At 41.8% G+C, this 66,060-nt stretch overlaps 1 protein-coding gene across 3 annotated transcripts; it reads left to right on the forward strand.

The window, feature by feature from the left end:
• Nucleotides 1-18,565: 18,565 nt before the first annotated feature.
• SLC20A2 (solute carrier family 20 member 2) lies at nt 18,566-57,803 on the forward strand. 3 transcript variants are annotated; one of them, XM_026847600.1, is made up of 11 exons: nt 18,566-18,754; nt 24,581-25,129; nt 29,840-29,980; nt 31,190-31,275; nt 33,340-33,436; nt 35,434-35,550; nt 36,252-36,455; nt 37,889-38,477; nt 49,409-49,594; nt 50,896-50,980; nt 56,109-57,803. In XM_026847600.1, exons 2-11 carry the CDS (start codon nt 24,841-24,843, stop codon nt 56,271-56,273), a joined length of 1,959 nt encoding a protein of 652 aa, XP_026703401.1. In that variant the 5' UTR covers nt 18,566-18,754; nt 24,581-24,840; the 3' UTR covers nt 56,274-57,803. The 3 variants fall into 3 exon arrangements, with proteins under 3 accessions (XP_026703401.1, XP_026703399.1, XP_026703400.1); XM_026847598.1 differs by lacking the exon at nt 50,896-50,980 and adding an exon at nt 50,319-50,403 and having other exon boundaries at nt 18,571-18,754; XM_026847599.1 differs by lacking the exons at nt 18,566-18,754; nt 50,896-50,980 and adding exons at nt 18,806-18,922; nt 50,319-50,403 and having other exon boundaries at nt 56,109-56,555.
• Nucleotides 57,804-66,060: the final 8,257 nt, after the last annotated feature.

Here is a 66,060-nt window from a genome sequence, read left to right on the forward strand (position 1 = left end):
AGGGCCGGGCGGGCTTCTACCTCCACACACCCCCCCTCCTCGGGAGGGCTCTCCGCCTCCTGTGCCCGGCGTCGCCCTGAGCCGGGGCGGCGGGCTCATGGCTGCACCGAATGCTCAGCCCCGTTCCCCGGCAGCGCTGCCCTCCCGAGCCGTCAGCCAGGGAACGGGCAGCGCGGGGACGAGTCCTGGCTGATGGCGCATCTTCTGTAACGCCGGCCGGGGCTGCTGCCCTCCGCAGCCGCCCGGTGCGGCTCCATGCCTTCAGTAAAGCAGCGTGTCAGAACGAACCCCTTCTTTCCCGTGCACTAAACCCAGCCGTCTCGCTGTCTGTAGTTTTACAATTTTCCTCTCAGCTGAGGTGGGAGCTCAGCGAAGCACTTGGAAATCTCGAGCGGCTTGCCGCTCCGCTTGTGTCCGTGGACCTGAGGTAGTGGCACGAGTGTCTAGCAGACTTGCTTGTTGAGACAAAACATTTTTAAGGAGAAGCAACAAAAGCAAAAGCTTTTCCAAGGTGCGTACCTTTTGCATTTGCTAGGGCGTTAGAAGAATGCTCGAGCCGTGAACAAAGTAGTGGTAGTTTTGGAACACAGTAGTGGTAGTGGTTGTTTTCCTGATTTCAGTGCAGTTATTGCAGTTCTGTCCCCGCAAAACTATATCCTGTTTTGTTGGGGGTTTTATATGTCTTTTTTACAGTTCAAGTATGCTTTGGGATGGAAGGTGCAGTCAGCTTTTGAAATTCTATCTCACATTTCTGCCGTGATTTTTACTCGTTAATTCACAATATTGCATGTAGGGAAACAGTGCTTTCTTTAACTCGTAGTAAAAAATCGGTGCCTAAAAGCAAAGGCAGATAGGGCAGAGACAACATCTATTTTTTCTGCCTCCATTCGTAGTAGTCGGGCTTGTAGGCACACAGAGGAGCAGATTCTCAAACTCTCATGGAACTTTGTTCATGCTGAACTATTAGATGTCTTGAATGGGGAAAGCTTGTGACCTTCAAAAAAATTGTGCCAAAGTTATCTTTAGTTGCGTTTATTTTTGAGAATGCTGTACAGAGGCAAGACTTTCTAGCTTACCCAATACTGTTTAGAAAGCTATTATGATATACAGATTCAGTGGTGTCTTGATCACATGAAGCATTCAGGAGAAGGCTTTCAAAGCAGTTAAAACTTTGCATCCATAAGGTATCACAAAAAAGTGTTAACAAGTTGCTCTCAATTACAACTTGGATGTTTTTGAGAATGTGACTGCTCCGTTGTGTCCATGGGAGCTGCTAAACAGTCAGATCTTTGTAAATGCAGTCTTCAGATGGAGTTACAACCATAAGTCTATAATCTTGCATGGAAACTATAATCTGTTAAGTGGTGGAAAAGTCATCTCCTCCTAACTGAAATGTGGCTGGCTACGTTTTATACTCAGTGCTGTACAGAAGATCAAAGCTTTTCAGATAGAGCTTTATAAAGTCTGTGAAAAGGCTCAAAAAGGCCTTAAATATTTCTAATCTATGAGTGTGGCTGTGTTTGAAGCTGAAGAGATTGTAAACTCTGTGAGCCTTGTAGTGAAAATATCTTCCCCCCTGTGTGAGCATTTTGAGTGTCCGTCCAATGTTACACGCCCAGAGAGTATTAATTGGCATGTGCTAGCCGAGCCTAGATGAGAACGTAGCCTGTAGGAGCTGCAGTGGTGCCTTATAGCCATAAGAGTTACGAATTTTAGCAGCGTGACACTTGGGTGGTGCTAAACTTCCTCTCAGACTTCCCTTCCAAAACTGCCTGATCCATTGAGAAGACCTGCAAAGGAAGCCTTTGTTGATGCCAGTAGAAGCTCTGAAAATGGGGAGAAGATCCCAGTGCCTTCATCTGAGGACGGTTTGTGGGGAAGCTTCTTCAATGCAGTGCAAAATTATTCATTGAGAATATTCTAACCTGTGATGAATCTTTCTGTAATTTACATTTTGCATATATGATTAAGCAGCATTGGCCAAAAGCCTGGTGATGGCACACAGCTCTGGAATGTCTCCCTGTTGCCTGAGCAGTTTATTCATGTTAGCTTACTTCCGTGAGCATAATCACTCCTTTTAAAGTCCTCCTGAACTCAGGAGTGCCACTACTATTGAGCAAGCCAAAATTATACACGCTGAAGAGAGAAAGGTGGGTATGTTGCAACGTAACCTCCCTTTCAGAGGAATTGAAAAGATTTTGCCCTGGCCCTAATTTCTACATTAAAGAGATTGAAAATTGTCACTACGTGCCTTCTTCAATGGGGAAGAAGCACCTTGTTGGAAAACCTGTTATTAACTCTGTGATGTCTTTGGCCTGTTATGCGTAAAGAGCAATAGTGTTTGGAGGAGGCCTGCTGACAAAGTGCAGTTTTCAGTCACAGCTGCCTACACTCCGAATCAGAAGTAGCGATCAAAAGGCGTTCCCTTTCCCCTCCAAACACTTAAACTGTGTTTTAGTCATGGTAGGGAACCTGGGTGATGTCACCTACTTTATTAATGTAGTCACTCAAACAAAAAGGCAGCACTTGATCTTCTTGAGACAAGGCTGCCACTGAGGAGCAGAAGGTTTCAGTGCCTCAGGCCCCTGAGAATGGAGGTAAGATCCTTTACTTTGCAGCCCTGTTTCTGATGTGGCATAAGAGTTTAAGAACAATTTTACTGTAAACTAACGAGCTCCATCAGAAATTGTTGTTGCCTCGGTCGGCAGGACTCCCTGCTGGCTAAGGGACAGATACCGAGTATGGCCAGAGATATTGACTGCTGGCAGAACACCCCAAATTCAGCACAAACATCTCATGAGAAATCTATTGTCAGGGAGTGGAAATCAGTGCTACTTCTTCCATAACAGAAGACAAGAGGGAGAGGAAAAAAAAAAAAAGCAAACCCCATGTTGTGTTAAGAACAAAAGGCTCAGGATTTTTTTAGGCAGGAAAAATCCTGCCTTAATAACTTCTTTTCCAACTCTCGGATAAAAAAGGGCCGATAAAACTTCTCAGTGCTCAGTTGTCTCTGAAATCTGTGTTTACAAGGAAAAGGCTAAGAACCTTTTTAAGAATGAAGGTGTGTTGCCCGATTTTTGCAAGGAATGTCTAAGATTTGGGTGTTACTTTAATAAAAATAATTCCTGATCTTTTTATGGAATGTCTAAACCCTGGGCGTTACTTTAATAAAAATAACTTCAAACTCCAAGATTAACAGAATTGCTAAAAGGAGTTAGTTCTCAATGAGAAAAACAATAAACTGAATTTGGAATTTCTGAACCAAGCCCTCGAAGGCAATTTGTGACAAAACTCCAGAAAAATAAAATCTCATTTTAACTTCCTTCTCATTTATAACTAGGCACTGCTTTGAAAAGTGTTTCTCCCCTTGAAGAGGCCTAGGAATGAGATGTTTTAGGAGAACGGGGTTTAATTTTCATCTAGCAGTAAAATGAATTAAGAATCTTGAGAAGGGGCTGCTCAAATTAGCGATTTGCTGAAATTGGAGTCTGACAAAACACCTTGCACTTGCGCGTCTGAAGAAGAACTTAGATCCTGAGTCTGCAAAGGAGTAGTCCCCTTCAGTTTCTGTCAGCACAGCTATCCGACTTTAAGGAAATGGTTTTAGACATCCATGATGTACAGAAGGCATGCATGGATCTATAGCTTGCCCCTGAGAAAGACCATGGTTTGGACAAGATTATAGAAACATTTGTCTTTTTTGTAATGGAATAGAATGAGTATTTTGAAAAGACTCGTCCGGCAGGAGGGCTGTATTGCTTTCCAAAATATCCTCTGGAACATCCTGAAAACATAGTTTGTAATATGCTCTTGAGTGACAGTGTAGGGTGTGAAGCATAAATTCCTGAGCAGGAAAGATGTATGTGGTTGTGCAATGGGAGACTCCATGTGATCTCGTTATTTATGGTGCTTCTCTCAGATGTCTTTCTGGGACTGGAACAGCTGCTGTGAACTTTACCCAGCACAGAGTACTCGGTATGTTTGAAGGACTGTGTTTTGCCGTTGCTCAGATCGTGGTGTGTGCTCTGATGAGCAATATTAGAACCAACTTCTGTGACACTGGTTGTAAAAACAGAACAGAACTTAGGGAACCCTTTTACTGGTTGATGAAAAGTGTAAAGTGGGGGAAAAAAAAGTAATATCATCTTCCATAGCTTTGGTGATGGGCATCAAGGAGTAATAGTTGAAGGCATCCAATCTCCTTATAGTGCAATATGGAAGGAGGTGTGGACTGACAGAAGAGGAAGACTTGCTTTTTCTTTTCAGAGGGAAGGTCAAAAGGGTAGAGGCAGAGGTGCAGGCTTTTTCAATCTTATCTCTTTTCTTCATGGCCATCTTGTTAAATGGCAGCAACCGTTGTTTGCAGGAACTTTCCTTCTCTTTACTAAAGAGCTGTGGCTCGTCGTGCATTTTGATGTGTGTTAGTGCTGTTGCTAAATAGATCCAAATCTACAGTCAGATAAAGCTTGGAATAATTGATGCTCTTAGCTCAAATAACCGAGTTCACATGATCTGTAAGTGGCCAGCAGATTTTTTTCTTAGGCAAAGTATGTACTGCTTGTATTGCACATTTATTTAAAGCTAATTTTAGCACAACGGATTGAGAATTCTAGCAGCCAAAAATACTGTTGTTGAGTCCGTTAAAAGATTTCCTTACCCAGACTCTATTTTTGTGACAAACAGAAAATATCACATCTTTTTGACTTCATATTCAGTAATGACCCAAAAACAATGAAAGCATTGCACTTGAGGCCTCCAAGATTACTTTTGCCACTGCTGATGGGAGAATTGTTCTGTATCATTACTGTCTTCTCTTTCAACCTCAGCAAATCCTGAAATGCCAAAGGCAAACCACTCGATGGCTGATCAGAGGTCCTGGAGATGCTGGTATGGCAGTGCTCTGAAACTTGTGGCTTGGACCACTGTATGAGCATTGCTTAAGAGCATTGTAAAAGTACTCTTGTTCAGTGTGTCGTCTTTACACATGTGAGACAGAAGAACAGGAAAGCGTTTATGGCCTCTTAGAAAGTGTTAAGATCATTACTCCGGAACAGAGTTTCTAAGAACTGCGATGTAACTGTTAAACAGCATGGGGAGGTCATTGAGAAGTATGCAGTGGGTCAATTTAGCTGTCATTGAGACCTGTGGTTTTATTGACTAATCGGTATGCGATACTCAGAGAAAAAAGTTGCATGTGGTTGTATTACTTAATGAGATAATTGTTAGCAAAGTGGTTCCTCTTCTCAGTTCTGTTAGTGTTATTTTGATCATTAAAGCTCCATTTGTTTATGAACCATAGGCTGGGGCAGGAGTTTTCTCTTGGCCAGATGGTTGCCTGGAGATCCTTCTAAAGAGGGATGAAATAGTGTAATTTTCTTTTCAGTTGAGGCAAAGAAGTATCCTCTTGCCATAATTCACAACCTCCAAGCCCGTAATCAAAACACTTGGGGTAAAACAGTGACGGCTATGTGGTGTTTCTCACAGATGCCGTAAAAACTCTGTCATCCCCTTGGGGGGCTATCTTCCTATGAGATATCAGCCAGACCTACTCTTTCTCTCCTAAAGACTTTGGGATTAAGAACCTGTGGTTTGGGGTCCAAAGATTTAGCTCCAGAGACTGGAAGAAGAAACTGCAGCCCAAACAATTACTGAAAGCAGGACTGTTTTGGGGAGACGGGAAGATGTAGAACTCCAGTTCTAAAGAGTCTCCCTTCCTTGTCTGCTGCTTGCATACATCATTATATTATCTTTTCCCTAAACTTTTGTTGAGTGTAGATGTGGCTTTATACCTTGATGCCTCTTGCAAGTGTTGTGTGAGCAGAAATGGCAGTGACTAATTGCACAGCTTTAGTAAGTACTTGCCATAATAAGTCATGATACTCATGAGCTCATCCATAAGTAACAACATAGGCTAAAGTTACTGCACAGAGGAACTGCAGGCCACAGGAACATCAGCCGAGAAAAAAATTGGATTGGTTTTGCTTGGTTGGACACTGTTGTTCTTTATACAGGCATGGAGATGGCAGGGGAATTCTTTGCTCAAAGGGAGAGGTTCCTGTATAACCTTGCAAAGCCCAGCATGGTATGCTTCTTGTCTGTTCTTTTATAACTAAATTTAACAGAATCTCGGAAGGAATGGGTTCAGAGAGTGCATCACAGGGCAAAACAGTTTGCTTATAAGGGTGGCAAGTCTGGAGTAGAAAGCATCAGAGAAGTGAGCTTGCAAGATCTGGAAGAGGAGAGGGCCTGGTGTAATTCTGGTGGAGCTGCCAGCTTCCAGCAGATCCCAGAAATTTAGCGTTTCAGAAGTGTTGCTGGATGACTGATGGAAGCTGCTAAATTGTTGCCTTAACTGCCCTCAGATTAGGTTCCTGGTCTGTAACAGAGCACAGTATGGCATGGGAGTTTATGGTGCAAGCCGGACTGGAGCCCTGGGAAGGGTAAGAAAGGTTAATAGCTGTGCTAGTTCCCATAGTGCAAGGACAAAGGGATGTTTAAATGAAATTGAAAATCATTACATTTGAAACCTGGCATAATTGTATGACATGATATTACCAAGGCCAAAAGTTTAGTCGGATTCCAAGCAGACCTGGACATTTATATATATAATGACAATGTCCAGAGTTGCAGTAAATAGGATTAAAAATAAATTAAACATATAAACCTTCATGCTAATTGATGAGGTCAGGAAGGAATTTCCCCTTTGGGTGAATTACATCATTGTTCACTACCCGAGCTGTTCCACCTTCTGAAGCATCTGGTCCCGATCACAGGAGGCAGGATTCTCAAACAGATGGACCAGCAATCTGACCTGTTGTGGCAGTGCTTAGCTTACCCTGCCTGGGTAGGATCTTGTTGAAACGGTTTGAGAAGAATTATTTTTTTTTTTTTAGGGTTTTCTGAGGCCACCTGTACTGGAATGTACATCTGCTTTTCAGTTTCTCATTGGTGAAAGAGGACAACTGTTGACCAAGTGCCTTTAACGAATCCTGACAAGTGCCTGCTTAAAGATGAAGGCTGTGGTAGACACATAGACACATTGCTATATTTCTTCGTACTTAAAAAGTAGCTCTGTGAGCAGCTGAACTAGTGAAGATGAGAGTTTTCTGCAGCTTTCTTAGTTTTGGTGGCACTGTGGTACGTTAAACATCATCCCTTCTTTCTTTACATTACGCAGCAGTACCATGAGCATCCCTGATATTCCCAACAACAGTGTCTGATCAGCCTCTCACTGCCTTGTAGTTCTTGGATATATTTAATCAAAATGTGATGCGTCTCCGTGAGCCAGGCACGTTGCTCAGGGGGCTGCCTCAGTTACTTATTCTGCAAACCTGTTGTAGGATTGAGCACCTATGAAATCTCCATCCTTTGCCATCAGATTAGGTTGAAATTTGCCTTATAATTTATGCTTATTTGCATGGGATAGTAGGTGTGGTTATCTGTTGTTTCCTAGGGAAACAAGGAAAAATAGCAGTCTTCTAAGCAAGTTGGCATGAAATATTTTTTCTCTCAAAGCAATTACTTGCATGAACAGTTACACCAAATAATTGAGGCATGTGTGCCTTTAAAACATGCACTGTTTAATTTTAAGACTTTCTCCAAGGTATAAGGGGAAGACTTCCTTGCCAAAATACTGTAATTGAGTTAACAATCCAGGAGGTTTCTGTGTTTTGTTACTGAGCTACAAAATTCTTCTGCTGGTGTTGGCTGCTATGAAGATCAAAGTTAGAAGTACCAGCCTGCCAGTAAATTGTGTCTTCAAAAGAAAACTGAAAACTCCTCGGTTGTTCCAGGTGACATGCAGTGTCAGATCTTTTTTGATAATTATTAATCTTTTTCTGCAGTTCTCTTTCTGCATGCAACAGTGAGCAGCCTGGATGTGTTGTAATCTGTATGGTGCATATGTTGAGTGTAGACATCTGATTAATGAGTGAGGATGTCAACAATAAATTGAATTACTTGTCCGCAGTTAATTTCTGGTGCTTGGAGAGAATATGGAGTTACGATGATTATGGAACAGTGAAATTGTGGTTTCTGTTTCTTTTATACAGCGATCATCATGATAAAAGATTAAGGATCACTGTGATATAAAATAATTGGATGGTATCTGGATGTGTTCTGGATGTCCTGCTGACAGGACATTGTGTGGCTGCCTCAGCTTTTGTGCTCTCTAAGCTCTTGAAATCTGTGATAGTTGCTTTTCCTGATAGGCGACAGGGTGTTTCTCAATAGCAGGCATGATCACTGAGGCACAGGCTTTCAGGATTGTTTGCCTCCTAAGCATTTCTGAGGGTAAGGACTTCTTCAAGAGTTCAGAATTGAGGGAATATGTGTTTTTCTTTGACATATAATCCCTTCATAGCAAATACATTTCTGTTGTGTTACTTAACAGCTATTGTTTCTGCAATAACCAGAGCGTTGTCAGAAGGTTTCTTTGACTGCCCAAGGCTTAGTTATCTCCTCTACTGCAATGTGCAGGAACCAAAGCCAAGACTTTTTGTGCTCGGATGGGACTCTGTTCCTATAGCTGTAATTGAGTTAACAGCGTAAGAGAGCTGAAATGACCCATCGTTTCTCTGGGAGGAGTTGGCGAAGAGCTATGCTGTCTTTCTGAGTGAAGTGTGCCCCATGTATGGAGTATGCTGCTGTCAAATGCTTTTGCAGAAGAAAGGAGGATTTCAGATGGGAGGTGGAATTCTGAGAATTTGAGATGGTAGCTGATAAGAGGTAGGATCTGCTCTGCCTCTGCTAGGAAGAGATTTTGGTGCTAATGTTTATTTAAAGATGTCCTTAACCCTAAAAGGGAGATAAAATTGCTTTTGTGCTGTCTCACTGAGAGCTGGCTGGCAGAATGGTTTTGGTGCCTGCTTATCTGCCCTGAAGGCTTCATGGCGGGGGATGCTTGCAGAAATCATTTCCCCTGCACCCCTTCATTCATCAGCACTCAGGCAAAATTGTGAGCCAGCAAATGGTTTGGGCTGCTTGTTTGGACACAAGATGGCTGTGTCTCCATTTCGTGTATGAGTCATCCCTCTGCCTTTTTATTGTTAAGCTCTGAACAGTGCTGCTCTTGGCTTTGGGCCCACTCGATCCCAAGTTGTGGATGGCAGAAACAAGTCCCTTCCACCCGAACCTCAAACTTTATGACATGATTTTGGGAACAAAGACATGCTGAAAATACCTTAGGCCTTTGTCACCTTGTAGTTACACTGCTGTAATGCAGAGGAAGTGTCTCTGGTAAAAATGCAAACAGTGGAAGTTGTGTAGATTAAGGAGCAGGGGGGAAAATAGAGGAGAGGCTCACATCTTTATTTTTCATCTCGGTTGTGGGCTAGAGCTTTACTTACTTGGACAAAGGGGTCCTGCGTAAAGATAACTTGCATTGTTTTCAGTAGTGGATAAGTTAGTAGATGGGTCAGTGGTTTCTTTTAGTTGAGCTGACTGCCTCAGACTAGTTCGGCAAGCTTGGCAACTGATGATGTTTTCCAGAGTATGTAAGGCTAGCCGGTACAGGATTTCTCCTGCTCGTCATATGAGGAACAGAGGTGCAGATTGGGAGAGTTCATTGGTTACCCCAATTTTGGCACGTGATGTTTACATACGTAGTTTGGCAAAACTTTGCTTTTGTGAAAGGAACTCTTTATTTCCTAAAAGGAACTTGAATGAAAGTTGGGATTTTATTAAAGACACAGAGGCATATTATTATTCATCTTTCCTTGCTTCATCCCTGTGATGTTTCCTGTTTTGCTTCTTGAGATACAGGTGTCATGATGAGGAGCTTCTCAGAAACAGAAGTGGATGATGAGTGGAGATGAAGAAATCATACATTTAAGAAGTTGGCTCAAGTTTCCGTTACAGGCATGGAAAGTTTCTGAGACCAAGCCATGCGAGAAGAACATGAGTAAAGAAGAGGGAGATGTAGACCCAGACTTTCTAGAAGGGATTGCAGGATTTGAGAGGACGCTGCACAAACGTCACGTAGTTTTCTTGCTTATTCATTTACCTGCGCCCCTGGATTGTAATACTGTTTGCATATCTGTTTGGAAATTGAAAAATCCCCTCACTTCTGTGTCTTTAATATAATCATGGCTTCAAGCTTGTTTTAGGAAGAGCAGAACATCACTGTAGTTCTTATTTGTGGATTAGATAGCTGCTGCTTTGTACTTAAAATCAATTTTGGTTTTTTTGTAGAAACGTACATTGAATATGGAGAGGATCAGACCATGACCATTATGAAATAGGAAATCAGGGTTTGCTTGCATTTAATAAACACCCTTTGCATAGAAAGTGTGACAGGTGCATAGGGAAAAGAAAAAAAAAAAAAGTGCTAGCCCTCTAATTTGAGTAACCTTATAATGTATTGTTCTTATGCTGTCCTTAGACAGATGTCAGAATCAAATATTAATCAGTTCAGTATTTTTATTTAACTGTTGACCAAAAAAATATTCCAGATAGGTAAGATTTCTTGGCAGGGCTGTGGGGTTTTAAGAGCTATTTAGAAAGGTAGTTTTTTTAATATCTTGGCTGTTATGTGAAGTATCTCCAAGGAAATACTAGCTATGCAGTCCAGCAAGTTACAATGCTGTGAACAGACTTAATTGTAGTAAGTCTCTGATATGGAATTACTAAGATTTCAACACACAAGTATTTAAAATTTTAAAATTAAATGTAATTTCCTATTTTAGACAGTGTTGTTGGTAGAGGCAAAGAGCATCTTATCTGGTGTTTTATCCTTAATAAAAGGCTATGGCTATTTTTGCATCCTGACTGAATATTTGGCCTTTAAGAGTATATAATTAGATGGAAGAGTAAAAGCAGTTGTTAAAGGACTGTTTTTCTAATAAAAATAGTTTGAAATCATATAATTTTAGTTTCTTCCGAATAGATATGATTACTGTGTTGGAAATTGGTTTACAGTGGATATAAAGGGAACAGTTGAGAGACAGTGGCTGAGAATGTGTCCAGCTATTTTTGTAGCTGTGTTAAATTTTTTCAGTCTCTTTAGTTAGATATTTCCATACAATTGAACAGCTAAATTACAATTGGATACAAAATCTATTTGCACTTAGTACTGTTTATATTTTAAAATAGATTTTATTGTACTATTTGATAAGTAAATCTCCATGACTGTGAGAAAACCATAGCCTATATTATTACTTTGACAGAAATTTGAATATGGGATAGTATTGTCTGTATCATATAAAAATGTTTTCATGGATTTTCAGCTGCTGAAACTGAAATCAATAAACTTCAGTTACTGTTGTTGACTGGAACAAGTAAATCTGCACATTTCTGTTTTCTTCGTACTACCTCTGCCTCTACATTCACCTAGTGTTTCTTCCAGCATTACTCCTTTCATGGTATTTGCCTTCTTTAGGTCGACCTGTGAGGCACTCTTGTTGTGGGTTTTTGCATGTTCTTGTAGAAGACTTTCTTAATGGAGAACTGTGCATCTGAGTTTGTGCAATTACTTTGTTCTCTGAATAAACCCTAGAGAATTCCAGACAAAATAAAATCCCAAGATAAGTAGAGTAGCCAGTAGGCCAGTTTGTAAATTTTTTTTCATATTTTCAATATATTTGTCAGCAACTGATGATTTTTTAAAAGTAGATACAGAATGGTCTTCTGCACACATGATTTTCACATTAGATTAGTGACATCAGTGTATCCCAGATTGAATGAATATACATAGTGAACAATATATGGTCTGTGTTCTAGAGAATGGAAAACGCTTTTTGCTTGGTTGAGAAATTTTTAAAACTAGAAAGGATTATGTTTATTTTACACCCCTGGTACTTTGGATTTGAAAGAGACAAACTTGTAATATAGCCCAAATTAACTGTAATCTGTTTAGTTATTTGGATTAAATGAAGTGATTCGAAGGTGTTTATGTCTGCTGAAGTTTTAAAGAAAACAAAATCAAATTGTGGGAGATAATTGGTTAAATGTTTGGAGACAGTGTTGATTGAAATATTAAGCCCATTTTGGGAGTAAAGTATTCTACCATTTCAGAACAACTGTTTTCACATAATTTTATTAATTTGATTTAATTCAATATCTGGTTAATTCAAGGCTGAGGAACTGATTGACAGTTGAAAAAATGACACAGTTTTCCCTTTTAAATTTATGTGTGGAAGAGCTGGAAGAGGAAATTATTTCTGTGACTTTGGAAGGTCTCAGTGACCAGAAACAACCAGTTGTTTATTAATTATAGATTCTTTGTTTATTTCTTTAAAAGAAAAAAATACTTTATATACTTTTTTTTCTGAGTATTTATGTTCTTCACAGATGATCCACTTGCTCGTTTGTTTTATGGATAACTGTGTTTCCTTACGACAGAGGTAGACTGTGATTCAAGTCTTGCAAGAAATGTGCTCCACATGTGTTTCCATACTCGGAGAACTCTCTTCACATGGCATGCATGTCATACCTGGCTGCCAGAGATTTTTATTTACTTTTCTAGGTTTTCTCCTTTTTTGCTTGATTTTTTTTCCCAATACTTCAGCACTCTGGGAATTTGCACCCTGCCTTGGCGTAGTGTGGCTCTTTCAGAGCTCTTATGGAGCACAGAGGCCTGTGTCAGCACTGCACCACTCCCATTGTCAGGTAATTCAAGCTGTGGTGGGCATAGCAGGATCCTGGCATGGCCTCTGATTCTTGCCCTTCTACAGAAAGCCAGGAAAGAGGGAAGGTTCCTCATGGAATCGTCTTTGCTATTCCTCACCTCTCAGCAGCATCCGTGCTATCCTTCCCCTGGGAAACCGTCAGGGTGCTGTAATGCATCACTATCATCAGAACAGCTTAGCTATAAACACATTTTTTCAAAGAATGAGACACAGTAGCAACTGGTGCTATTTGCTGGTACCATGTACTTAAAGAAATATCTTCTGTACCTTAATGACTTTCTCTACTTTTTGTAGCCTCTGTGTCAGCAAAGCAGAGGAATTTTAACTGTTCAAGCTCTTACCACAGACAAATAAGCTCATCACTTCACTGGAGGTAATGTGTGTCCTGTTTTCCTGCCCATACCTTTAGGAAGACTCTTTGTACTCCACCTGGACATGGGTGCTGGATTGCTGAAGCACAAATGCTAACCAGGGTTTGCTGCCAGGCTTGGAAAACCCTAAATAAAACATGGAGCCATCTCTCTGTGAGCAGTAACTCATCTGAGGGAGGGAGTTCTTGATAACAAGATCACTGACCAAGCCACTGTATTGAGCTGGTTTGTAGGTCTGCTTTTCCTGTGATTTTTGTGCTAATTCTTGCACAGACAGGAGAAGCACTGGAGAGAAACTTTTTCCTCTGCAGAAGATAAAGCCTAATTTTTCTTGACCTGCTTCACAGGATCACATGCCCTTAGTAAGACCTCTTGGGGGTGTTCACTGAGCCAAGTACCCGACTATGGGACATTCTTTGGCATGTTGCCTTGGCAGTGATTTAATTCCTAGCCAATGTGACAAGTCTGTTGCCACCTGTTTGCTCCAGCAGCATTGTCAACCTATAGTGAAGCAGCAGCCATATTAACTCTGCCTTGTGGGTAGAACTCAAGGGGTTTTGCTTCACCATCATACTCCTCATGTCTCTAGCAGCAAAGGCTACAGGAGATAGGTGTGGACCTTTACATGGACTCTGAAGGAGTGAGATCAGCAGCTACTGGACTTTGAAGTGGGGGGGGCGGGGGGGAAACAGGCCTATTAGTTGGCTGATGCCATTCTTTGCATGTTCTCCAGACAGTATTAGTCACCGTCACCAGCTTCCTGGTGTAATATTTGGCTTCTATTACTATGAAATGAAGCCAAGATCACAGTTTTCATTGCTGTTTCCACCTTTATATCTCTATTACTGCAATGCTCATAGGAAAAAAAGGCAGAATTTTCATTGCCACAATGTATTGGCCTCATCTACTTCCACTTACTTCCATAACCCCAGTCAGCACCTCTGAATGTTATCGTTCCTCCTCTCTTTGGTTATACCCCTGGTCCTTTTCTCCCTCTGGCATTCAGCTGGCTCATTTCAGCAGTGCTTGGTCTTCTGTCCTGCTGGCCACACTGATTTTGGAGGTTGTCAGTGAGAGCCAGCCAGTGTGGTTTGGCATGTTGATAGCTACTCACTCACTCCAGTTCCCTTTGAAGAGAGAGAGTTGCTGGACTCCAGGGAGCCCCAGCCATCACTTCAGGCTCAATGGGAAAAGACTCCACAGCGGTTATTCTCTGAAACCCAAACCAAAATGGAAATGGCAGGAATCTGGGGCTTGAGGTGTCAGGTTTCCTTTATCTGAAAAATTTGCATTGTTGACTTTTTGGCAACCACACTCTGGCTTTTTACCAAGGAGATCTTTGCATAAGCCTCTGAATTTGCAAAATGCGTATTTTTGAATTGCCACAGGGCAGTTTCATGGGCAGTTTTTATGTTTTGTGTAAAGGCAGTATAGGTTCATTAGTAATTCAGGATAATGCTTCCTGAGTTGTCAGCAGTAGCCAGGGCTTTTCAAAATACTTTGCCCATGCTAATGACTGTCTTCAGATATGGGGCTGGGGAGGGAAAATGATGGATTAAGCTGAGGGAGGCTCTGAGCAGCAGTTCACTCCTCTCTGTGGACTTAGTGTGGACGTAGTATGCTCAGTCTCTGGTGAATCAGCCACAGTCATGAGCGATACAAGTCTGGTTCCCGTCATTAACTGGGACAGTACTTGAATCAGTGCTGGCCAAAGCCTTGCTCCTTCAGAGTGGGTTTGCTGCCTTTGAACTCTTCCTGACTCGGCATGGGCTTGTGCTGTGGCAAGGGTTGGAGCCAGCCTGGCTCTCCCAGGCCACACAACACCCGGAGCCTGTGTCATCCTCTGTGCCAGCCCTAGCCTCTGGCAACTCCAGTTGTGGCTTCTTCCTTTTCATTTTCCCAGGCCTTGCTCGCCTAACAGACAAGTGTGATCTCAAGTAGAGTCATGCTCTGTAACATGGCAGCTCTCCCTGCATGCCTGTGTGAGCACAGCCAATTCAGCTCAACCATGGGGAGTGGAAGTCTCCTGCCTGGGGTGAGATGTCCTCTTTGAGAGCCCTATGTCTTGCTGGAAAAAGAGATTTGGACGACAGTGTGACAGAGTTCAGAGCCATCAAGAAAGCCCATCCAAATGGTTTGCTTCCTCAGAGCAGAGGAGTTGCTCTGTCCCTGAATGCCAAGTGACTTTATAATTTTTATGTCTACTGCATTAGACTTTCCAGAGAGTCCCTGAGATGTTTTTTTCTTGCAGTGAAACACGGATGCATCTCCTTCTATTCGGAGATTATTCTGATAGATAACAGAATGTGTTGAAGCTTGCTACCCAATATACAAAAGCAGATGTGCTTTTATAGGTTGGACCTGGCTCTTTCCAGCTTGAACTGTGTTTGTAGATATCTGCAGAGCAGATATTCAGAGTTTTGTTGGTATTTGTTAGACCCAATGGACTTACCGAAGCAACCAGAAATGGTGCTGTGTTTGGCAGAGCTGTGTTAACTCACCGTTAGCATCAGGGACCTCAGGGCTGATTTCTAGGTAATGATCAGCACATGATGGTGTCCTGCTTCAAGTCCCCCCTCGTATAGATGGTCACAGGGGCCTTCAAAACAAGAAATAAGGGTATTGCAAGAGCTGGATTTCTTTGAGGTACTGTGTGATACCTGTGCAGTCATCTGCCACCCATTTTCATTACTCCTTATTAATTTTATTTTCCTTCTTTGTAGATGAGGGTTCCTAGGCAGGGTCAGGGGCAAAAATACTGATAAGGGAAACAAAAAATGCCCTGTTCCAGCTGCTTATGGCTCCCAATTTTAGAGTACCAGCAGGTATGTGAAAGCCCAAAAGCTTCCGTTGCTGGTCAGTAACCTTATTTAAATTGGCACAATGTAACTGGAACAACATCCTGTAGCTTTCAGATATTTTTCTTGTATTTCTGTTTCTGACCAAATGCAGTTTGTAGGTATTCAGGTTTCCATCTTACAGGTTGTTATTTTAGAAAATTAAAATCATCTGCCATTATTTTCTACTCAAAATGTAAGTATTTTAAAATAAGTATAATTGCTTCATATATAGATATAATGTAGCCTTCCCATCTGAATGGCAAAAAGGCCAGTTACATTTGATTTAAAAGTTACATTATGTTGCAAATTAACCTTGTTTTAGTAGTTACTGGTAAATGAGAAACTGGACATCTGTCAGAAAATAGCTAATGCAAAACAAAGGAAGATTAAAATTAATTATTTAAATTGGCATGTCCTATTACATTTTTTAAACCAGAATATAAATCTGCCTACTGTTGGTTTGTTGAATCAAACAGGGATCTCTCAATGGTGGATTTACCAGAATAAATTAAAATTAAAAATCCCCCTGTGATATCTGATCAAGACTGTGATATATAATATTTATAATTTCTACAAATATTTGATTTGATGGGAACCAAACTGGTGCTGTCATTGCCAAAAGCCAATCCTCATCATTTATTCTGTGGTCATATAAATTTTCCTTTGCCTGCTTCTTTAGTGGTATCACAAATTGTAACTCTCTTTAATGGTCAACCTATCTTGGCTTGAATTTTCCCATGCCTGAGGTCCACAATGCTGATGTAGCAGAACAAAAACTTTGAAGATATTTCCTTTTCTCTGTGCAGTTTATTATATCCTTTGCTTTGCGTGTAGTTCAAGCTCTGAAGCTTAGGTCAGTAAGAAACCACCGTTGTGGTCAGGCTGGCTCATGGGAAGTGGCGCTGAAATGCTTCCAGTTTGCTGTTCTCTTGGGTCCGAGATGATTCCCACAGGTTGGGGCTGCAACTTCTGGCTTTTGAGGTCAATGTAGATACCTCCCAAATGTCTTTTGACAGTCTTTTTACCTGCATATGCATGCTGGTGGTGATTACTCTCGGCTGGGTGAATGGTCCTTTAAGGAGAACTAAGGTGGGTTTACCACTTACTTGGACCATTCCAGTTTGAGCTTTTCCAAGGCAGACATCAACAACTTGTCAGCTATGAAGAGAACATGAAGTAATATTTAACTTTTTTTTTTTTTTTAACTTTATAAAGTTAAATAAGTGCTCCAAGAAAGTTTCTGTGTTTGTTTATTCACTTCCTCAAAACCTTGGAATCCAGACCTATAAATACAGGCTGACTTCATGTTTACAATTATGATCGCTCTCATTTGAACTGATTGGCACTACTTGTTAAAAAAAAAGAAAAAAGGTATTAAGATATGTTTAGATCTGCAGGAAAGTATTCATATTCTTCTCATTAAAATATGATGCTTTTGTACATAAGGGAAAACAAGTGTGGAAGTATCAACCTTTCTCACTTTTCTAAAACTAGGAAGCCTGTTTGCCAGCTATTACAGAAGTAAAAGGAAAGACTTTGCAACCACACTTAAGAGATGTAGCTTTTCACAAAGTTAACAACTATATTGCAAGCTTAATAGTAGTTGGGTATTGACCTTAAATAAAGAGTCAGCGTTTCTTACAAAGAATCATGGCCTGATAGTTATAATTTTTTTTTTTTTTTTAGGTTTTTAATGTCATTTCTGCATTGCAGATATCTAGCTGGAGTTTTGCCTTAATTTGTTTTAGAAGATAGTGCAGGTTTACTAATCCATGTGGTTTTTCTTAAGAAACCTCTTAAGAAACCTCTTTTTAGATATATCAAATTATCCCTGAATATAATCTGCAGCTGAATTTAACCAATTTAGAAATTTTTTGCCTCCTTGTTAAGAAATATTCAAACTTGAAAAAATAGATGAGGTAAGAATTATGTTTACAAGTCTGTGTTTATGGAACTAAATCGATGATTTGGTTTTTCTCAAATGTTTAGGATGCAGAAAATGTGCCAATTTAAGTTTATTGTGTTGGAATATGATGCCATGGCTTTGAATGACTCAGAATGGAGTAAAACCTAAGTTAAATTTAAAACATCATTTATTTATAGACCAGTAACGTGTCCAAATAAATTTGCATCTGTCAGATTTTTAAATGTGACAATGCAGTTTTGATTTACGTTCCTTTTTGCAGAATAAAATAGCTTAATTGCATTATATAGTATTAAAGCAAATATTTTATATAAAGCTAAGCTGGGTGCTTTTAGGCATTGTTTTTGTCTTGACATACATACATGTTTCCCACTTAAAGGAGAGTGGTTGAAGGAATTTGGATTGGGTAATTTAGGTTGAACTGTTGAAAACGAAGTTGCTTGCTTAGGCATTGATCCAGTCAAAACTCGTGCACATCTTTAACTTTCTGCAGTCTGCGTAGCCTGTGAGACCTCTACTGACATGGATAAAGTAACAAGCATGCAACATCTTTCCTGAATTGGATGTATGTACCCTACAGTCACATGCACTTCAATTAGCTGTGCATTTATGTGTGCTTGCAAAGAGAAGACCTGGGGCTCCTCAGAGATTACCTGATCACCCCAAAATGCTCAGCTGGTGGTCAAAAATGAGATTTCCTTTCTCATCTATGCCTATGCTTAGGGGAAAAAAAAAAAAAAAAAAAAAAAAAAAAAAAAAAAAAGGAACGTTTTGTTGCTTTTAATATGAGCTTCATTGGATTGGTTTGTCTCACTAGTGCAGTCGTGACGCAGTGTTGTGTTTTATCAGTGCCCACCCCCAGCAGAATTCTTTGCTTAAGAGGAGGCAGATTTTCACCTACTGAATAAGACTCTGGACTCGCATTGATGCTTCTTGGTGTTGTCTTGTGTGTTCTGCTATGCCAGAGTGAATTTTATCCCCGGACTGCCTGGTGTAAGTTACAACCCTCTTTCTACCCTCTGGAAGTTTGCATGTTCAGATGTAACTGTGCTTGAATGATAGGATGTCTATTTTAGACTTCAGCCTGTATTTACAATCAGGAGGGCAAGTCGCTGGAAGAACTTAGCTCCTTTTTCTTTTGAAACAACATTTAAATATTGGGTGAGTTTTAAAGATTTCTCTGCATGGTTTTCTTTTATAAAACATGTTTTCTATAACCATGAACACTTGTTTTCTCTGAATGGATCTTAATCCGTGGTGTTGAATCATAAAAAATACTTGCTTGTTACAAAGACTTTGTTCAGTTACTGAAGGATCAATTTGTCCTTTAGTTAGAGAAAAAGATATTTATCAGCAAAATGACCACAAGGACTTGTTGATACTTTACCTATCTTGTTTCTAGAATTGCTGTTTAAATTTAACTGCTGTCTGTGCTTTTAGGGAATGTTTTCAGCAACAGAATCTCATGCTAAATATTTTATATTCATTTTTCACCTTTCAGTGGTGGGAACAGAGGTTGATAGGGACTAAGAAAAGGAAGCATCCCCTGGAAGTTTTGAGAGCTGGCGGTGACAGTCCCTCTCTGCAATGTTAAACTGGATGGGAGTCCTTGGAAAGCTATCAACTTCAGTCTTGTTTCCATATCAAGTAGTAGCATGAAGTATGCTTAAACACATTGCGAACGTGTCAAAATTGGAACTGATTGATACAAAAACTGCTTCTGCAAAATGCAGTAATTGATTTTTTTAAAAAGTAAGTTGGGGGTGCTTTTTGTGTACTGGAGCATTAAACTTGCATCATGCTTGGCCTTGTGACAAGTCCTGTGCATGTAATTTAGAGCCATATAGGGATGTTCTTAGTCTTGAACCACTTGAATTAATAACACCTTTAATATCATGAGTGTAGTGTTAGTAATTTAAGCAAGATAATTTACAAGCCTTGTGGCCCAAACATGAACTGGAAACGATAAGGACTATTGATGTGTATGATGTTAGTAGCTTTGGTTATAAATCAGGCTTGGTTTCTATGCAGTGCTTTGTTTAGTACCAATAGACTGGAGTGCCAGATCTGGTATGAGTTTATATACTTAGGTGGGAAGCCTGACAGATTGGTTTTATATAAAGAACAACATACATTAGAGAGAGATGGAATAACCTCATAGAAGCTGCTGTCGGGTAAGCATTTCAGACAGACTTTTCAGCCACTGGTAACTAGAAGTGAACCTGCCTGTCAGTACAAATTCAATGCCACTCTCTCTTGTGAAATGTCTGCTGTTTTCAACACTGCGGGGGGAAAGAAACTGTCCTCCCCTGTCTGTCTTGACATAATGCAAAGTGGAACAGTTGTAAGAGTTATCTTGAGAAATGCTGCACTAGCTGCTATCTTGATTTTTGCTCATACTCGAGCAGTGACAAAACAGTTAAAACCAGGACCTCATGAAATCTCTGTCCCATACAGAGCAGGAGAAAGTTTTCAACTGCAGCACGGGGCGACTTTTGAGAGCAGAAGAGCTGCATACAGCATGATTCATATATTGTGTGAGCTGCATATGGGATGATTTATATACCTTTCAATGTTTCATGAGTGCAGTAGGTTCTTCCCTAATTTTCTGCAAAGAGAAGTTTAAAGGACATTTATGGGGTCTCTTGTTTTCTTGATGTCACATTGTTGGATTGCTGGTGGGTAATGCACTCTGATTGCTTCCCTAGACTTTGAACTTCGTCCTGAACTTTTATTTAACCATTTGTCTCTGTTGTTAGACATCTCTGTGTTCTCTTTAGCAGCAGTTTGTTTGGCAAAAAACCCCAACTGACAACTTTGTTTTTCAAATTTCATATTATTTTTTCACTAAAAACTTGTCTAGGCTTAGAAGTGTACTGTGAGTTGCTTCCAGAAGAGCTGTCTTAGTAAATATCCATACATAAACATGTCCTGAAGTGATTTGGTGGTTACCAGGAGATCCTGACTTTTTTCTGAGAATTCACTTGTCATTCTGCATGAGCCAAGGTGCTTCCTTACCTAGGTTTTCTTTTCATCTCTCCCGTAGGGAAGAAATAACACTTCATGTTGACAGAGTTATAACAAGATGTTTAGCTAGCAACAAAATAAAGTCCAAGGGGGGTGTCTGGATCATCTGCCAGTGAGGCAGAGGGACGTGCTTAGCATTTCCAAAAATCAGATTTTTCTCACTCAAGTGCAAGTTCTGTAAGTTTCTAAGTCCAGTTAAACAGTTAAAAGCTTCAACTTAGACCTCCTAAGTATGATGCTCTAATTATGGATCATGAGAAAACTGCAGTAGCTAAAAATCTTGCCTTGACACAAAATTAGCTTCTTACAACTTTAAATTTAATCTCTATGCATTTCCCTTTGCTCTAATATCAGAGATGCACACTCTAGCTTCAGGTCCTGCAGCTCCCCGGTGCTAACACAGTTCCTCTGCCCTGCTAATGCCCTAGGGTGAGTTTGCAGCACGGCCACTGCAGTGCAGGCTGGGCTGGTTCAGGAAGAGTTATTTGAAGCATCAGTAGGAAAATGGACTTTTCCACCCAGAGTCTGCTGCAGTAGCATAGCGCACCCGACTGAGGAGGCTGTGGTGAAGAAGCAGTATTGCAGGTAAATGGGAGGATTTCCTAGTGTCTAGCAGGTCAGATTGAATTGCATTTGGCGTGCATAGAGGTGTGTTGATGAAGCATAAGTGAGCGCAGGAGAGAAACAGGCTAGTGACTTCCAGCTGTAATGCAGAGAGCCGGAGATCTGTCATTCCCTACTGTACGGCGTTTTTCCAGTTTCTTTTTCATCCCAGTAACAACACAAAATACCACAGGCTCTTGGGTTAGATTAGGTGATGAGGGGCATAGCTCAGCGTGTCTGAGCATGCCAGATGTATTTTGGGCTCTAGAAAGAAGCATGCTACAAGATTTAGTCTGTATTTAGTCACTGGCCTACTTTGCAGGATATTTTGCATTTCTGAAAACTTTCTCAGCAGAGATGTGTGCTTTTTTTTGTCTATCTATCTTTAAACTTTTAACATCTCTTACAGTTATTTAAGGTTTAATGTAGTAATACCTAGCCATGCAAATGGTGCCTGCATGTTAATTTTTAAACATGCATTTATTCCTTTTCCTTTTGATTTTCATCTTGTTGAAGACAAGGGTTGGCCGTTTCTGTTCTCTGTCTCTTGTGCAAATGCAGTGGATGTCAAGTCAAGCCTCCCAAGTTTTGGGGGAAGGTCTATTTTGAACCTTCACCTTGCATAAAATGACAGGAGGGGTGGCTTCCTACTTAAGACATCCTCTTCTCCCAAGGCCGTATATCCCATTTCACAGGGGGGGAAATTATGTAGCTGCCTCTCTGAGCCCTTTGCCAAGAGCCCTGGTTCTCAGACTTTGGGAGACTCTTTGGCCTTCATAAGGAGTTTTAGGAGCGCACACACACACACACACACACACTTGAACTCTTAATTTCTTTGGGACCATCTGGAGTAACCCCCTGGGAAGCTAATAAAGGCAACCTTGTGACTTAAGAGGTTTATTTTGGAAGGTGCAGGAACTCGCTGTGGCTGGTAAATGTTGTCCCGTGAACTCTGTTGCAGTGGGAGAATGTCACAATCCCCCTACTCTTCCTTATTCCAGGAATTGGGTCACCGCAGTAAATTGGTAGGTTGGTTGATAAGTGGAGAAAAGACAGATCTCTGTTGGGAATAAGGATCTGCTTTTGTCTTGCGAGTCCAAAGGAAACAGGTCTCATATAATCACGCCTGCAGATGCATGCATGGATATCAGTCAGCTTTGCCCGTTTTCAGGAGAGAAAACTGGGGCACCGAGGTTAACTTGGCAAAGGTACTGTGTAAATCCATGCAGGATGAAGAATTTAATCGTTAATCTCCAGGATCAAGGAAGGACCCTAGCCCAGCACTTCATCTACCAAATATCTGATATACATAACAGAAAGTTTTTAACAAATAAATTTAATGGAGTTTTGTCTTCCTTCACAGGCAAACAAGTGATAACTGTTTCTTCCAAATATTGTTAGCCTTTTCTGTCTCTGTCAAGTCCTTTTCCACTCAGTGGGCTGAGTACACATGAATTATAAAAAGGGAACAAGTCTTAAAACATCAAAAATGCACTGGTGCTTCGTTTTCTCATGTTATCTCATAGTATAAAAATCCTTATACAAATGTTTTTAGCTGTTAAGACCTTCTGAGATGTTATTTTAGAGTGTAAGGCATTTAAGGATTAATGTCTGCTCCATGTCTGGAAAAGACTGGAGCAACAGTTGTTCAGCCAGTTTGGAGCCTGGAGAAAGAAAGAGGGATATATTTTCTGCTGACTATGTATATTTAGAGAAAGCATCAATCCTCGACATCAGCTTAGGGGTTTTCTAGGAAACATGTATAGATGTGGTATTTTCCTGCTGGTTGTTCTCAAGGATCCAGCATCTCAGAAATACGCCAAATCTCTTCTAATTTTTAATTTTGCCAGCATTTCAGAGACCCTTCCTCCTTGCTACTACAGGATCTACACTGCACTGGGGTAATAAAAAAAAATTAAGCATGATCTTGGAACTGTGGTTGTGGGTTTATTGTATGAGACTGAAGTGGCTGTGGGGAGACTGAGAGCAGGAGGTGGGCTCCGGGCTTTTCATCTGATATCCCCTGATCTCTTGAAATGCTTCTTAAAACTTGTGGCCGGTGGATATTTGCTGCTAAATGTTCATTTGACCCCTTGCCATCTCCAAAATGACACTTTTCTGGAGCCAAACAGCATGGATAGCAAAGCAGAGGGTGGCATGGGATGTCTTTGTGATGGCTGCTCGCAGAAGAGAAGCAGCCCTCAGAGAAGGGAAATGGTTTGGGCAAATCTGCTTCTAGCTTTTTACCATCTTGACATCAGTGTGGGCCCTGTTGCTCTGCTTAGCAGTCTTTTGGATGATGAAGGTTTTAAAGTCTCTTTCTCTGTCCATTTTTTGGTTTGAAAGAACTGTCTTTTTTCAGATTAGACTAGGACTAATTAAAATGTAATTCAAAAGACCATCATAAAACTGAAACTATCAAAAGAAATACTAAAAGATATCTGTAACAATGGTTTGAATATAATGTTAGTAATTGGTAACCATATATAGGAAAGAGCAGAGATCTCAACATTTTAGTTGAACTTTTTTTTTTACTTATCTAGGTCTCTAGGGATACATAGTAATATTGCGATTATTGTGCCTTTCAGTGACTGAGAAGCTGTAAGAAAATTGTATTCTTACTGCATGGGATGTGATAACAGCAGTAGATTAATATTAATGCTCTTCAGAGTATTTTCTGTGGTGTTTCCTAGACAGACATATAGATACAATCATTTTTCAAAAGAGTGCATCCCTGGCTGCAGCTGATAAGATGCTGAGAGCTCTGCTGAGGTCGGTGGAGCTAGGTAATATACCTCAGCTGCGAATCAGGCTGTATGTTATGGTCTGTTCTACATGTCTTATATTCACTGGGTGCAAAGAGCCAAAAAGAATCCTCCTTCTAGAAAGATGGCTTATCACACACACTGCTTGCTAAATTCAACACAAACAAACCCCCCAACCTTTCTAAACCCTTTTAAATTGTTCCAAAGATTTTCTCCATCAGTGATATTGCAAGAAACATTACTTTGGAGGTGACCTAATTTTAACCTTTTCTGAATTGCTTTATGATTAGAACAGTCACATGCTGAGGTAGGACCCCATTAGTGGGTTTAAATCATCTGTTTACTTCTGAAAACAAGCATTGTTACATTTTTTTTTTTTTTTTTTTTTTTTTTTTTTTTTTTTTTTTTTTTTTTTCTGTTGCAGGACAGAACATCGCAGTTGGACCAGTTTGGGAGCAAAATATGGAATGTGTTTCACTGCTGACCGAAGGCAGCCAAATGAACAGTATTTATAGTAGTTTGAAAATCAGCAGTTAGCAGTTTCTTCACATTCTAACACTACCCAGCACTTTCCAGAGAGAACTCATTGTTTACAAGAAATCTGCTTTCCAAATCCGTTGGTGCCCTCCAGCCTTGACTATTAACTATTTGCAAAGGGGAAGCTGATCTACGGTTTGGGGAAAAATGGCAATGGATGAGTACCTGTGGATGGTCATTGTGGGTTTTATCATTGCTTTTATTTTAGCCTTTTCAGTTGGTGCAAATGATGTTGCCAATTCTTTCGGAACAGCTGTGGGCTCTGGTGTAGTTACTTTACGCCAGGCTTGCATTTTGGCTTCTGTTTTTGAAACCACTGGCTCAGTATTACTGGGAGCAAAAGTAGGAGAAACAATTCGGAAAGGTATCATTGATGTTAACCTGTACAACAACACTGTCCCACTGCTGATGGCAGGAGAAGTGAGTGCAATGGTTGGTAAGTAATGCTTTCCTATTCCAAGTAATGTTCATTGTGTATTTGTCATCCTGTTCATTGTGAATACTGTTAAATAGGTCTTTCCATCTTCTGGACTTGCATGTCTGGTTTTGTGTGAATGCAGGGGCCTGTATTCCCTTTTTAGTCTCCTATGGTATTAAAATGCTTCTAATCATTTACAGTTTTCAGTGGTTTAGCCATTTGACTAACAGGAAAAAAATGTTTAACATAATGGATCATATATATGTATTTCTACGGTACTGAAAAAAAATTATTTTGGAGATTTTTATGATGGTAAATCAAAAATAGGTAAGCATGGCATTTGTGACTATACAGAAGATCCTACAGAAACAGTAGTTTGCAAGGAATACATACGAGGAGGAATTACCAAAATTATTTTTAAAAATTACAGAAACTCAAACATATTTGCTTAAACTGATTGTCTAGATGAGTGATTGCAATTAATCATGCATTTTATCCTCACCCATGGCAAAACTAAAGGAGCAGTAAAGATAGGTGGTCACACATTTAAGGTCTTTAATTTTTCTGACTCAAACTGACAGCAGTTCAGAATACCTTAGAGTCTTGTAGAGTCTCTGTGCTTTTGTTTGTTAAATTAATCTCTGTTTAGAACAAATAGCATATTCTGAGGTATGTAACATTAAGCCGCAGTATTTACTCTTTGTTTGTATGCAAGAGGCTTTGTGAGCTTTCAGAGAGCTCCCTCAAAGATCAATAGCAAACCTGCTTTGAAAGGGCAGGAGACAGCAGGAAGGAAACCCTTTCCCTGTGGGAGAGGCAGCCCAAGAAGGGGTCAGCCTGCCCATCCCTCTGCCACTTCTTCAGTCTGGCAGGTCTGTGGCATCTCATGGCAGGGCAACATTATTTATATGAACATTGCAGCATCCTCTGTTTGAAAACGATGCTCCACTCAAAGATTTTCTTCCTTAAACCTCCTTAAACCTAACCTAAATATTAATTCCTCCTACTCCCTCTAACTTCCCCATGGTTTTCAGACAGGACCTGCACCTGAGATAGGTGAATCTGTGCAGATATCTACTACATGCAGTTATTTTCCCATTTCTTTGGGGAAATTTAAAAAAAACCCCAAACTTAATGGACATTGAGTACCAGTTTCTGGATTTGTCTGAGGTGGCTTTGTGTGCTTGAGAGCAGGGAGGTGGTTCCCTTGGGCTTATGCTGCTCCTGAGCCTCCTGAAGGTTGGCCACCTTCCCCTGCCCAAGGCGAAGAGGGGTTGGTTAGTGAGAAATCGCTGCTGGGACCGCAGCCGCTTCCCCAGACAGAGCCTCTGTGAGGCTGCCAACTTAAACCACATCAAAAGCTCTTGGGCACCCCTCATCACTTCCTCTTTCCTGATGTCTTGCAAGGTCAGCTGCAGATTTCTGGTCTTTCCCTCAAGCTGTAGGGTGGCTTCTTAGTACCACTCCACTTGCATCATTTAACCTTCTGCTTCCTGAGATAGCAACATCATTTCCCATGGGCATGTGCCCGGGAAGCAGCGTACACCATCTGAAATGTAAGTGACCCGCATCTTCTGACCTTCACATTCTTGATACTCAAGTCGTTGTTGAAGGAAGGGTCCTTTTCCTTTTCTGTATCTATTTCTGGCATCCTGATCCTGGCCAGGCAAAGTTTAAAGTCTCAGATGCCCCCTGTGGAGGCAACTGGCCAGAAGCTCAAAGAAAACAACTTATTTGCATGCATATTTACATAAGCCTGTGTGAACTTCATGACCAGTTGCATTCCCTTCCTCCAGTAAGGGCATTAAGAAGAAATTCCACATTTTAAATCTTAGAATTAATCACAAGATACAAACTGCAGATTTCAAATTTTTTTCCCTTCAAATCCATCTCCAGCTTTTCTCTGGATGTATGATATTTTTTTCTGTGTTTTCTCTGAGCCTTCCTGAATGTTTTCTTTTCCTCTTTCTGGTTTTGCTCTGCATTTTCCTCCCCATTCTCTCATGCCTTATGATCATGTTTTTGCGAATGGACTTAGCTTCTGAATTTTGATGAGGCTTAAATGAGTCAACAGGCTGGGAGAGACCAAAAGTTGCTGTATCCTCCTTCCAGATGTTGGTGGAAGATCCTTTGATGCTTGCAGCAAACAGCAGATGGTGATTTTCAGGGCAACCTTCTCTCCTAAGGGAAAAAGATGCAGGGAGCAATAGGATTAAAATTTTAAAATGTAATATTTTATAATAATCTGTAGCATAATAAAATGTTGGTTTTTAGGCATTTGGGAAGTTAGGGACTGTTGCTATTGGGAGTAAACTGTAACACTTCCCTAGCATTAACTAATTATCAGGTTATTGTCAGGAATTGTTCATGGTCCTGGTGGGAGCTGAAGTCAGTAACTGGTGCAACTGAGGAGATGCCACTGGCAGAGAGGACATCCCACCGACAGAGAGCACATCCCAGTCAGGATTAGCAAAACTAAGGACTAACCCAGTCTTGCAGGTGGTGTGATACTCAACGGGGGCTTGCGGCTAGCACACAGCACCAGAGCCTCAGGAGAATGGATGCAGTGCCTTCAGCAGCAGGGGAGCATGAAATGCACCCTGAGCCAGAAGCCAGCACTGGCAACTCTTGGTCAGGTCAGTCTGCAGCCAACCCTCTTTCTTTAGGAGATAGCAACTGGGAGGAAAGGGTATGTGGCCATCCTCTCAGCAGGCATGAAGGGTCTGAATTTGGGACCCTGTGACAGGTCTAGAGAGTCTCCTGCTTCCTAGGTTAGTTTTGCAAAGATAAAAATTGAGAACATGCATTTTATGTTAAAGAGTTAAAGCTTTGATGTAGGTAATTAAGGCATTGCAAGCCCAGAGGAAAGTCCTGCGCTGGCTTGATTTGTATTTTCTTCTGCTTATTAATGTGCTTCCTTAAACTTCTTTAGACCACACATTGTCCTTCTCAGACCATCCATCTGTCCTCCACCACTTTCTCTCTTGCTCTCCTGTTTGCTTTCAAGGTAAAGTTGATTAAATAAGAAATAGTGCCACACATTTGCAGTGCAGCTGTGGCTTGATTGCATTTTCCCTGTTTTTTAGATTATTTTGTAATTACATATCTATGGCTGGCTTATCTGTTTATTTGGCTCTTTACAGATGTTACCATGTTTTCTCTTTCACCTCACTTCCATTCGCTGGTCTCTAAGTTCATGTCAAAGGTTTCAAAGTATATTTATTTTTATTTTAGTACAGGGGAAGAGAAGCCAAAAAATTAAAGAGCAGGTGTTCCTTATTTGATCTAGAATTTCCAATAGCAATAGGAGTACCAGTTGTTCTGGGATAGTACTGCAGGAGAGATCAGTTTTACAGACTGGTTGACTTCCAAACATAGCTGTGTATGATGCCAGAAAATCACCATTTGATGGCTCTGTTTCAAGACCTTCAGACCATCCTCTCCTGTTGGAATTCAGGATGGAGGCTGAGATTTTGAGTAACAGTGTATGCTCAGCAACCTTCCTTTAATCACCTGTGTCTGCTGCAGATCTGTTAAGAGAGGTGGCACAAGCCAGAAAATATGGGATCTCTCATGGCAGTTTGGTTGCTGCCGTTGGGGCCTCTTAACACATGGAGATTTAGTCTTAAGGCCATGAAGTCTTAAGAGGAAGAAGATGTTCTAAGAGTCTAAGAGTCCTTTCTAAGGGTCCTCTAATATTAGATGAGATCCACGAAAAGCTTGTGTCACTGCCAAAATGATTTTAGTGCCCTGAGGTTAGTGCTACTGCAAGAGGAGCAGGGAACCTGTGCCCTTGCAGTGTGAAAATGAGATGGAGCGTGGAGCTGCGTGCTTGAGGGCTTGGTGGCCAACTGTGGTCTGATCTAACTACCAAAAGTTGGGACTGAAAACAAATACAAGGCATTCTCTCTGGTGCTTGGGGCCTTTTTTTTTCTTTTTTCCTGCACTCTTGGCAAATGTTCTTCCTTGGGACATCTATTGGGACACCAGGAATTGCATTTACTTTATAGACTGTTAGCCACCATCCCTTAGTTAGATCTTATTTCCTTATGCCAAGAGTATCTTTGGCTACTCCATGACTAAGATAAACCTTTTTTGCAGTTCTGAGTATCTGTAGTGCAACAATGAAGGCAGTGAGAGAGTCCTTATTCCCTCTTCAGTCCATTTTTCCTATAGAGGATTCTGGATGGCTGCGCATCACTGAGAAGAGATATAAAAAACTCCCTGCCCAACTTGAGCCTTTCTTTGATAGCATCTGAATTTAGGAGCCTGGGTAGCATCTGAATGGTAGGAGCCATCCAAATGGTGGATGCCACCTCACACTGATCAGTTGGAGGCTTCCAGGTCCTTCTTCCTCTTAAGAATAAGGTTTTCTAAGCTTGGTCCAGACTGGCAGACTGGGAGCAGTTTATGTATTTAATCAGGCAAGCTGTAAGTACTGAAAGCCTTCAAAAAAAAAAAAAAAAAGCAGAACTGTTGTGAAGTGTAAAGAGCTGTTAGTAATACAAAGTCACAAGTAAGATGCAGGAGTCAAAGCTGTTATTAAATTGTCTTAGTATCTGTTTTCAGAGACAGAACAGGAACAAAACTCTCTTTAGGAGATCTCTGTTCTGCATGTGGAGTGTAGGCAGTGCTCGTAAAAGAATGTGGGTACATGGCGGAGAATTTTCTGCATGACATTATTGTTACTGTTGTTGTTTATACCATATGTTTTGGGTTTTTTTCTAGGTTCTGCTGTTTGGCAGCTGATTGCATCATTCTTGAAACTCCCGATATCAGGGACCCATTGCATCGTAGGTGCTACAATTGGATTTTCTCTGGTGGCAATTGGCACGCAGGGAGTCCAGTGGATGCAGCTTGTCAAGATTGGTAAGTGCTGTTTCCTTTTATGTGTGAGAGTATGTGAAATAGTGTGCATTGTCTTCAGAAAACATTCCCAGAAGTTTGCTTTATGCTGATAGCACTCCCTCCTTGCATTATTTTCCACCCCAGTCCTGTCATTCAGAAGATGCCCTGATGCTATGTTCATTAAGGGCTGCAGTGTATCTCCAGTGGAGAAAGGGGTAAGATGCAAGTTGCACCTCCCCAGCAGTAAGCTGAGGGGACATTGTCCCTCAGAGACATGCTTCAAGGTGACATTCCTCCTCTTCTAATTCTTTTTGTGGCAGCTCATACCACCTCGTTCTTGCTCTCAACAATGCTAGCCATCATGTGAATGCCCACAGTCATGTTTCTCCACCCACCAGCTTCAGGCAGGCAAAAGCTGGGCATACACCACATGTTTAACTCACAGCCTCCCACTGCCAAGATCAGCACAGCCAAGCAGGGATGTGAGGGAGTTTTCATTATTGTTTTAGAAGCCTTGTAACCGAAGTTGCAGCCTAAACCCTGTATTAAAATGATTTGATGCTGAAGGCACAGAAATACAATTGAGATGTAGACAAGTTTTTTTAAAATTCTGTCAAAAGCAGAAGAGAGTTTGCAGTGACCATAGAATCGATCTGTTAACCATGCCACAAACAATAAATCACTCTGGATGAGATTTCCAGAGCACTGCCCTAATCCAGTTTTATTGAAATCAGTGGGAGTTTTGCCACCTACTTCAGTTTAATCAGTCCTGGACACTTGTAAATCTGGCCTGCAAAAAATGTACACGCATTGTTCATTGCAGTTGATGCTTCTGTGGCATTTTTGAAATTTAGACTTTTGCCCTGTGAGCAGCATGGCATCCTGCTAGATGCAGTTGCTTTCTACTTGCTTGCAACATTCTTGATCATGGTGATAAGGAAATTCCAGGGCTTTCTTGGTCTCCACAAGATATTTTCCTGATTAATTTGATTCCTAAACTTGCAAAATTATCAGGAAATGCTTTGGCTGATGTTTCTAATAGCGCCTAGCATTACTTTGACTTTCATGAGTGTCAGTGGACATTGAGTTGCACCAGTTGTAAGTAAACATACAGAACATTCATTCCAGTTGTAGAACTGTTTTAAATTTAATGCTCATTAACCACTTACTTAACTATTACACAACATTATTGTTTATTTCATGATTCATTCTTTCTTTTCTTCGACACAGTTGCCTCTTGGTTTATTTCCCCACTGTTATCTGGCTTGATGTCTGGAGTCCTCTTTGTGTTGATTAGATTCTTCATTTTAAACAAGGTAAAGAAATCTCACTGTTATAATGAGTGCTCAGTGTGAAGGCTGTGTTCTAGCCTCCCATTTGAGTACTGGCATTTCCAGAGTTGAAACTGTGGCTTGCCTTTTGGACAGAAGACCAGCCTTTTTCTATTTTTTTTTATAGCCACTGAAACTGTACTTTCTCTTAGCAGTTCTGAAAGCTTAGAGTAAGTAATCTGGCAAGTACTTGAGACTTAGAAGGTGCTATGTGATATTTAATATGGTATAATCTGTTGATTAAAGGATGGTACATTGAGATTGCTTCTGTATTAGTACAAACTTGCTGGCATTGACTTAGACTCATGATAGCTGTTCTGACTGTTATTTAAACCGAACAGTCCTGCCTTGGAGATACTCTCATTGATATTTCATAGTTGTGAAAATATAAGCTTTGATTTTCAAGTACATCAGACACTAGAAGATGGGCATCTGCATATTTCCTAGATTCTCAAGAAACCTGAATTGATGTGTTTTAGTGAACTCAGTCACAAGTGACAGCTCTGAGGTAATATCAGTCCATATATCTCCAGTGTGGAAAGCAATTTGCCTGCCATCCAGCATGAACTGGAAACCAGAACACTTTTATCTGCTCTTTCCATTTCTTTAACACCATTCAACTTGCTAAAATGGGGGAGTGCAGCACATGACAGTGACCTAAAATAAGGAAAACTGTATTAGCAGTTATACAGGGAGCTTAAATAGATGAGGGATTAATTCTTTTGCTATAAATAACACCACCTGTAACCTCAGCTTCATCATTCTTTATTTCTGATGTAAATAAATGTCAGCGATAAAAGCACATGATAAATTTGATCAGACTCAGCTTTGAATTTAAAATTACTCAAGTTGCATAAAGGATAAGGAAAAGTTCCTCTATTCCACTCAAAACCTAACAATTTAAGAAATTAGTCATCAAAATCACATGAACTCTGGTATAAAATCCACATATTTAAGCATTCAACAGACAGAAAAAGTTCAGGCTAAAGAAACTGTCTTCTGACTGCCATCTGTGTCATTCACAAAGTAGTAAGATCTGTAGAGCTTCTGGCATAAGCAGGTAGTGACTTGAGTTGTGTGCACGCATTAAAAAGAGCAGATTTTTAGCTTGCAAGCCTGTGGCCTGGTGTAGGGGTTCATGCCCTTGTTGGGGCTGTCTGTGGACAGCAGCTGGCCCTGTAGATACAGCCTGTGCTGCATCATGCTTCGGGACCAGGCCATAGCGCAGGGTGGCTACAGCCTGCCCTTGGCTCCCTTCTATAGCTCATGGCAGCAAGAAACAAAACTGCGACAGCCAGCCCTTAGCTTCGCCAGGCTCTTTGCAAACATGCAAAGCCCCTCAAAAGGCCAAAGCCATCTCCTCACAAGGGCTTTTTCTGTGGCTTGCATGACGGGTTTCTGCTGTGCCATCAGCTGAGCCTTTCCTTGTGAGCACCAAAGGCACAAGACTGCAGCAGGCAGCAGGCACAGCAGCATGCTAAACATTGCATGCTCACTTTTATATATTGTTACCTGTTTAATATGGACAGACACTTAATATTTCAGACATTTCTGTTAGCTGGTGGAAAGTGCCAGGGTGTCTCAGTCAAAACTGAGAGGTTAGAAATAAGGTTTTGTGATGGATGTGTTGCACTGATGCTTGTAGCCCCACCTCAAAAATATCAAAGCCCTGTCCTGCTCAGCACCCTTCAGTCATGGAGACTCACCCTTCAGTCTCTTGGAGACAAGATAGTAAGAAAACACTTGCAGAAAGAAACCTGCCCCCAGGTCACCCAGCAGGTCTGCAGCTGACCTGAAAATACAGCCTGTCTCCCTGGTTCCCATTAACGGTGTGAAGCTTCCCCAGAATGTTGGTGCTTGGCAGGACCGGTGTTGTGGATTCCAGTGTAACCAGACAGGTCACCATCCTTTCCTCACTATGCACCCAAAAGCTCCACCTGCCTGGCACTGACTTGGGAACACAGTTTCTTCGTGGTGGTTCATGCTGACATTAATCTGGTGAAAAGCCGAGCTAATGTTTCTTTTTTCTTTTTTCCGATTTCTGTGCAGGAAGACCCTGTGCCCAACGGTCTCCGCGCACTTCCAGTGTTTTATGCTGCTACCATAGCTATTAACGTGTTTTCCATCATGTACACGGGGGCACCAGGTGAGTGAGCCATCCGCAACGGGAGGCACAGGAGGGAGGCTCCCCTGAGTGAGTAATGATGCTCTACCAGTGTGCTGTCAGGTAGCTGTTGACACCACACGATTATCTCCTATGTTAGAAGTTAACAAGGGCAAGAGTACATCATACACCTCCCCACATGTTTCTATTTCTGCATGTGTTTTTGTGACTCCCTCCTGATGACTCCAGTTAGTGGGGAAGAGCACAGCTACAAAAAAAATCTCCCTTTGGAGGAAGGGGAAATATTTTGCTGCCAGCTTTATCTTCATAAATCTGAACATGTGTTGAGCTCTCAAAGGTATTCTAGATAAGTGCATCAAGGACGGAAGATTCAGAGCAGGTGGTAAGAGCGGGTAGGCAGCTTGCAGTCAGTCTAGTGCTATAGCTCCACTGAAATCAGCAGAGTTGCTGTTCTGTCAGATCTGGCACGAAGCCTATTAATTAAATTTATTTCTTTATTTCCTTTCAATGATAAGAAGGCCCAAGACTGTTTATGCATTGAATGCATCTTTTTTCTTGTGTGCTCTGCATTGCAACTCAGCAGAAGGAAATGACACATGTCATTTTCAGGACTTTATTTATAATTTTGTATATTTTATGTGAATGTATATGTTTGTGTTTATTTATATTTGAACTTATATGTTATGTTTATGTTTGTATACTTATATTCACACATTTTATGTTTATATATTTGCATTTATATGTTTATATTTAACTTTACTTAAGCAGTGTACATTTAAACACGCACTTGCAGCAAGAGTTCAGAAAAAAGATGTTCAACGATCTTGATTATTGAAGGCTCTGGTCATTAAATGTTATCTTTAGATTAAATTATTGCCCCAGAGCCATGAACAAACAGGCAATTGAAGAGAGACTCCTGAACATGCCCCTGAATTAAGAAAGTGGGCTTAGAAAATGATCTTTTTTGAACAGAAATTTGTTTTCTCTAAAACCTGATGCACTAGATGTATTAGATAAATACAGTTGCTAGACTCTACTGCATAGCATAGCATTACTGAAATTAATAAAAAGCTTGAGAAGCTCCCAATTTGAGGGTAACATAACTCAACTATTCCTTTTTCTTAAGTCAAATTGGCCATGTATTCAAGATGTTTCACAGTAAATCAGCTGTATAACCAACATTTCCTCATTAGTTGTACTGCAGAAGTAGGTCAGGCCCTCTGCAGTGACTCATTAAGCAAAATAAATGAAATAAGAATCTTAATGTCCCTTCTCTTTCAGCTTAGCAGTCTCTAAAGTGCATGAATAAAAAGGTGGGACTCCATTTCTGATACTCAGGAAATACATATTTACTTTCCAAGGCATCTGTCCTGGCAGCATTTACTCACAAGAGTGAATTAATCATGTAGTTTTCAAGATAGGTGTGCATATATGTGTTTGAAAGATCAGAGTCCAAGGTCTTTCTTCATTAAGGGTCTGATCATTTAACTGAACAAGCTCAAGGAGCTCTGTTGGGGGAATACTGACAAGAACATGAGTTATTGACATGATTGCACATTGCAGGACTGAAACCTCAGCTCTCAAGTGTTACATTAAGCTAGTATCATAAGCAAATAATGGCCCAGATTAAGCTAAGCATCAGGCTTTATTGACCAGAGCAAAGATCAGGTAAATACTTACCCTAATGGACAACATGGTTTAACATGAATTAACGTATAAAATCACTGCAAACTTGATTTAGCAGCCCTGATGTGGGCGTTTTACCCCTGATTTCTTTGGAAATAAGGTCAAGTGGGGTAACAGAATTGGAAGACTAAACCTGCAAATGTTTCCATGTCAGCTAGACCTTTAAACTGCACTACCTGATATATACGTTAAAAATATACAGTTGCCTCATTCATGTTGCCTTTGAATACATTGTGAACACGGGCTTTTCTGCAACAGACTGTTCTTCCACTGACTGAGATAAGTCATGTTAATTTACAGTTTGCTTGTGTTTTATTTCTTTATCGTCACAGTATTGGGACTGGTACTGCCAATGTGGGCCATTGCTCTAATATCAGTCGGCGTATCCTTAGTATTTGCCATCTTAGTCTGGATTTTTGTGTGCCCCTGGATGAAGAGAAAAATAGAAAGTAAGTAGTTGCTTGATGAAATATGAGTGATGTAAAATCATTGAAAATTTATTTCAGAGCTGGAAATGCCCTTGAGAGGTCACCTAGTCCAGTCCCCACCCACAGGCAGGATGTGCTTAAACTATTCCTCATGTGTTTGTGTAACCTGCTTTTAAAAATCTGCAGTGGTAGAAATTCAAAACCTTGTTAGGCAATCCATTGGAGTGCTCGCTTCTTCTAGAGCCTAGCAGAAACAGGAAAATAAATCTTGGAATGTAATCCATTTTATATTTTATTAAGGAAACATTAAAGAGGAAAAGTCTGGCAGAATGATCATCTTTAAGTGACTTCTTTAACTTTACAGTAAGTTGGGCTGATCACAGCTTTTAGCTTTATAGTGTTTTGTTTGTTTGCTTTGCTACTCACAACAAACATAGTGTTTAAAATGCAGAGAAAAGTTTTAGATTTCATTAATAAATGAGCAGCTTGGTGTTTTAATTGTTACCCACTTTGGCAAATTTTGCTGGAAAAAATAGAGATACTCTAGAATTTCCTTAGGTTAATTTAGCAGAGAGAAGTGTTAGAAGTAAATAAAGAATGTGTATGAAACAGAGCCAGGTTATTGTATCCACATTGATCTATGCCATTGATGCAAACAGTGGAAACATAAGCAGCAAGACAGATAGGTTGGGTTTAAAATTACAGTACTGTTGTTTCCTTAGGCCGGTTAAAGAAAGATGCTGCACTGTCAAGGATATCAGATGAAAGTCTTGATAAAATTCAAGATGAAGAAACACCAGTCTTCAAAGAGCTTCCTGGTGCCAAAGCATCTGATGAGAGCACGATTCCCCTTACCGGCTCAGTAACAGAAGCTGCTGGAGCATCAGACACTATTGCAAATGGAAGCCATCCACGTGTACCATATGGTAAGAAACTTAAGACAACACAGAGGGTTTATCTTCTCCCTGTTTCATTAGGGTTTCTTAACTGCAAGTAGGTCTCTGTTGTAAATGGTAAATTAGTGTTTGGGATTTCCATCTCTAATCCCTCTTCAGCACTTGTTGGGAAAGATGCTCATTTATAAGTGACATTTTCTAGAGAGGACTTAAAAGCAATTATATTTTGTTTAGCTGTATTTCAGTTTTAGAAACAGCTGAAAACAAAAATTACTTTCCTTTTTGCTTTACTTTGTATCCTTAGTGGTGTTTCCATCCTTTTAAGCAGTGGAAAAATACAGGGAACACAAATTGCTGATGTATGAAGGTTAAATTCAGCATAAAGATGATTAGCATACTACTACTACAGGAGGTGAAAAGATTTGGGCTTTAGTTGACAAACGTATGACCATTTGGAGTGTGTCCACTAGAAAAATCTCATGCATTGTTTTCTGAATGTATATTTATAAGAAGTAAGTTTGTGTGCATAAAGCTCTTTTTATTCTCCCATGTGGTGGAATCACAGCCCCCTCTACTTAGCAGTCTGCTGACTTTGATATCACTTTGCTAACACCTACACAGCCCTGTAATTTGGTTAATAAATGCCTAATATATTCAACTGATTCTTACAATATCAAGTAAGTCATGACGTGAAGCCCTTTGAATGTGTACTTCCAGTTTAAAAATAGCTAAAACCAATTTTGAATGTTGCACAGCGGAAATCCAGGAAGTTAGGAAATGAAAAAAGATAGTTTCTTCAGAAATGTTGCCTTAGCTGTGACATGTGTCCTACAGGTATGCTAATGTTAAATGTATACAGTGGGATTAATGTCGTGTTCATAGAAATAAGATATGCAAAATGTAGGAATAGCTGAGGAAGTATTTCTGCAGAGCTTTTTTGCTTTTTGTTGCTTTTTTTAAAATTATTTTAAAAAGTTATGTAAATGTGTCTTAAACTATAGGTTCATTTAAAGGGTGACCTCATATTCCTTATGAAATTACAGTAAATCACCTTTCCTGAAATCTTTATTATGCCTGTTCACCATAGACAAAACCTCAGAAAAAATAGAGCTTATTTACAAGAATATATTTACAGTAATTTCTGTAAAATTATTTTTTCAAAGAACCTGAGGCTTTAACCTTCAAGTATCGCCTTTGAATAGCTGTTCCCAAGTGCTATGCTGCAGGTCATGCAGTGTGTCTGGGAGAAACCCAATGCTGGCACAAAGTTCTTTTTGCACAGAAGATGAGCAAGTTTATTTTGCAGTGAATTGAATCTTGGCTTAATCACTGCCTATATTGCAAATTGATCTTTGTCCAGTGCTCTTGGATCGCTACTGTTTTATTGTCTTGCAAAGTGGGAGGGAGGGGGCTTCTGTATTACATTTTGTAGAAATAAGAACTCTAAACTTCTGCCTTTTTAGGAAGGGCATTTTCAATGACGCACACCTCGGTGAAATCACCTGTTTCCAATGGCACCTTCAGCTTCGATGGCCAGATGAGGAGCGATGGCCACGTTTATCACACTGTCCACAAGGACTCAGGTTTATATAAAGACTTGCTCCACAAAATACACCTGGACAGGGCCACCGATGATAGGCCTGCTCAAGAAAACAACTACAAACTGTTACGACGCAACAACAGTTATACTTGTTACACAGCTGCTATTTGTGGCATGCCCGTGCATTCCTCCTTTAAGGCAGCAGATACGTCAACTCCGGAGGACAGTGAGAAGTTAGTGGGAGACACTGTTTCCTACTCCAAGAAGCGAGTTCGCTATGACAGCTACTCCAGCTATTGCAACGCAGTGGCCGAGGCAGAGATTGAGGCGGAGGAAGGTGGGGTGGAGATGAAGTTGGCCTCTGAACTTGCAGATCCTAACCGGCCTCCAGTTGATCCCGTGGAAGAGGATAAGGAAGAGAAAGACACATCTCAGGTCCACCTGCTTTTCCACTTCCTCCAGATCTTAACAGCCTGCTTTGGATCCTTTGCCCATGGAGGTAATGATGTCAGGTAAGAGGATGAGATCTCACAAGGTTTGCCGGCTTTACTGGTTGGAAAGCATATTAGTTTCTGCAGGCAGATGTGTTTTGCAGAGCTTGTGACACTGACATCCCTGGTGCTTTCCAGGAGTGTGCTGCTCAGTGTATGGTTTATTTTTTTGTCAGTGGTAACATCTTTTTTTATTTGCTGCTAAATTAATTCAGGTTTAATTTTGGCAAGCTTTGAGGCATTGAGACTCCCCCTGGCATGCCAACCCCTATAAAAGCCAACAGGACAGTCCCTGCCCTGCAGGGTTCACAGTCTATTTTAACTGCAAGATTGAAGACCATCAGCAAATGAGAAGTTTAGACTGTTTTTGTCATTAGACAAATTTCATCTCTTGTCGCATTGCGAAAAGAGGTGTGTGAAGAATGTCTTAATTTTTTATTGTTGCAGCCCTTACAGACTTCCCTTTGCTGAATCTTTTGCTTGGAGTTTTCTAGGGTTCTAGGACCATGTGAGGCAGTGCATAACTAAATAGCCCAGAAAAATCTAACAAGCCTTAACATCAAAGTCCTACTGAAGTTCATGAACTGCACATACAATTTCTCCAACTGCCACAGTTCTCTTACCAAAATAAAGACCCCTGAGGAGCCATGGGCACATTCCTGTGCCCCTGCAGAGAGGGGACATGGGCTATGGCTCATCTCTTAGTGCTCATTTGAGGCCTCCCATCTCCCAGCCTAGTTCTGGTACACAGTACTTCCTGATAGGAGTTTTATCCAGAGCTGCTATCACCATTGAGTTGCTCCTTGAGTTTGGAAGAAGCCAGTGAGTTCATCCTTCAGTCATTTGGCTTAAATCCCATGGTATTAGCATGATTTCCAAGGAACAAATGAAAAGGATCATCTCCCGGGAGTCTTTCTCTCATGTTCATACTGACTCAGGCAGCTGACAAAATCTTGAAGTTGATCTCAGAAATGTTTATCTGCACTTCTTTGCCCTCTGTCGTCTGGTCAGACCTTTGCAAAATAGTGTCTTTTCACTCACTCATTTGCCAGCCTCTTTCCCTTTGAAGGCTTGGCTCTCTTTTATTCCACAAAGTACAAGACTTTTGACAGAATGACGTAGGGTGTAAGCTCAGGTTGGAGTATTTTATATTTTCCTTGTCTGCACTCACATTGCTCATCTGCTTATAATATTGTTTCATCTGCCAGGCCCTACTGCACCTCGCCATCGTGGTGGCACATGGCTGAAGGGCAGTTTGGGTGGTTTTGCTCTGTCCCTGGGAACATAGCATATTTTTAATTCAGGATTTGGCTGGACTGGTTCCCTAGGCCTGGAGCGATCCACTTGGTATTTAGTAGGTATTCTTTCCTTTATCGTGATAAGGTCCCATGAGAAATCCACTCAGAAGCTGCTTGTCGAAGCAGCAGTCCTTATTTGGGTTGGAGCTGAGGCCATGCCAAGTCCCCTTCCCGCTGAACCCTCTCTGTATTAGCCGTGCCCTGCCGGGCTGGTGTCGGTTTCAGCATTTGCAGCAGGGCTTTGCAGTGTTCATAACTTTCATAGTCCTCCTTAGGCATCTGGGCAAACACTGTCCCACTCAGCAAGGAGAACGATTATTGCTCCTTGCTCCTGTCAGCCACCCAATTTAACTCGCAGCTCATCTCCAAAACACTTACAAACATGTCTCTTCCTTCCCTGTCCATCCAGTGTTCTGGGAATTTGGAACAGGACTTTCTGAAGAGCCTTCCTGTCCTTGCTCTTGGTATTACTTCCTTCATATCTGCAGGGATCTGGCCGTAGGAAGGAGTGCAGGGTCCCCTCATCCTCTGGATCGGCGGCAAGTGGTGCAGCCCTGTTTCCTCTCAGATGGTCTCTGTTGGTCAGACTTCTGCTCTGAGCACACTGGGCAAGAGCAAAGACCCATGGAGGCTGGTGCCCATGCTCAGCAAATGGCCAGCAGCAAGTGCTGAGGGGAGCACAGGAATAAGGACAAACACCGCTGATATTTCTTCTAATATACCTTGGGAAATACCATTGCAGAAAATTCACAGCCTACCCCAGTAGGTGCCCCTGCTCCTTTATTCCCAGTAGGTGATGCCTGTACGTACTCTTCAAGGACTCATATGTTTATGCAAGCATCACTTGCCTTTTCTGTAGGAGGCAAGGGTAGTAGAATTCATTAGAAGTGATCTGTAAGGATGCAGTCAGTTCAGAAATCAAATTTGGTGTTGATAGGAGCTGGACAGGATGAAAGGTTTAGACTCTGTGTGGTGTGTTTTGTTGCATTCTACAGCCTAATTCTCCCAGATTTCTGCATTTGGATTGGCTTGTTGCCTTGGCAATATCCTTTCCTGAAAATTCATGTTTTTCAGTGTATTGCAGATCTCTATTTCTGTCAGTGATCCTACCATATTTGCCAGCAAGCATGCATTTTTATTAAATGCTGTTTATTCCAAAATCTCTTCCTAAGCTGAATTCATGTAGTTGCAAAACTAAAGAACAAGTTAGTTTTGTTTTGTCAAAGCTGATAGAATTGCAAGATGGTCATGGGTGTAGTATTGGATAGGAACCCATCCTTGCAATTGTACCGAGTTCTAGCTAAGCAATAAAAATTGAAGACCCCTCACCCAAAAAAGGTTGAGTAGATAAAACATTTTAGGAGTGCAGTTATCTATCCTGTGGGTTATGTAGCAGACACATTTTGCCAGTCTTTGTCTAGCAGAGCAGAAGACTTCTTACTGGGCTCTTGGCTCCTCTGCACGTTGCATAAAGATCTGCAGAGCTCAAAAGGCAGCGCGTTGTTTTAAAAATAATGCAGTAGAACCTAGCTAGTAGCACGGCTTTCTGTCTGTATTTCCATAAGAAAGCAAGCGTTGGCAATCCATCTTCCACTGAAGGCTGCTGTCTTTTCATCTCCCTCCTTCGTTCACTTTCCTTCTGCTCATTTTAGGTGCTGCTGTCAAGCTACTTCTCTATTTTTTTTCTCAACCTTGAATCCTGTCTAAATCCCGTTTTCCTCTGCATTTGGTTTTAAGATTCTCACTTACATTTAGGGCAGCACCTCCATTGTCCACATCTTTTGCTTTGAACTCATCTCCTACATTTTTCTTCCCCATCCTGGAACTCACTCTTGTCCCGTGTTTTCTGTTTATTTTCCATCAGGCTGTTTGCTGGTATTTCTTGAAGGGACACAAGCAAAGAGAGAAAAATGAAAAGCTAATATAAAAATTTAAAACTGCAGGTAGTTAAATGATTAGCCTGTTTTGGAGCATATTTAAGCATGAGACGTATAGTACAGGCTGAACCATGATGCAACTCACAAACACATTATGTAGCAGAGGTGCCCCATATAGTTCAGATAGCATTTTAAATCATAAAAATCATGTGGACATCTCCCTTGTTTCATTGTCCAAGCTTTTCCCCTAGACCGGAAGGGGTCCGTAGTTTGACTTTGACTGCAGAACTAACTCATAATAAGGGTAGCTAGACCCCAGTTTCTTCCAAGATGATGCTTTTTAGCATCATAACAATACCAGCCATCTTTGCTGTAGGAGCTGATGTTTGTAGCAGTCAGAGATCATGTTTAGGCTGACATCAGCAGGGGTCCTGGCTGGGGCAGTTGTGCATTAAAAGAAACAGGGAGTCATGGTAACTCCTTATTTGGGTGACTGTTTTGTTCAGGCCATCCCCTCATGCCCCCCTGCCGCAGAGCTTATATGCACTGTGTCAAGGATGCTGGAGCCCTTCCAGGGCTGGGACTAACTGAGCTGGGCCGAGAGCCTTGTGACACCATCGTGCACATGGGCTGAATGAAATCTAAAGAATTTAAAATCCCGACTAAATGTGTTGGGACAGAACTGCTGAAAAAAATGTTGTTGTTGAACTTAATTAGCGGCGCCAAATGAGCAGGTCTCACTGGCTCAGCACCCGAGCACAAAGGGAGCATGTCAGGTCATTGCAAGGGCAACAGGAGAATAAAAAGGGCAGAATGGAAAAAAAGACCTGGGCCAGGAGCGTGACACAAGGAGAACTGCCAGCTTCCTAAATGCTTGTTTAGAGCCAGATTTCCAGAGAGGCCGTGAGGCTGGGCTTTGCTGGCTGGTGGGGATTATATGCACCTATGGTTGAGTTGGACTGAGCTTATTTTCTGTAAATATAGGTTGGTTCAGCAGGAATTGTGATGATCCGGAACTCAGCACTGCCTACCCATAATAAATGCAGGTAGCAGGAGAGTTGCTGAAGCTGTAGGGTTTAGGCTGCGTTTCAAAGTCTGGAAGCGTGTCTGAATGAACTGGCTCCCAAAAACAAGGGCAGTTGGGCAGGTTGTTTTGTAAATGGCTAGAGACCTGCTAACCCCATAGCTGTCTGTGTGCTCAGCACACCAGTGGCTGTGGCTGGGTTGGGAATGAGAAAGCTATGAACAAATGGTGTGTCAACCCCACAGCCCGTCCAAGCAAACGGGAGGATGAGTTTGTAGACTCAAGCAACCTCTGGAGCTTGTTTTTCCTTGAATTCTTGCAATCGAAGTGGGATGACCCACAGAAAGATGCTGTAGGTTGATGTGAGGTTTGCTGATTAAAATTTGCTGTGAAAAAAACCTGAACCTTGTGCACCTACACACCTGTCTGTGCATGTGTTTAGTCTTGTCTCATACAGATTCCTTCTCCTATAAATGGGTAGACTTTTTTGTCCTTCCTACCCCCTCTCTCCACCTCAGACCATCATTCCTGCTGTCACAAGAGAAACCTCGGGGTTGACAAGAGCCACGTGCCCTGGCTTGTGTGAGCAGGCATCTCCCCTGGGCTCATGGATTCCAGCCATGGAGGAGGGTACTTTATTATTGCGATGGTGGCAGGAGCCGTGATGCTCCAGCTGAACACAATGATCACAGACCGTGCTGCCCGCTGTGTCTGTGTGTGCCAAGGTGCAGGCAGGACTGAGGTTTAGCTGCTACGTGCTATAGGGAGGAGAAATCTGCTTGCAGACTGAATTCACAGTTGTTTTTGCTGAGTTCCTGCTGCCTAAATTGTTTGAATGTGGCTGCTCTAATTAAATTTCATGTGGAGGACTTTAGGACTACCCTAGCATATTCATATTTAGATACTGTAGGAAAAAGGGGTCATTTGTGTTAGAGTCTGCAGGTAATGACATATAGATTTATGGCACAAGCTTGACAAAGAATGTCTGGCTTATTCAGATTATATAGGCTACATTACTGAAGACAGGATTTAAAACTATTTCAGAGCTATAGTAAAAATGTTTAGGTTTTTTTATATATTGCTACACAGTGGTTTTAGGGAAACTGAACTGCTACTAGATAGGGGATTCATTGTTAAGCAAAGCAATGCAAGTCAAACTAGGAAACACCTGCTTGCCCAAAATATGGGGAGAGGAAACTTCTTCTTTCACTTCTCTACAGACTTCACTGGAGCTTTAGGTCAGAGCACACAAAGAGCAATGGGACTCACCTTTTCCCCTCTTCCTAAAGTAAATGCAATGGGATTAAAGGATGGAAGGGCCAGAACATTGCCAGTATCTCACTGCACACAGAGAGCTTAGTGGGATCCTGGCTAAATAAGAAGTCTAAAGGAGCTATAATAAGGCTGGATTACAAAATTAGTATTTCTTATTTCCTCCTTGAGAGCTGCAGTCAAAGTCACTTAGAATATTTAGGAAGCTAATCTGTCCATTACAATTACTGAGAGCAGCCTGAAATCTAATCTTTTCCCTTTTCAATAGCAGTCTATCCTGCAAATGCAGCCTGTGTCCCAAGTAGATATGCATCTTCACTTGCGTCCTTCATTGTGCAGGTACGCGGTATCTTTGTTGTGCCACACAGGCAAGCCAGAGAAGAGCAGCAAGAAACATGAGGCTTCGGTGCATGTGGGAATCCCTCCCCATCCTCCCGTGAGCAGGACCAGTGTCAGAATTTGCTGGGGACAGGCAGATGCTGGTGGGCAAAAGCGAGGATGAACCCAACCCTCCAGGGTCCAGGGAGTTGGGGTTTCAGGGCCAGCATTTATGGGATTCAGTGATGAAGCTGCAGGAAGAAACATGTAGCCTTCCTGACTCATTAATGCACCCAGAGCTTGCACTTCACAGGGCACAGCTGTGACACACTCACTGCCTTATGGTATACACACTATTTCAGAACTGTCCAATTAGTGGAACTGGGATGAAAATCTCGATAATATGAGATCTCAGGAGCTTAGGACATACTTTTTTCCTGTTGGTACATATCTTCCTTGCATCCTTACTCAACTGGGTGATGTCTCCAGGCGTAACTGCAGCACATGCAGAAATATGATCCCACTTATTTTCCCAGTGGAAAGTTCATTTGTGAAATTTTGGTTTGGGAAATAGTCAAATGACTGGGGATTTTGTAATTATATTTGTAACATTGGAAGCCTAATATAGATTTCTCAGATGGCTATTTTGGTCATCATTCAGTTTTAATCAGTGATAATGTATGTGTCAAGCTTCTTTTCACTCAACTAGAAAAAGTGGCTAAAGCACAGTCTGCTTTCTTAGGTAGCAGAAAATCAAAGCATGGTCATCAAGTAGTCTGTTGATTGTGGATTATAACAGAAAGCTTATTCACAGTGTAGCATTCAAATACAATTAGATTTTCTTTTTTGAGCAACTCACTACTCCCCTCAAATAAGAAGGAGCGAGGTAATAGCAATGTTGCTGGTTTATAAAATATTTAGACAAGTTTGATGGGATTTGGCGATAGAGCATTCAGCTGATGGCATCCTTCCATTATTGAAAAAAACCTTTGATTTTTACAAAAAAAAAAAAAAAAAAGGTTGTAGTCCTTGTTCCTCCAGAAAAGGGCCTGGACTTGTGACCCAAAGGTGCCTAAAAATCTCTGCTCGTGTGTGTGTGTGCATGGGATACTGTAATTTCTAAGCCTGTGGAATGTAGGGGAGGGGATGTGTCGGTAACACTATCTGTCTCACAGGGGAGAGGAGAAGCCAACTCTATTTATAGTTCAGATTCACTGTCAAATGCTATCTTTCACAACAGCTTTATAAATGGTGCAGGACAGATTCTCAACTGGCACAAATGAGCAGAAAAAGAGAAGTCGTGCCAATTCATGTTAGTCGAGAGAGCTAGGGAAATCATCATGAGAGTCAGACAACACTTCAGAAACACTCAGCAGCACTTCGCTGAACCACTGTGACACGCGTCTGCAAGTACAAGCATTACTGTAGATGGCATTTAATCCTGTATTGCGCCTTGGGGGAAGGGAAACAGCCCCTACGCACCGCCCCTGCTACAAAGTCCTTGCCCTGCGAGTAACCGGGGCTTGCGGAGCCCGGCAGAGATGGTAAAAAATACTGGATGTGGAGAATACACTTCATGACAGGTAGACTCAGAGGTTAGGCTTCTTACGCCATAATGTTTTATAAAGTCATCTTAAAATTAACCCGTAATGGCCATTCTCCTGTGCTCAGTGGAAAAATGTCTATTAGGTGTGCAAAACTAAAGTAATACCACAACAGGAATAGCTTATCTTGGCTTTTAAATGCAATAGCTAAATAATATGGTAACATACTCAAAATCACTTCAGTTACATAGGAACCTAATGGCATTTTTACATATAGATAGATGTGGATAGGGGTTCAGAGCCCCTGGGTGACCATCTTGGGCTCTTTTTCTCCTCCCTCTAAACTACCACGAATAAGACTTGGAGCTTCAGCACAAAGGAGGGTTAGTTAAGCCAAGTAAAAGAGCTGCGTGGGAGAGTAAGAGAAAATCGCTTCTTGAAAATAGACTTGTGAAATGAGTCTTAGCCAAATGCATGGGAGATTTGAGGTCTGCTTTCCTGCTAGTCATGTCTTGAGTCAAATAAGATAGAACTGGTGGGAAATACTGTGAAAGCCACATCCCAGTCTAGCCAGCGTCCTCGTGGTTCATCTGTTTAGTCACTCAGCTGTAGGAAGACATCTGTTAACTGCAGAAGGTCTCAAAGCAGAGTCTCTTATCTAACAACACCTTTTTTTTGATGCATTGTTTCTCTCTTACTCTCCTGTTGGGACTGGTTGTCTTCTACCAGTGAACTCTTCCTAGTCTCAAGGATGGTTGATTGCACATGCTCATGGTAGTGTCTCGAAGGTGATGTATGCAGTACCAGGGCTCTTGTTCTTGCGGTTTGTGAGTCAGCCACATTCACTGTGAGCTTTTAGCAGTTTTGTGGTGGGACTTCTTGTAGAGCTTTGTGTTAGCTTCTTCTAGAGCTGTTCTCCATTGGCACAGGAAGTGTTGATGCCACAAGCCCCTGGGACTGGTCCTACTGAACAAATCCAGAAGCTGATGGAGCCCCCTGAAGAGCCATGAGGGTGGTAGATCAGAGCCACTGGCTGTGCACCACTGACAGTTTGCTGGCTGTTGGTAGCCACTTGCAGGTATTCAGGCTGGGAGATGGTGCCCCTAGGAGCTGAACATTTTAAGTCACACTGAATGTGATTTACAGGGAGAGGAGAAATGTCTCTCTGGTGTAGATAACCAGTGGTGCAGATACTCACAAATGAAAATGCAGTTAGTTGCCGTTTTGCTTTTCCAAGCTTATATGGATACAGTGCTCTTCTTCTTTCTTTTCCTACAGGGAAGATATATCAGGGGTCTCCTCTGAGGCTGAGCATAAGTCAGCAGAGTTTTGTCTTGCCTTCCATTGCCACAAATAAGAAAATAACCTTTTCTTCGAGGATTAAACTTAGTTGATTCACAGAGGTGTAGCATTTGCAAATAATTAAAACTGGATTTTGGTACAAAAGAGCACAGTTTGCTGCTGTAGTTTTTGAAGCCTTTTCTGTCTTCCCATTTACATTAAGACTGACAAATATCCATCCATAATCTCTTCAGAACAGTCAGGGATCAGTGCCTAGGCTTGCTTCAAATATACCTGTTATTTTCAACAGGGAGGTTTACTCCATGTCATACAGGGGTATATGAAGGGATGATCAGTTTTCCCTTTATTCATCTGATCAATGTTTTAGTTGCTTTTATCCATCCTTCTGCATCAGTTGAAGGTACGGTGGATCACCTTTCTTTCTCTATGTGCAATACAGCATTTAAATGTGCAACTAACTTAATCCACACCTGAAAACACTGACAAAGAAGTTGCAGGTTGACTTATAAGTATTAGAAATGCTTTGATCAAGAATCTCCTCTTCCTTGAAGGTAAAATAATTCTTCCATTTAGGCACTAAGGAATTTACACATACCATTCTTTCACTCAGTGCAAAAACTCAACAAATTAAATGCATACTCAGGCAGAGTATCAGATCAGAATTTTGAAGTATTTTTGTTAGTGGAAATCACTCTTTATTTAAAGTGTATTTAGTTCTTCATCATACTACCCAGTGTCTTCAAATCCACTGGATTTTATTATCCATGTTAGCTCATTAATTTATTTCCAGCATCTTCCTCAAAATCCATAAGAATTATTAATTCCTTCTTACATCAAAGAGCATTTTAAAGTATTTTGTTTGCCTCGCAGCTTGAATGTTGTTGTGTGTGTTTATGGGGGAAAATTCCTTCCTAGTTGCTTTGCTTCAGGACTGCTTCTCAGGGTTCAGAGCTTGATTTCTCAAGGACCAGAAGAAAGGAGGAGGGTCTCATGTTGCTTAGATGTGCTGATCTTTGCAATGCTGAGGACCCTTGTCTCTTGGCAATTAGCACTCAGCCCCTAGCACCTTGTATCTGGTAAAGATGGCATTCAAGTAAATTATTAACTGTTGGTTACAGTAGCTTGGTTTGCACAACATTTGACATTAAAACTGGCCCTTACTCCATCTGTGTGCTTTGGAGTGAGACCAGAAACTAAATTTATCCGGTCCTGGCTGCAGGGTGAGCATAGCTGCCGGTCCTGCCTGTGGCGCTCACCGTGACCCGCTCTCCTTATCAGTTTACAAAGAGGAGAGCTTCCTGTTGGTTTTCAAACTTTTTGAATTATATTGGACAGGTTTGCTCTGCTCTTCTCATGATTATTTAGACATAAGTGCAGTTCTGCCTCTCCTCTTTTATTTTTTAGTTGTGGATAAATGCTGCTCGGCAGGGCAAGCAGCTACTCAGTTTAGCAAAACAGCTACAAGAAAAAAGGGATGTCGAAGTTCTTATCTGCTTTTTAGTTATTTAAACCCTCTAAAGTAACTGGATACCAGCTTTCAAGCTTTTCTTCTAACTCTCAGGTGTAGAAACTTGATGCTTTTAAAGAACAGAGTCAGAAGTCTCACTCCATGCACTGGAGACTCCAGCCACCAATATCAGGTGACCTGCAATAGGATTGGGGACTTCAGTGTTGCTGACTTTCAGTATTTTTCTAGGTAGCAGCAGCAGGGTAGCAAAAAGGGCTTACGCCAGCTCTGCGTCACCAAGGAGTCCTCTCTGATCCGGTCCAACTAGCTCTACAACACATTTGAAAGAGGACTAAGTCACCTTCCCGGCTGCTTTCTGATCATATCTCCAAATGTTACAGTTTGTTAGACCAGTTTACATTTGTATCTTCTTGACTGCAATGGTAATTCTGTTCATTAATTTTCCCTTTGACAAAAAGAGCTAATTTAATACCTGAATTTTAAAGATGCAGAGCTCCTGAATTGGTAAATTTTGAGATGATTTCAGCACAGTACTGAAAATACTGGGTTTTGTCCCAGAACAGACATAATGAGGTATTACTAACTGACATTTCAGGAAACAATTTGTAAAAGAGAAATTCCTTTCAGCATTCACTGTAGTTATCAGTGATGAAGTGACAACAGAAAAAGCAACATGATAAGAGTTCCCTGCTTCAGCCTTTCCAAGCGAGAAAGGGTGTTCCCTGTAAGGGTCAAGCCAGAGCAGTACTGCATGCACAATTAAGAAAAATCACACAGAAGATAAGTGACTTCTTTCAAAGCAATTTTCTGCCTTTTTATAACTTGGGCAATATTTTTCTGTTTCTCCAGCAATGCAATTGGTCCCCTCGTTGCGCTCTGGCTTATCTATGAACAAGGTGGTGTAATGCAAGAAGCATCAACTCCCGTCTGGCTGCTGTTTTATGGAGGTGTTGGGATCTGTGTGGGTCTCTGGGTCTGGGGTAGAAGAGTTATCCAGACCATGGGTAAAGACCTCACTCCAATTACACCGTCAAGGTAGGTGCACAGTTGTCATTACAGTTGTGTGAACTTTGTGTGTGAACCTATCCGAGAAATTGCTGCTCCGGTATTTTGTTTGTAATGCTGTTTGCTGGATTTGCCGTGCTTTGATTTTAATGATAACCTGGCTTCGACTTCGCCATCTTTCAAAAAAATGAAAGAAAAAGAGGAAAAGGAGAGAAAGAAAGAAAGATAGAAAGAATGAGGAAGAGAAAGAAAGAGAGAAAGGAAAAAAGATAATCCTCTAAACTAATACTGAATGCATTTGAGGCATAGAGGTCTACGTGAACAGAGTCTTCTGCCGATGACCTAATTAATGTGGCAGAAGGTGCATTTGAAAATGACAGGATTACAGTGGCTTTCCCATTGCGCTTCAAACTATTAAAACCATATGTATTCATTACAGTAATTTTCATCCTTAATGCGTACTCGACCTCTGCTGGTGCTTAACTGAATTACTAATTAGGCGTGATTCACCACAGCGTAGAGTAGTGAAAGTCCCTGATGCAGTGAGCCGCGCAGCCGGGTTACTACAGATGACTAGCCTGTGCCGTTCCCATTATTCAGCCCTTCCTTGTTTTCTTAACTTATTCCTATGACAAAAATCAGTTGGAGATAAACAGTCGAAAGAAGAAACGGGTAAGACTTTGGCACGCTGCATGGTATCAGTCCAAGCTGATGCAAAGAGTGATTGTGAAGTGTTTTCTTATGCTTCCTGCAGTGGATTCACTATTGAGTTGGCTTCGGCGTTCACAGTTGTGGTAGCTTCCAATGTTGGACTTCCTGTCAGTACTACACACTGCAAGGTATGCCTTTGCCCAGCGACTGCAGTCAAGGCAGTCTGGACTGTTCATCTTAAAATTGTGCCGCTCGAGCCAGCGGATAATGGCACAGTGAGGGGAAAGCAGCTGCTCACGGAGGACAGTGAGGTGGAGGTGTGTCAGCGCGTCTCAGTCATGCCAGCGACACCGGAAAATAATCAGGCTTCCAAAAAACACATTGGAGTTGTCGCAGTGAAGTCACTGCAGTCAGGCACAGTGTGAACTCCATAGCTGTGGTTAAAGAAAAACAGCACTTACAAAAACGTGAGTCCAATTTCAAAGCAAATGATTACATGGAAGAACCTGGTTTCCTCCGATGGTGCCATTTGAACCTGGCTGGGTAGCATTTCTCCCTTGTTCAGAGGCTGCGCACCATTCATCATTTATACTTCACTTTCTTGATAAATGCATGGCATGGGATTTCCTGCATATAACTCTTTTACTACATCTTTTTTTTTTTTTTTTATTTCTTCACAGTGGATTTTGCATTGAAGTAATGTGTGCGCTAACGGTACTTGTAGCCTCAAATGTGGGTATTCCAATAAGCTCCACCCATTGCAAGGTATTGGAGTTTGCAGTGATCACATCAGTAAATCACATCACTAGGACAAACCATAACAAAATACAAGAGATACCAGTTGTTGCAGATTGCCTTCACTATGCGATGAGCCGTGCAGACAGCGATCGCAAAATAATGACTTTTAAAGCCAGTATGACGAAGCAAAGTCAGCGTTATAAGTAATTGCACAAAAGTCTGGAACATCTTTCACCCTTACCTGATCATATTGAACTAATATAGACATATTAAAGTAATGTAGACTTGTAGTTTGTGTGATCCTGTTTACGTGTATTTTAGAGCCACCTGTATGAAAAACACTGCTACATCATTAAGCTAATACTTTAATGTCTCTCTTCTCATAAACCAACTTGTCCTCACTTTTGTGCATTATAATACAGAATCAGGCCCTTTTAATTAGTTCTTTGAACAGCATTGTTGGCCTTTAAAAAAAAAAAAAAAAACACAACAGTTTGAAGTATAGATATAGGCTGGGTAATGAGCAGAATTTTATTTTGTCACATGACATGCTGTGTGAGAAGACATTTATATTGCTTGTAGGCAACAGGGAGCATGTGGACATTTACATTGCTAGAAGTACATAGTGGAAATTTGAAATTTTGTCCCCCAGAAAATTCCCGAGTCAAATATCCCATCTTTCTTTCCTTTGCTTCCCCATGGACTTCCAAGCTCCTTGAAATTCAGAGCTGTCTGTATCCCTCACCCTCTGGCAGGGTGTGGGGAAGCCCCTCCAAAATCAGAGACCCCAGAATGGCAAAGCCCCTCTGCTTTGGGACATACCACCAAGCCCTACAAGAGCCAGATCCTGTAGGATTTGCTACTACACCCTGGGGACCTTTGAGACCTTCCAGCTCTGGCTGGGGCTGGGGCAGGCAAGTTTTCAGGGCTCACTGGTCCACAGCATGGCAGGCAGGCTGGCAAGAAGCCGGGCATCCTTGCCTGTGACATTGACCTGGTTTCCAGTGAAAGAGTCAATGAAATCCACACATCCTGCAAAATGCCCCAAGTTAGTTCAATTAGCCTTTTTCTGGTGAAAACCATTCCTTCAGAAAGCCTTCCTCTATTGCAAAATCATTTCTTTCTTCTGCTTTAGAGGTCTCTTGAGAAGCAGCCAAGGCTGAGCTGCTCTGAAAGGCTGTTCAGATTTCCTGGCGTTGGTCAAACTCTGGTTCCTCTGAATCAAGCAGGGAGGGGAAAAATAATAATGTGATCCACTTCTAAAAATGCTAGCCTGAAACCACCTCCCTTTAAGCTGACTGGTATATCAAAAGCATGACGAAGAATTTGCCAGGGAGAATAATACAGCTTTGATTATCCCAGTTGCGTGCCTGAAGCACTTCTAGCCAACCATCGTAAAAGAGAAAATACACTTTAGTGCAGACAAATAGACCAAATTTTAAAAGAAAATGTCTTGGAAGCCATAAGCTAATGAGAGGGCAGCATTAGGAGGTATTCATTGACTCAAGGCAGTTAAAAGCTTGGTCTTTTCTAACTGCAGAGCAAAATAATTATTTTTAAAAAATACTTCCATAAAAGCAGTTAATATGGTTAGTCTGTGTCTGCTCCTTCTAGTTTGCTGTATCTCATTAGATGGATCATTCTTAATGGGAAGATCCACTTCACAATAGGATTAGACTGTTCCAGGATGTCACATTATTATAACTGACTCTGCGTTTCAGCAAAATGAGATCCTGAGTTGAAAGATCCTAAGTGATTAACACAAGATAAAGCAAGCACTTGTAACAGATGTATTCCTTGTTTTCTTCAAGGGCCCACTGAAGGAGTAAAAGAACTATTATATATCATTTACTCCATGGGAAAATGCCTCTCTGAAAATGCTGTCAGCCGTTGAGGCAGAAATGCCTTCTTAAAAATCAGCAGAAAAATTATTTTGCCCTAGAAATCAGAAAGAAAATGGTGAGCCTAGTCCTAAGTCTCTAGCATCAGAGAGTGAGAATTACACTTCTCCTCAACATTTGCTCCACAGCAAAATAGAATTTGCTAAAGTGGGAGCCCTACCGAAGGGGTGTCAGTCAACTGAATGTGCAGCTGCTAGAAAAAACGGTGGGAAAGAAGGAACAGCATGAAACACCTTAGGTGGAGGGAGACATTTTTGATGTGAAACAATATACTATAATGAAGAATGGAGACCAAATATGAAGGTAAGCTCTGGGCAGCAGTTTTCAGGTCTTGGAGCAGACCTTGGTGACAAACTGGAGATGGGTAGCAGGAAGAAAAGCATTAGCTTCTGAGAAAGATTCGTCAAGCCCTCTCGGATCAGGAGACCTAAATCAGAGGCTTTGGTCTACATGAGGTAGCCACTGCCTGATATGCCTGTTCTAAATATACAGCCCAGCAGTTTTTCCACGCTTGGTGCCTGCTGAGAGCCTGAACTGCACCTTTGTCCTTGCTATGAGTCAAAGGGGAAAGTCCCTATGAAAGCCTCCAAGTCAAGAGGGTCTGAGGGAAAGATCTAACCTTTTGAGCCTCAAAGGAACTTTGTGAGTCTGAACACGGTAGCCACGTTGCTCTGCTTTCACCCCTTCAACCTCCCTTGGAACTTAGCACTGAAAAGCTGGTGTGGTGTGAATGCATACCTTGCCTTTCTGCTGCCCAGGTAGGCAAATGATTATATTGAATCACCCACATAGTGCCTGTTAGGTATTCTAAGATATGAGATGTAGAAATTAAACAGGCATTTCTCAGCTGTAACAGATTGAACGTGTTCACATACGGATAAAATTAAGTGCAGGAATTAAATGCTTTTTCTGTGCAAAAGCGACTTTGCTGAGGTCACACTGTCAGCTCCATTTTGCTATTATGATTTTATGGTTTTGAAAAATGTTCTGTGTTGCTATGATGGAATTGTAATGTTCTGTGTGTTATTATGATATGCCATTGCACAGGAACAAGAGAGCCAAAAGCATTTCTGTAATGCTTTAAGCAGAGCATACTGAAGGCAAACTGCACTGGTTTCAAACCAATCTCAAAGTAGATATCATCTGAAATTCTGCAGACGGTGTAGTGTTCCTACACCCAAGTTTTAGCTACTCTCCTAACCTCTAGTCCATCAAAATCACTATTAATAAACTAAACTATAATAATGTTTAAGACAGATTACCAATGCCATCATTGCTGATACCTTTTAAATTTCAGGAAGGACTCAGAGATTATCGTACGTAGACTGCAGACTCGCTCAATAAGCAATGCTTCTTGTTGCAAGCATGATAGACGGATGCTAAGGATGTGCAAAATGTAAAGCAGAGCCTAACAGCTGAGCTGCTGAAAAACCAAATGCTGTTTCATCGGGTTAACGCTTTGATGTAGTTGGAAGTGTGGGGTTCCTCTTAGCTGGGCACCTCTTAAATACACTTACACCTCCTAGAGAATAGCATATTGTCCACTCAAGGGGTATGCAGATTAAATATTACCCAACAGATTTTGTTATTGCTTAAATATTATCTAAGAGATTTCCTTATTGGATCAAGCTTTTGACCAAGGCCTTTTCAGTCCTCAAATATCAAGTTTAGTTTTTCCTTGTTCTGTCACAGACACTTTTGTGAGTCTTATTTCCTTAGAGTTACAGGGTCTTCCACAAATAACCCTTTTCTCCAAAAGGAAATGTTAAGCAGTAGTTAGAAGTTAAATAGGTGTTCACAAAAGATGCTGATTCAATATCCCAGTCCTATCTCTCCCTGCTTCTCTGTCCTTCCAGCATCTTTTGTTTTCCTGGCTCTGCACGTGTGGGGAGCAGCCCATCTGCCAACCTATAGGCAGGGATTGATACTCCTGTTCAGAAAACAAGCACGGAAGAGGAGGCAGGGATGGCATTTCAGGGAGCACAAGCCCAGCTGTCTCTTGGAGTTTCCTTTCCTTCAAAACAGGATATTCCTTCCTTATTTCTTGCTGCTTTACGATGTGCTTAGAATAGACTTGCACTGATTTACACGTTTTTGTTAATGGCCCGGAGGGCCACTTTCAGGGCAGAAAGAAAACACAGCATTTCTGAAGTTTTTGCATCATTTCTTACCGCAAATGTTTTTCTCAGTCCAGTTCTTTCTTAAAAAATAATACATCCGAGCTTATTAACTGAAAACACATTTGAAAGAAGAAAAGGTTGTAGCTTTGCTCAGGCTGCAGTGTGTTTTGTCTTCAAAAACACTGACCTACCCAGCTGCCCTGGTAGCAGTGCCTTCAAAGGATATTTTGGTCATTTATCCATTCCCCACCTGAAGCCAGACCTCCTGATGTCTTTGCCGTTTGCATGCCACAGAGCAAACAAGCTGATGTCTTTGTCTGCAGAGAGAATTTCAGCTCTGGATGCTTTGCTAGGTTGGCTGGTCCAGAAGGGCTGGTTTTCCTCGGAGGGTTTGGACTGATGAGTTTGATGTAGGGCAGCTGTACTGGGTCTAACCTCATGCTGGCTGTCTGACCCCTGCCAAGTTACCATTGCTGTTATAGGGTGGGGTCAGCACTTATATTGCTCTTGCTGCCCTGTTTATAGCTCACAGGACTGAAATATATAGGTGCTGTTTGGAGTCAGCTCTGTATACCAGGCAATAAGCTGCAGAGGTTCGGCAGCTGCTGGGTGAACGGGCAGGACATCCCAAACCAGCAAGAGGACAGGCAGGTAGGATGGGAACCATACTAGCTATCCCGACCTGTCCCATGACACCCTCTCCAGCAGACCCTTAAAAACAACTTTTCGTGATTTAGTCCACAGTCTGGCCAGACTCGGTGGATGCTTGCCTTCTCCCTTACAGACCGAGTCAGGCACTGGGTGGGTAGAGGGCTGCTTCAGATGCACTGACAGTTGATCTGAAAGCTAGCAGAGCAGAGAAAAGCCCACAAGCGTATTTATTTTTTTGGCTGACCCCAAGACCCATGAAAAACAAGAGATCATTGAAAAATAAAGGTTAAAGCACCCTGGAATTGTTGTTCTCCCATCACCCCACCAGAACAGAGCCATCGTCATCATCATCAGGGGCTCCTTTATCTCAGAGCATCGCTTGGTATCAGCTGACTGGCATTGGTGTGTGGCCATGGGCATGTTACGGGCACTCAGACCTACCCCTCACATCTTGTCTCCCTCTCTCTTCCCCACACTCCCAAGGTTGGCTCTGTGGTGGCCGTGGGCTGGATCCGCTCCAAGAAAGCCGTCGACTGGCGCCTTTTCCGCAACATCTTCCTGGCGTGGTTTGTGACTGTGCCGGTGGCCGGCTTGTTCAGCGCTGGGGTGATGGCACTGCTGATGTACGGGATCCTGCCTTATGTCTGAAAAGCCTCCTCTGCTGGGAAAAGGGGAAATGGCCAAGCTACTACCAGGGGAGAAGCGTTCCTGTGAAACAACCAGTCAGAGAGGATCCATCTTCCATATCTAACTTCTTATCTACTGTACATAACAATGTGTCATATTGGTGACATGGTGATGTGGTGCCATTTCTTATATATTAAAGAAATATATATGCATATAGTAGGTAACAATACCTAAGTTATATTATCAGTGGGGTGAAAATAATTGCCTAGAATTTAATATTTAGTAAAATTTGTACATAGTGTATCATTTTGGTGGCAATTTTTTAATCTTTCAAAGAAGAGTATGGATTAGGAAATGTTTCTTGTCCATTTGATATAAGAAGAAGCGAGGTACAGGACTGCATAACACATGAATTTTTTTAAAGCTATTAAGATACTGGAACAAAATAAAATGTGCAGAAGTGCTTTTCATAAAATAACTTTGTTCATATCATATTGATCTTTGTGTATCATAGCGTGATGGTTATGGCTGTGTACATACTTACAAGCAGTAACTTTTAAATGGTGCATTTCCCTTATATATTTTGGATAAGAAAGTTTAGGAAGTACCAAAGAAGCAGGGGAATAGCTTGCTGATAATAAGTTGTTGTCTACACGTGTGGGCGTGTGTTGTGTATTCCCACCTCTAATTCAACGTTGTTTTCACCAAGCTCCCACCAGCAAGGCTGGGACAGTACTGTTCATGTCTTAATGTAAGTTAAAAAAAAAAAAAAAAGCACACAAAAAAGTTAGTTCTTGTTACTCAGTAGGCAGACCACAGTTCTCCACATTAGCTGATAGTAGGCTGACATCATTTTGTGGGTTGAATTTGAAGTGTCTCACTGCTCACCTTCTACCTTTCCCCTTCAGGTCTCAGCTCCCAGTTGCCCTGCTGTCAATTCCAGCAGGAGAACAGACTGTCAATCTCCCCTTTTTCTGTCCATCCAGCCACAACCACATACTCTCAGGTACAGGAGAGGGACCATGGGGTCCTGTTCTGACCCCCACATACAGAAGAGAATGGCAGCAGCAGGTAGGAAATGGGCTTAGCCCTGGTTTTGTGGTTGAAGGTATGGGCGCCTGCAGGAGTGCTGACCCACGCAGGGGCTGGCGTGAGGAGCACAGCAAGGATGCGAGCAGATGCCAGGTCCCCCCTCAGCAAGTCCCATCCCATGCTGCAGCTCACCATGCTGCCAACTGTGGGGAGGAGATGGGAACCTGGCCCTGGTGGATGGAGGTTGTGTGCTAACCAGCATTTGGGAGGAGATTTTTTCATGGCAGCTCAGGGGGAAATGGCTAGCTACATCCCCTACATGGCTTTGGAAAGCACATTTGGGTAAAGCTTACTGTTTCATGGGTGGGAGGCAAAGGGCAAGAGGTGCCCAGAGGAGGTTGGGAATCTATTACTGTTTAAATGCTGCTAAAATTTTGATAAAACGTTCTTGGTACTCCATTGTGACTTTTCCATTGGTCATTCATACTAAATTTATAATAAAAAGATAAACAGCCCCTATCACTGTTTGGCTCTTGGATTTTTCGAGCATTACTCAGACACGCCAGCCGTAACGGGAAGGCTCCACAGGCAGCTAAAACTTACTCCTTGGCATCTGCTGCCTTTTGTTCTTTGTCCGCTGGGGTCAGCAGGGATGAAATCACGCTCTGTGCGGCGCTGACAAAACCTTTTTCTTCCTGGCCATCCCGGCAGCCCCAGTGTCCAGCTCTCGCTCTGCCCAGGGCTTGGCTCATGGGTGTCTCCTCAGCGAGGTTTGGGAGCTCAAGAGTTGCTTTGGATGTGTTCTCTGGGCACTCGCTGGCACTGACTGCCCCCCTAACCCTCCTTTCTGGGGCTCTGTAAGCATCCCTGTTGCTGCAGCACCATGATGCTAAGTTTCCAACCCCTCTGAAACCCTAGAGCTGTGGTACAAATAGTGCTGGCAAATGGGTGGGGCCCATCAGCAGCGGCTGAGTGACCAGAGCAGCCAGTAAATGCACAAATATAATTTGGGACCTGTGGAAAAGGGTGGAAGGACTCACCCTATCTTAGCACTTGCATAAACAAATGCCCGTCTAGCGGCCCAGCAACTTGCCACCTTGTTTTATGTATGGAGACAAACCAGACTTACTCCACCGGCAGAGACCCAGCTGCAGCCCTGCCAGACACAGGCAGTATGCAAAGGGTTCTGCCAGCTCCAGGGGGTATGTGATAATCTCCCAGCACATGCAGCTGGGCATCTGTCAACACATCTGTGAGTAAAAGGTTATGAGGGAAATTGCCAGAAAGGAAGCATCTTCAAAATATCCCCTCCCTAAATACAATCACCTTTAATCTGAAGAGAGATGGAAAACCTGAAGTGACTTTCGCCACACCTCAGGGAAGAAGAATTGCTGCAGGGGAAGTGCAGCTGCCGAAGTACCCTGCAAGTACAGGCATGGGTAAAAAGACCTTTACTCAGGCAGCAGTCAAAATAGGTACAGGTCTATTTTCAGAGCAAGAAATGGTGATTTTCTGCATTTTTGCAGCAGCATGTGGTCTTAGTGGGGCCCAAGAGCCAAGCCTCATTTAGCCAAGACCTGTTCAGCAAGCAGATGCTGAAGGACCTTGACAGAGACATGGGATGCTGTGCACCCTGCAGGGCTGCCCCATCCCCTGAACTCAGTGCTATGGCAGAGGTTTTCCTGCCAGGGTTCACAGCCACCAGGGCTACAGCCCTGGGCAGGGCACAGGACTTAAGGTCACCATCAGGCAGACCTTGCTGCATGCTGGGTAGGAGCGTGTGCAGGCTGCTGGGGGCTGGATGCTCACCTTTCAGAAAAGGTGAGGGCAAGAAACAGGTCATGAAGTTAGAGAGACAGAAACCTGATGAAAATATTTATTATAAGTAAAAACTCTTTTAACTGAGGAAATGCAGTCCGAATTTCAGAAACCAAAGCATCTACTGTGGCTTATGGACGAGTAGTAAAATCCTTGATTCAAAACAGCCTGAGGAGACAGCCAGCAGGGTGTGAAAGTGCCAATAGACTCTAATTACCCTCATCAACCTCTCCTGGTGTTTCCAGCCTCCACCCCACTTGTTTACCAGATCTCCTAGCTTGCCCTGGGACTTGCTTCATCCTTGCATGTTTGTCTGATGGTCTCTGGCCCGTTTCAGGGACTCCTTATCGCCACCAGCCCTGCTCTGCTTGTGCTGCTTGGCAGTGTGCCCCACGCTGGTGAAGCTGCTGTAGCATGGTAACCTGCGTTTGTCCTCCTCAACGGAGCAGCCCTGTTCTTCCAGCACCCTGCTGCTGGCCTCCATCCTCCAAGGTAGGTGCCCTGTGCAGCAGCGACTGCTCGGATGGGCTGAGCACCCCTTGGGGCAGCAGGTCTGCCTGTGCCACAGGTACTAAGACTCGTTCTGATGTTGGTAACTTAACGCTTCTTGCAGGGCCTTGTGTGGTATGAGCCCAGAAAATGCAGCTGGGGAATGCATGGGGCAGAGCAACATGAAGGCGCAGGACCCTTCGTTTGTTTGCAGTAGAGAGACTCAGGTTGCTTTGCGAGAGCCCTTAGCCCACACTTGGGGACCTGGGTGTGCCTGGACTGCAAGGTGGTGGAGCAGGGGCTTTAAGAGAAACCACTGATAGCAAACAAGACTTGAACAGATACATTTTTGGGAGAACAGTATGAGGGCCTTGTGCAGTTTATGTGGTGCTACTTCTCTAGGGAAGGCAACTGATGAGAAAAAGGGGTTTTTGAAAGGTTTAAGGACCTCTGGCTTTGTGTTCTTCCGTTGTTGAGCGTGCTTTAGTGACACTAATGAAATGGCCTGATGGATCTGATGGAGTATTGATTCCATCTCCTGGTCACCAAAAGAAAGTCTGAATTGAAGTAAGATTTTATTGCCACTGGGAAGCTTTGTAAGCCTTCTTCATCTAAGCAGTAAAGCAGAACAGAAAAGAATTATAAAGAACAAACACATGAACTGTGCTTTTTCCAGAGTTTAAAGGTGAAGTTGTACAAATATCAGAAACTAATTAAGCTGACTGTGTGATATTTAGTTATCTTAAATCCTCAGAGAAAAATTGATTTCTGTTGCACTGAATTAAATTACATTTTCATACTGATTGACACAAGAAGACTTTGCTTCTACTTGTCTTCTAAAAGTAACCATTATCTGACCTCAGTCCTTGAAACCAGGCTGCTGAACTTTTGCAGTGATGCTATTTTAGCACTGTATTGATGAACAAATACTTTGTCCAGGGGTAACATTGGTCTGAAGGATCTTATATGCATATTACAACACTTTTTCAGCTAATTGCAGTTTTCAAAAGGGCATTATTTTTCCCAAGTGAAACAGTATTTTTAACTTGTACAAATATACTGTGCTGTTACCAGCTTCCAGGTGAAGTTTTTTGTGTGACGAGGTGAATGCAAATAACAAAAGCTTGTTCCCTTCCCTAACTGCAATCAGCTTTTAAAACAAAGTTGGTGCCTGGAAACCAAGCACAAATATGTTTGAGTTGTGTGGCTCCTTGCATCTCCCCCAGCTGACACCACGCAGCCATCAGAAAGATGAGCCTCAAATCATGACTTCTCATCCAATAAATCCCAAGTTCAAGGATGTGACATCTGCTGCTGTTTGGCAATGGTGCCACAGTGCAAGTATTTACTGTCGATCATTATTCACTGCCGTGCTTCAGAGGATGGAAGAGCAGTGGTAGGTGTCCAGCTGGTGGCCAGTCCTCCTCACTGCCAAGTTGCGGTCAGCTCCTGGACGGGCTCTCCTGCCCAGCAGCACGGCACGTGCCAACTCCTCTGCTGGGAGGGGCTCGTGCAGATCCAAGGTCTGAGATGCTGCTGAAGAAGAGGATCCTCGTTTCTGATCTCTCACTGCAAGGACAGTTGGGGTTCTCGGCCTCTGAAAGCCAACTCCACCAACAGTCCACATCCCTCCTCCAGTGCAGAGGGAGAGGATGCTTGTACCTGTGGATGAAGTTGCCAGTGTCAGGGAAAGACAAGGAGGGTGTAGTGCCCTGCTCTTAAATGAACCAGCAAGGGGGTCCTAACGCAGTGGAAAAGTGCTAAAACATTTTTGGATGATACTAAAACTGCTTTCCTACGGTGAAAGAATTTATCACCTTTTCTTGCTTGAGGAGAAAAATACAGAAAGGTTAATCTGAAAATGTTATCTTGCTATCTTGATGCACTTTGTAATGAGTGATCTTCTCTTGATCTAGTAAGACAATTTGAGAATCCCCTTGATTCCTATGGAAAGCAGGCACACCTGGAACTGCCCAAGGTTTCTGGTCCAAATAATTTTCTGCATGCCTGGCTCCTTCCACTCATTCACGCTTCTCATGGATTCCTGGTGATCTCTGTAATGGAAACTGCATGTGGCATGTCTTTCACACCCATGGGCTTATCAAGTAAAGCTGACAAGTTCTCTCTTCTCAGCCCCTGACTCTGCATGACAGCCTGTAGTAAGTCTTGGCCGCTTCCAGACAGACGACAACTTCTGTTTCCCGCAAGACCAGAGATGCTTTGTTACACTGATAAAGGGCCTGTCACGGAGTGCTGGGGTTAAGTGCTGCTCAAAATACACCAGAAGCAATGGGGAACTGGTGCAAGAAATGAGATGAAAGGGAGAAGGGAACTTCAGGCTAGACCCTGGTCTAGGTGAAGAGCTTGGTCACCTTATGGGGAGAACTGTAGAAATTGAATTCAGTGGACAAGCTTTGGATGGCAGACAAAGGTGAATGCACCCCGTTTTCTTAGGTCACAGACATGTGCTGTGTCTACCTGCTTTCCAAAGTTTTAGATAGTTTTTCTAAGTGCTGTGAACAGCATGGATACAGAAATCTGTGTTGAGAATCTTTGAGACAACACTTCAACAGCTACATTATGTGAAGGTTGGCTAAAACCCTTCCTACTTATTAGGTTTACTGTTTCTAAGCACTGCAGAAAGAGGCTGAAAGGCTGTAACAATTTGCAGGCTGTTCTCTTCCATAAAAACCTGTCCTCCCTATCCCACCTTGATCCCAAAAAATGTTAAGGCAGAGTTCTCTCTTCTTTATGAAGACTGAAGTAAATGCTCCTTAGATATCATTTGAAGAAAATCCCCTGGATTCACAGAGTATTATGACAAAGGGTTCTTACTTGTTTGCTTCGCTCTTTCACTTTGGGCAGTGCACATCAAACATATAACAAAGGAAATGTCTTTACATGAGAAATTACCCCAATTCCCTTTCACACAGGAACGTATAGAGACAAAAAGTCCTAATTTGTAAGACCTGTTAACAAATGTGAGATGTTTGCAAATGGTGTTGATAAAAAGCCCAAGTATGAGGATAAGCAAAAAGAGTAGAAAGGACATACTAACGATACCAAAATAGCCTTCAAAGATCAAGAGGTTGTGGCTGAGACAGATGAATAATGGTGGAAGTACAAGCTGCTGATGCAAAACCAGAAGAGAAATGATGGCTACAGAGATGACAGTGGCCCTCCCTGAATTCACCAGCTTACATGGCCTCTGCTAGAGCAGATTCAGCTTGCAGTCTGTTGGTTTTATTCTTATGCCATCATTAGATATAGGGTAGAGGTGGCCACTGATGTTTTGGATGGAGGTGTAGGGAGGGTGGTCACAGAGCAAAGCGAGCAGCCTTTCTCCTGCCCTGAACTATCCTCCAACCCACCAGGGCACTTGCTCTTATTCTGCTCAGTCAGTTTCAGAAGTAGTACTCAAGGACTAAATTTCCACTTAATTTAATTGAGAAAGGCTGTAGGGCTTTACTGCTATCATTGTTTAGCAGTTATTTTTCCTGAAGCTGCAATTATCGCTGCCAATGCAATTCAGTGGGTAATGGAGGAAGTCAGGACAGTATATGCTTCAAAACCTCTCGGGTGCCACCTACCCGTGACACTTATTTGTGAGGCTCCCACTCCAAAACATTTTACCTTCAGGTCCTGGTCGTTTAAATTTGCCTTTAAGATTCTGCATATAAAGAGCTAATAAATGTTTTAATACATTTTTATGGAGTCATAAAATCCAACAGACCAACGGGTTGTTTCTACCTGTAGCCTGTAACCATCTGCAGCATTAGCTGATGTATTTATAACCATCTAGAGATAAGTGGCATATGTGGTAACACTTCATACTCATTTATTAACCTCATACAGCCCACTGGAGGATGTTGCTTCTGACAAAAGCTGGATCATAATTTCATTACTCAGATCACATAAATTAATTTCCATTTACCATCTAGCAACACATGCTATAAACAAACCTCATACAAACCTTCTGATAGAGAGAAAGAAAATACTGGACAAGGAAAATTTGCCACCCTTGGAAGAAAAGGCTCAGTAAGGCAACAGCAAGTTTGTTCCCAAATTTACAGAAAGAATGAAAATGTAATTAATTATCCAGGCAATATCTGAAATTAAAATTTCAAAATACAGGTCTTTCTCGGTGTAATTATTTTGTATGCCCTGCTTATTCCTACTCAGTACTACAGTGTTAGATTCCTTTAATCAATTAAACAGATACATTCACGATGCAAAACAAATTAAGTGGAACAACTCTGGACAGGATTTGCTTGTTGATTCGTCCTGCGTTCTGCCTGCGCTGTGCTAATGCAAGTGTGCCATCAAGTGGTACAAGAAGAAAGAACCTGGCCAAGAACTGATCCTCTAGTTTAAGCCTATTAAATACATAGTGTCTCCTGAAATGCCACCTCTGTACCTGTAAATAACAAGTGACAACTACTGCTATGCCACTGTAACACCAGGAGGGAAAGAGCTCTGTGGCTGGGGTTACTGGGCACATAACTACAGGGGCAAGTGTCTGTTAATTCAACAGGCTTTGAGGTTCTTACAACACGCTTTTATCAAAACTTCACCTTTTTAAAGTCTGCCAGAGGCCCTAATTACCATACAGTGTGGCCTATGACCCACATAACAGAACAAAGCAGCTCTTGAAGGACGCCTCTGAGGATCTGATGAGCAGCATGACTTACTTGTTCAGACAGCTGAGGCCGGTTCTCTGTGCAGCTCAGTTCAGCCCAGAGGGGAAACTGCCCCTGTCATCTGGGACCTGCTGGTAGTGCTGGTTGGTGAAAGACGTCTTCACCTACGTGAGGACACCAGGAGATCCTCCATTCTCCTTCTTGCGTTGCTTCCAGCCATGCTGGAGCTGAGTTAGGCTCAGAAGTGTCTGATTGGGGTCAGGGATATGAAGGGATTAATTTAGGTACAAGAAGAATCCTTGTTGGGGATTTCTGAGAGACATAGACCCCTTCCACCTCCAAACTACCTCAGTATCTCAGACCTGAATATATCAATCCCTTATGTTACTATGAGAAGATGTTTAACTGTTTGGAGTTTTTTTTAACATCCAGGTAACTTGAGGACATATGAGGGAAAGGTCATACTTCAAGAGGTGCCAAGACGCCCATACCCAGTAACATCACTAGAAATTAACTGACCCTAAATACCTTTACAAATATATTATTAGGCAATATGCTTCAGCGCATACAAGTACATACATTATACAAACCTACTGTTTCCTGAGCCCTACGTGTAGTAGATAGTAAGACCAAGAGCATAATAAAGCGAATCAGTTAGTTTTCAGACTAGTATGGCTTATATTCGCTTTTACCTCACAAATATATATATATATTTATATATATATATCTATATCTATATCACTTCTGAGTTACCCCTGCATTTTCAATTCTGGTGGAGCTGAGCAGCAGATGTGACCCTATGTGGATTTTTTTCCCCCTGGATATTACCTGATGCCAAGCACATCTCAACACTGCCCACTTCCTTTGGTGAAAAAAAGGTAATGCAATTGTGTTAGACTGCAACTCTGTAAGACAAATAGTGTGTGGTTAGCTGACAGTCACAGCTGTGTTGAAGCAGACATCTGAAATAACAGAATAGGAAAAAGAACAATATGACCAATAACTGAAAGATTGTTTGGAGAGCATCGGTAATTTGTGGTTAGTAACACAGAGATGTTTGAATAGGACACAGTCATTTACTTCCTAAAAGCTAACAAAACAAACCTCTTTTCCAAAGCAGCTTGTTCTCACTGTCCAAAGCATCAGGAAACATCCAGCTTTCCTCTTTTTCACTAATTGTGAAAACTGACGTTCAATATATTTATCCATGGTCTGCTGAGCTGGGACATCTGTCTGTGTTTCTGTTCTCACCCACAGCCAACCTTCCCTGGCAAAAAAGTCACAGGAGCATAAAGGGGGCCCTCATTTACTCCTTGGGGAGTATCTGTAATACCAGCATGCTGAAATATCCAGGCGTTGTGTTCTCTTTATTATCAGTATTTACATGGAGCTGGAGACAGGAGAGAGGAAAGCAGAGGAAGAGAGGAAATGGCAATACACTGTATGTCAAATAGAGAAACATTGCTTCCAGTAGTTAAATGAGGAAAAATTAGACTTTGCAAAGATTTTAAGTGACTGTATTTGCATGCTATATAATTGGTAGTCCAGGAAAATTGGGGGGAAAAAAAACCCCAAAACACAAAGATAGTTTAATTATTAGTAACATGAAACAAACAGTAAAATATATTGCATACTGACAGACTGTCTAAACTACCAAGGAAGTGTGTGTAACAAGGAAAGGTTGATCAGAAGACAATGGCAAAGAATGAAAGGTAATATGTACGCAATTATCTAAAAAAAAAAAAAAGAAAGGAGTGAGACACAATGTGTTCACTAGAAATAAAAACACATCTGAAAGCTTTCCTTATTAAAACTGCTGTTATTCTCTC

Source organism: Athene cunicularia (genome assembly GCF_003259725.1).
Source record: "Athene cunicularia isolate RWA chromosome 4 unlocalized genomic scaffold, athCun1 chr4_part2, whole genome shotgun sequence".
Classification (NCBI taxonomy): Eukaryota; Metazoa; Chordata; class Aves; order Strigiformes; family Strigidae; genus Athene; species Athene cunicularia.

Coding starts and splice junctions, on each gene's coding strand:
- SLC20A2 (XM_026847600.1), top strand. CDS start 24,841: ATGGCAATGGATGAGTACCTGTGGATGGTCATTGTGGGTTTTATCATT. Junction 36,456..37,888: donor CCATCCACGTGTACCATATG/GTAAGAAACTTA, acceptor CTGCCTTTTTAG/GAAGGGCATTTTCAATGACG. Junction 38,478..49,408: donor CATGGAGGTAATGATGTCAG/GTAAGAGGATGA, acceptor CTGTTTCTCCAG/CAATGCAATTGGTCCCCTCG.